Source organism: Vigna unguiculata, chromosome 8 (genome assembly GCF_004118075.2).
Source record: "Vigna unguiculata cultivar IT97K-499-35 chromosome 8, ASM411807v1, whole genome shotgun sequence".
NCBI lineage: Eukaryota > Viridiplantae > Streptophyta > Magnoliopsida > Fabales > Fabaceae > Vigna > Vigna unguiculata.
Genome location: NC_040286.1, coordinates 5,961,934 through 6,022,881, shown reverse-complemented (window position 1 = coordinate 6,022,881; position 60,948 = coordinate 5,961,934). Strand labels below are relative to the sequence as shown.

General features: G+C 31.9%; 1 protein-coding gene, 1 long non-coding RNA gene and 1 pseudogene across 3 annotated transcripts; 2 read left to right on the top strand and 1 right to left on the bottom strand.

Moving 5' to 3' along the window:
* Nucleotides 1–4,216: 4,216 nt before the first annotated feature.
* Nucleotides 4,217–25,495, top strand: LOC114195558 (annotated as a pseudogene).
* Nucleotides 25,496–41,694: 16,199 nt separating this feature from the next.
* On the bottom strand, nt 41,695–44,743 carry LOC114193745. 2 transcript variants are annotated; one of them, XR_003606296.1, is made up of 4 exons: nt 44,398–44,743; nt 44,071–44,258; nt 42,326–42,434; nt 41,695–42,029 (listed from the first exon to the last, which is right to left on the bottom strand). It is a non-coding gene; the product is annotated as an uncharacterized LOC114193745 (long non-coding RNA). The 2 variants fall into 2 exon arrangements; XR_003606295.1 differs by having other exon boundaries at nt 44,071–44,742.
* Nucleotides 44,744–46,866: 2,123 nt separating this feature from the next.
* LOC114193036 (LEAF RUST 10 DISEASE-RESISTANCE LOCUS RECEPTOR-LIKE PROTEIN KINASE-like 1.2) lies at nt 46,867–47,484 on the top strand. The gene has a single exon (XM_028082727.1). It carries the CDS (start codon nt 46,920–46,922, stop codon nt 47,328–47,330), a length of 411 nt encoding a protein of 136 aa, XP_027938528.1. The 5' UTR covers nt 46,867–46,919; the 3' UTR covers nt 47,331–47,484.
* The last annotated feature ends 13,464 nt before the right edge of the window (nt 47,485–60,948 follow it).

Sequence of the window (60,948 nt, the reverse complement as noted above, 5' to 3'; positions counted from 1 at the left end):
AAAAAGCCAACATATGGCCTCGGGTCAAACCAAAACCGAGGCCAAAAGATCGAATTTTTTAAAAAATTAAAAATAAATTGCACATATGACTTCAGTTAGGCTTGAGCCGAAGTAGAAAGTTGGGGCTTTATGGCCTCGGGTGCCTTCGAACCGAGGCAGAAGGGTGATCTATGGCTTTGGTTCATAACCGAGGCCAAAAGCGATCCTATTTTGGCATCACCCCAATATGCTTCGGTCCAGGAACCGGTGTAGAATATTAAAAACAATCGCTGCTAAATTTGGTGATGCATGAAGAAGTCCAAGGGAAACTTAGAGGTTGTAAGATTTTGGTATTAAACATATTATCTTTGGTGATTGTGAGTTATTTTGGTTGTAGGGTATTCTGGATGGAAATATGGTTTTCTACTTTTGCATAGGTTTTTTGTTTCTTCTGATGGTAAGGAAGAAAATGGAAGAAAAAGGACAGTAGGGTGAGATGGAACGTTAGTGAAAGTTTGGGTGATTTCTAATCGTAATTAGCATGGGCTAGGCCGATGCAAATATATTAATTTTATATAAACAAGATTTTGACGTGGCATTTTGTTTGTCACATCAATTAAAAAACTAACGTTGTCCAAAAATGAGGACTAATTCCATGAGTTTTGAAAGGTGAAGGATCTGGATAGAGTAAAGTTTGACAAAGGGAAGAAAACCAAAAACACATAATAGTTAAGGGACCTATAACATAGTGAACCCTAAAACTAATAAAATAAGACATTTCATAGTAATATTCAAAGGCAGATTAACAAAATAAAAAATATATTAATACAGTCCTTTAAAGAGTTCAGACTATATAAAAATATACTATTTATATAACAACACAAAAAAATTTAAAGGTATTTCTATAAAGAATGTACTAACCACTTATACCTCCACCATAATCTCACAACTCTAACTTTGCACTCCTCATCCTTCAGAGGTGCCTCTAAAATTGCATCTTCATCTATTTCTACCAGAATGGTGATGATCATAAAAGAAGAATACAATACAAAACCACAAAGTGCAAGGATAAGCTAGTATACAAAAGAGTTGTCCTAAGACCATTTAAATCATATCAATTATTAGTCATGCATGGGCAACTACAAATAATTCGCATAACTGCACATAAACTTTTGATATTAAACTCAATTATCCGGATACATGCATTTGGAATCGAAATCACTCAAGACTTGTACTTGTGGTGGTCTCTACTACTCTACAAAGTCATTGCCAATAGGTTTCACCCTACCACATACAAGGTTAATCCATGATCAGCTAAGGCCATTATCCTGCCTTAAATTAGGACCTCCTACTACTCTCAAAACTTGAACCATTATACTCTATTTGAGTGAATGATCATTAGAGTTTTAGGATGTCACTTTACTTGAATCCATAGTCCAATGCATACACTAACTAAAATAATACCACCATAAAATCTCCCCATGAAATTATGTCAAACACATACTATATATATATATATATATATATATATATATATATATATATATATATATATATATATATATATATATATATATATATATATATATATATATATTAACAAATCCATTATTATCATAATTTCACAACAATACTTTCACAATCATATACATCTTTAATCATATTTTCAAATTCACATATCAATATAGTTTTATCTCAAATTCCAAATATCAAACAATTATATATTTCAACAAAATCTACCTTTTCTTACCTCGAATGTATCTTGACGAGAAGAAGAGCCTAAGAAATTATTTATATTCTTTATAGTAACATTTTAAAGAAAATGTAACTATAATATATATATATATATATATATATATATATATATATATATATATAATTTAAGAAAAATATAAAAAAATTGGGGGCTATCGATACACCTATAAATAGGTGTCATATTCTCTACCAAAAGCCTACTCTCACTCTCATTCTTCTCAAATCTCTTAATTCTTTTATTCTCCTTTTTCCTCATTTCTTTCTTTTATAACCTTGGATTATTTATTTATTCTTTAAGAGAATTTCTTTCTAGTTTCTAAGATCTTCGAAAAAAATTCGGAAAGTTCCTATTATATATCTTGCAAGCCATGCACAATATACTATGAATACGACCTTAAGGAAGTTTACTACAAGTTGTTTTATAGAAGTGAAATATATGCTTGAATATAAAAAAAAAATTAAACAACAGAAAATTAAAAGATGTAAAAGATATATGTATCACTAATTTCTTAGTTGAAAGCCTCACTTTGAATAACGTCATTGCAGATGGAAAACGAACGTTTATTTAAGAAGAATGGTAATTTTATCATCCAAAATATTTTTATACCCATTTAATATTATCCTTCACTATTTTTTATTTTTTATTTTATAAATACAAAAATTCACTCTTTTATAACTATTTTACTCCTGTATAACTTGTCAGATAGTTTTCAATTGATATCAAATTAACAATCTTTTTTATTTATTCAAAGAATCTAGGATGGCTTTAGAAACTGGAAGAAGTCCATGAACAAAATTACATGATTTAATATCTAAGAATTCACTGAATTGACGAGTATTTGAAAAGTTTGTATTCATTAAATGATCTGCGGAAAGCAGATGGAAACGCGGTTTCTGAGTCAAAGTCTACCTTCGAAGTATGATAAAGTCTTGAAGCCATTCTCTGAAAGGGAAAAATGTGGTCTTTCTGTAGTTATTTATGTATTGAGTCGGTGTTGTTAAATATCAATATCTAACTTTTACAGTTCAGATTCCAATTGAATGAGAAAGAGTTTGGACATGATGTGGCCAGAGGTAGCACTTACTTCTGGTCCAGACAAGTCATGCTCGTTGTCTTTGTTGGTATGTTCCTCATTTAGTGGAAGCTGCATTCTTAATGACGAATATTTCTTTTCTGTCATTTTTTACCGCTGTTTTTTTAATAGGATATACTTTATTTGGAGTTCTTGTCAGAAAGACTTTCGATATTGGGATCATACTGCACTAACCGGTTTTAACCATCGGCTCTGATACCACTTGTTAGATTTATAAGGAGAGATATTACTAGGAGATCAAACACCAATCATTGGCTCGGGATAGTCCATTACGGCCTTTGGCCTAGGCTAGCCTGTGTTGGTCTTGGCCTTTTGTCCGATCGTTCAGTCTCAATCTTCAGTTAGGATCGGCCTAAAACAACTTGTCTCCATCTTTGACTCAAACACAAATATTAATTTTAAGAATTAATTAAATTATTTTAATGGACTAAACTTATTTTGGCCTTGGCCCTAACCCACTTAAAATGGAACTATGGAAAGTGAGACTTTTCTTTGGACATCTCGTTTAGAGGTGTCCTAACCCACTCACATTGTATTTAAGATAATTTAATATTTATTTTTGTTATTTTACTTGAACTTATATTAATTTAAGTTGATTTAGACTTTGAAACTTATAATAATGATTTACTGTATTTAAACTTTTATATCATTTTTATAAACTTTTATTTAAAATTTTGTATAAATTTTTAGGGCTATGATAGGTTAACGAAGTATTTTTGACAAAGTTTTGACAAACTTTCCTATTTAAATAAAAAAATATTATTTTATTATTTTATTTTAATTAAAAAATAAAAAATTAATCCACTTTAATTCTATTTTTAGAAATTTGTTAACTTTGTCAAAAAATTTGTTTGTCAAAAGATAATTTTCCAAATTTTTAGGATTAAAATATTTTATAATATATTTTTAATTTTCTTTAAATATTTGTGCCGTAATACCTATGAGTAATGTGAGTATCATGGAACAGGTAGCAACGAATAGGAAAATGATAGTTTTAACAAAAAAAACTTAACAAATTTGGATAAACTACTAATTTGAGTAAAAAAAATACAACTTTATTATTTATTTTAATTAAAAAATAAAATATTTATTCATTTTAATTTTATTTATCAAAACTTTACCAAATTTATAAAAAAAAAAATTGTTAAAAGATAATTTTCCCAAGTGATATTTATCCGTAAAAGTATAGCTGAAAGCCGCTGCCCATAGTCACTCCGTGATCCCTGCACTTGACGACCATTTAAATATTTTGTATTCATTAAATGATGTGGAAAGCATATGGCAACGCGGTTTCTCATTCAAAGTCTACGGTTATCACAAGTCATCAGATAATTGTCTAAATGGAAAAATGTGGTCCTTTATATATTTTCAGTCGGTCAGGGTTGTTTTAAATATTAATATCTAACTTGAATTGAATGAGAAAGAGTTTGGACACGATGTGGAGAGAGAGGGCATTTGTCCTGCTAGTGCTACTTCAAGTCCACCATATCTGTGCTACCAAGGACGACCAAGAACAACACCTCTGTCCCCCTTCTTCGTGTGGCAAAATCACCAACATCACTTATCCATTTCGATTACAAGGCCACCCAGAGAAGTGCGGTAATAAAAGTTATGAGTTTGGTTGTGAGAATAATGTTACGGTGTTGTATCTGCACTCTGCAAAATACCATGTTCAGGCAATAGACTACAACAACTACACCGTGAGAGTGGTCGATCCTGCGCTTCAACTTCATAACTGCTCCTCTCTTCCTCTCCGCTCCCTCTCTCGCTCCAATTTCTCTGATACTTACACTTACACTTACTCTTCGGATCCATACCAAGCCATTACAAGTTCATATGAAAATTGGGGATCTCTGAGTTTCGAGCATATAGTGTTTGTGAATTGTAAGCATACAGTGAGAGAGAATGGGAAGTATGTGAAAACAGAAGAATGCGTGAAGTGGGACTCAAAGGGCTATGCATATGCTGTTGTTGGTGACCTAAAAGCAGAGGACTTGGAAGTTGGGTGTGACATAAAGCTTGTTGCTCCAACATCTTTGAGGACTTTCAATAACCATTCCTACACTTCCATGCACAGTAGCTTGGCCTATGGATTTGAGATTTCTTGGATAAACCTCGCCTGCCAGAATCATCCTTGTCCAGATGGATTCTGCTATTTCGACTCTGCGAGCCAGAAACTTGATTGCGGAAAATTTGAAACAAGTAAGTTAGATCTCAACTAAATTTATTTTAAATGAGAAAGTAATATACATTGAGTAGTTTTATCAATACCTACCAGTTTTTGATTTATACAAATTGATAATAAATAATGTATATGTGCTTAAAAATTTAGCTTTAATCATTTCTATTTAAATTAAATTGTCCCAGAAGTTCTCCCACTCAGAGTGATGTGATGGACTGTAGTCATATAAATCTCCCACAAAAATTTAAATTAACTGAACTTCTTGTATTATGAAATATAAATTACATTTCTCTTTCTAATCTGTCTTCAATTTAATTATTATTTTTATTTCAATTAAAATAAAGCATTTAGTAGAACAGCAAAATTATTTTAATAAAACCTTTCTGAAGTATTCTGTTTATTATTATTATTATTTAAATATTTATGAACAAATTCTATATTCAATGTAGGATATAGAGGGAATAAATGTAAAGAATTAGCTAGTAACTTGTACCGCGGCATATGAATTTCTTGTGATCATAACTTTGAACAATTTTAAATGGTGTGTTTCCTCTTAACTTCCAAATTTATTATATCTCCTAGCTTAAACCATTCATCTCACCTTATAATAACCATCGTTTAATTTTGTCTAATTTTCATGTTAAATTATTTTTTTTAATTAGTTAAAGCGTAATTTATTTTCATTTTTAATTTCTGTAATTGATTAGTACATTCATATTTCATGTATTGACCAATTTTTAAGATTTTTTCAAAACAGAGTTTCAAACATATTATAGTTTTCATTTACATATGTTACTGTTGACAAAACATCATTCTAATAATTCAACCAATGCCTATATATAAAAAGAATGAAAAGAATTTAACTTTAATGTCTAATTTATTTTCTAATTTTATCTTTTAAACAACGATTTTTAAATTAAAATAATTATTTTATCAAATTTTACTATTTAAGTGATTTTTTTTTAATTTTAATCATTTTTTAATTTTACCGTTTTTTAAACTTAATTATTTTTTTAATTAAAAAAATATATAAAATAAATAAAATTTATTTACAAAATATATAAAAATTAGTCGTATTTAATTTTATAATTATTATAGTAACAATAATCATAACATCCCATTTAATAGTTTTCACACTACCAAATAAAGCATTATATTATGATCAAGCAAAGCAGATAGTAGGAAATAACTGTCATATATAAATATATATAGCTGGTACAGTCATCCAAAATAACCATATAAATCTCTCCTATAGCAAGTATAGGTATACAAGAAAAAGGGCTAAACTATACATCTCAAGATCCTATAGCATCTAACCCAAAAATTACCACGGGACATCCAAGCAAAAGATCAACTCCTGCTCAGAAGAGAGGTGTCTTCATCTGGATTCGGCTCTGCTCACACTAACAGTAGGTGATCATTGCAAAAGAGAGCACACAAGGAAAACACACATAAACAAGAAGGGTAAGCTAACTTGAATAAGAAAATTCATGCAGTTTAATATTGAGTATCAATTAGAACTTATCACATTCGCCATAAACAGTTAAGCTTCCATAACACAATATAATATACATGACTCTAGACTCAATATCCAGATTATGTAAAAGACATTGGAGCTCTTGATGGCTTGCACCTGTAACGATTCCCAAACTCTGCAGAGTTTGGACACAAGGGGTTATCACCCGACCGTTCCCAGGGTAAGTCTCCTTCGCGTCTAGGACTTGATCAAGTTCAAAGACTAGGACCTCTTGCTACTCCTCACGACATAATCCATTCTGCTCTATCTGAGCGTGAATGATTATTGGAGTTTCAGGATATCGACCAATACAGATTTCTCACGTCCTTACACACACTAACAAGCTCATCTGAATTTCCCCTGAAATTATATTCCAACCACAACTCCTCATAATTCATATTCATCCAATTTCACCACTCAATACATTAATAATGACATTCCAAGCATATAAAAGACTAATTGTACAAGATCACATTAGAACATATAATTTCACCATTTAAAACAGAACCTTAAACACTCCACTATAGTGGCTCTCGCTCAAGGTAGACAATCTAGCCCAGGCGAGAGGCCATCTCTAAGCGAGTCAGTCTCGCCTAAGCGAAGCTTTAACAGTGGCAAAAATTAAAAACTGGGCGAACTCTCACTCCGGCTAAGCTGGTTCGCTTAGACAAGAGTGTCTCTCGCTTAAGCGACCTCAACTCGCCTAGGCGAGACTTCGCACAGGAACAGGGGTGGGTTTTTTGGTGTTTTCGCTTGGGCGAGAACCACTCGCCTTGGCGAAAATACCAGATTACTCTACTGTTCCCACATGCAAGAGCACTGAATCCATGGCAAAAATCAATCAAGCAATCACACATGCGTTTCAAACATCAATTTAGCACACAATGCTTCAATCAAACTCATCAAACATGGTTCACGGATTTGAATAAGAAGAAATACAGTTAGCTTCCCTTACCTTTTAGAACTACCACAAGTAAGAACTCTATCAACAAAGGGGCACCTCAATTTCAAAACCTAAGGGTCTGAAATTCATAAACTCAGAGTGAGGATAGGACCCTAATTCGATTTTGGTAAGTATTGAGCTCCAGAAATTCCAAAAATTGAAGAAAATTGAGGAAACCGAATTTGACTTACTTGGAGGAGAAGATGACTCAACTGGGGGAGGGATTCCTGTTCTGGTTCCAGGTTCAATTACTGTAATAGAAATGGAGGATTGATCAGAATGGAAGTTTCAAGCTTTTATTAGAGAGAAGGGCAGTGAAAACAATGAGAGGGAATTGTAATGAGGGTGGAGTGTGTTGTTCTGTGACATGGGTAGCAGACAGAAGAGAGTATAAGGGGAAGGGATAATGGGATTTTCATAATAATAAAAATTTTATTATATTTTATTATCTTTAAAAAAGTAAAAACACATCCACATAATGCATGTGTTTTCAATAGAGGAAAAATAATTACTTGTTATCTTTCGTATTTTATAGGTATTTATGAGAATTTATGCATTAAATTAAACACTTACTCCGTTTAAAAAAAAGAAAAAATCTATAACATTTATGAAAATATGCAAATAGTTTTTTTCTATAGCTATTGAGATTATGCGAATTCTGAAATTGGTGTATATTTTCCTTCATTTCATATTCAGTTTCACTTTACGGTACAATACGTCAAGTGCTGGAATTCTTGGTAGCAGGTGAGATTTTATATCATCTTAGTTTCCCTATGCTTTAATTTTGTGCATGATAGTAATAAGAATTGGCCGAGGCCAAATGACCATTATTTACTACCATCAATAGCAGAAACATTCACTACTATATAAAACATAATATTAAAATAGGTTAAGCCAACACTATACAAAAAAACTTTTTTTAATTTAAAAAATATGAAATTTTAGTTGATTTTTTAAATAAATATTTATATTAGTATAAAAAACGTTATCAGAATCTAACAGAGTAAATTTAGTGGACACTAATAGAATTTACTTAATATTATATATATATATATATATATATATATATATATATATAATAGATTAAACCAATTTTAATACAATTCAAAAAAATAATAATTTTTAAAGAGAAAATTAAAAAAAAACATAAAATTATTTTTGTTTAAGCGTAGCTATGGTTTGCTTAAGCACAATTATCATATTTAAACAAAATGACACATCTTTATATAAATATATAAAAATGTTTTGAACATCATATATATATATATATATATATATATATATAAAATATTAAAATTTTAAAAAGTAATTTAAATTATATATAATTTTATACAATATATTAAAACTTTAAAAGATTAATTTAAATTATATACAAATATATATATATATATATATATATATATATATATATATATATATATATATATATATATATATATAAAGAAAATTGGACGGGTTAACACTAAGATCCGTCCATGTTTAAACATATTTTGATTATGTGTATCAAATGTTTCACCTTGAATGAAGTCACTTTAAACGAGAGATATCGTTCCCTTTTGATTTTCTTTTTATTTTGTTTTAAACAAAGTTATAAATTTGTATGAGTATTTAATTTTTCACTTAGAAGTTTTTTCGTGCCCATTTCTTTTCATATTTTTTTTATTCAAAATTACAACAACTTTTGATGTATATGCAACATAATCAAATCAATAACAACATAACATCACTTTCCATGGCGGTTCTTGTAGAAGTCCTAAAATGTAGAGGCTCCAAACTTAAAAAATTGATAATGAGAATATATAAGAATTAAATTAATATTTTTTTAACTTTTTTATAAAACATATTATTTAATGTTAATAAATAATCAAATATAAATTAAATATAAAGAAAAACCTGATATTTTTTACTTTTTTTTTATTTCTTGATTTACTTATGGTTTATTTATTTATTTATTTATGGCTTTTTTGTTTTATTGTGAGAAAGAAAAAAACCTCATTCTTGTATCACTTAAAAATATTAGTTTCATATCTTTTTATTTTATTACTTTTTCGTATAGTAATTTTTATGAGAACAAAAGAAAAAATTAATTAATATGTATTTTTTATAATATTATTTTATTTGTAACGATATATTTTCTTTTTAATTATTATATTTTTTAATATTAAATTACATTTTAATAATTTATCTTTGATTTTTAATTTTTTTAAATAAACATAGTTATAAAAAATAAAAAATAAAAATATATTCATTATTTTTTATTGTCCCACTGACTTAAAATTCTGAATCTATCAAAAATAATATATATATATATATATATATATATATATATATATATATATATATATATATATATATATTTAACACATTAACGCAGTTTTATGACAACTTTTGTATTTTAGTTTTTATCACAAAATTTATCACACATATTTATAAGAAAAGTTCATTACGAAAATTTATTTTTCATTACAAAAAAATGTTTCTCATCACATAATGTTGTGGGTTTGTATCTTTTATGCTCTCTCTCTCTCTCTCTCTCTCTATATATATATATATATATATATATATATATTTATTTATTTATTTATTTATTTTAAAAAAAATTCATTAACTATGTAATAAAACATCACCACACACGTCTGATTACTAATATTAATTTATTAAAAAGAATATGCTTCTATGAAAATGTATTCAATTAATATAGATGAATATTTTTTTAGTTCTATAATTTTAACAAATAATTTCGTAACAGGTGTAGAAATTAAATTATCTTTATTCAAATTGACTATGTAACTGGATGTTTTACTTTAACCCCGTAATAGCTTTTAGATATTATCATAATTTCCTCATGAATATAGGGATAAAGAGTGTGATTTATACTAGTCCAACACAACCTTTATGAAATCTTCAAATGCAAATAGTATCTCTTTTTTGTCTGGTTATTGAGATCAACAGGATTCTGAAATTGATATTTTCCTTCTTTTCTTGGTGACCTATTAGAACTGCTGGAAAACCCAGAATTCTTTGCAAGAAGAGGTAATAACTTTATCATCTTATTTTACCATTGCTTTAATTATATACTTTAACAATAATAATAATAATTAATTTAATATTTTACAACATCATATGCCTATGATTTATTAACTCAATAAATATACGTATTATTAACCATATAATAAATGTTAAATATGTTTTTGTCTTTTCATTTTTACTAAAAAATTGAAATTAATTCAAAATTTTGGATCAATTTAATTTTTTAACTTTAAAAATGTGTGAATTTAAAAATTTTGTTAAATTTATTTATTATTTAAAGAGTGTTTCATGGTAGTCTTTTAGTTGTTTGCACCATTTGACACATATTTATTTCAATATTAGCTAATAATTTATCATGAAACACATTTAAAATGTCAAATAAACTTAACAAAATTTGGTTAAAAAAACTAAATTTATGTATTTTTAAAGTTGAAAAATTAAATTAGACTAAAATTTCAAGAAGAGACTAATTCCAAATTTTGTTTTTACTGAAATTAAGATATCAACAACGTATTTAATGTAACGCCCCAATTAATTAATGAGTGTAATTAAAGGAAACGTCACCTAATTATAATATAACAGCGCAATTCTGGAGTTTAAACGTAAGACCTTACAAAATAAGCCACACCACGATGCCACAAGAGATAAAAGAGTAACACTAAAGTCTACTGGAACACTAGCATATAAAGATTGACGAATACATAGGCCATGGCCCTCAAGATATCCCAAGAACACTAAGCTGTAGAGTCGCCTCCTCCCTGATGACCATGACGATCCCTCACGTCTGCTCCCATCAATAGATTGATGATCATCGCGAAGATAGAAACACGACATACAAGGCAACCAACAAGAAAGGGTAAGCTAGAGCAAATCAACATCTTTGTCATACAATTAAACATACTTTCGCCATCCAATATCAATATCACATCCAATCATGTTAAGACTCTTCAATCAATACACTACGACTCGACTCGACTCATCCGGATACGTATAACTTAGTCGGACTCAGCGGACGCTTGCACTTGTGGTGGATATCTCTGTTCGACCCTGAGCCGCTCATCTCCGAGCTATGTGTTACAAGTGTTACGATGAATCAAATCTCCCTCACCACAAGGTTAGCCCTTAATGAATTACAGGCCTCCTGCTACTCTCACCACAGGAGTCAGTCCGCTCTAAGTGAGACTAACTGGCTCCTTAGAGTGTCAGGATGCAGTCCTTACCTTGAATCCTTACCTAGTTATACAGATGGGGCACCACCATGGACACCCACTAACAGGGGTCATGGAATTACGTCCCGACCACTGAAGCGCGACCCTGAAAGCCTCACCTAGAGACCCCAAGGAATTATGCACTGACGCATACAAAACAAAATCCCGCAGCCAAAATAATATTCACCATGCACGTATACGTTAATTGTACCAACCTTTAAAGCCAACGCCTTTCATGTTCCAGGCCCAACCTATTTCATCTCATCATAAGCTATCCATGTACCAAGGATTTCCCCATCATATCATTATCATGCCTCTTTCATACTAATCATTTCATTACAATCTCATGCGAAACTCATGTCAACCCATTATTCACAATTCATGACTTGTATCTCTCAATCATACTCATTCATATCAAACCTTTATCACAATACTCAAAATCAAGCATGCATTATCCATACAAAGCCAAGAAATCCATCTCACATTGCACTGTCTCGCCCAGCATCTCGCTCAGGCTGGAGGGTCTCGCTCAGGCGAGACAGTCTCGCTCAGGCGAGCCCCCTTCGCCTAGGCGAGGGCTCGAAACATGGAGCAGAAGCACCCGCGAGATCTCGCTTAGGCGAGACCCCTCTCGCCTGGGCGAGATGCTCGCTCGCTCAAAACATAGTGGGTCGCCTGGGCGACCCTTCGTGCCAAAATACATAGGCGAGCCCCTTAATCTCGCCTAGGCGAGGCAGGCTCGCTTGGGCGAGTTTAACAGACCTCGCCACTGTTCCTCACAACAATCAACACAGTTCATACCCCAAACAATAACACAGATCACGCCATACACTCAGTCACATATTTTCACAAAAATCACAGAATACCATCAAAACTACCATCAATACACCGGACAAAGAGGGTTCTAGCTTCCCTTACCTGGGAATAAGCTAGCAAAAGACCCGACACGAGCTTGACCCTAAACAACGGAACACAGTCCTCAAGAGGTGACTCCCAGAGCTGGAAACCATGACCAACAGCGAAAACATTAGTTACTAGAGTAACAGTGGGGAAAACAGACACTAACAGAAGGAGTACTTACGTAAGAAGGGGAAACGGGTTCGAACTGGCGTGCTCACGGTGGTCCCCAAACCCTAGCAGAGCTCTAGCGCGAAAGGGAAAGGTGACGGCTGCTGCGTTTCTGCGAGAGTGAGAGTGAGAGTGGAATTAGGGCAGACCTAAGGATTTTATACGTTGGGCCGGCCTTAGGCCCACTTACAAGGGCAACCCACTAACTTTAGGGCAGAAAAGTTAAAAGATTTTAAATAGGCCTTACATTTAACCTTGTCATAAAATACCACTATATACATGCGAATGAGAATATATACATATGCACGTAGAAATATATATATATATATATATATATATATATATATATATATATATATATATATATATATATATATATATATATATATATATATATATATATATATATATATAAAAGGTTAAAACAACTTTGTATTATGATGATTGGATACTCATTGATTTCCTCATTCAAAAAGTTAACATAAACAAAGACGGTGCTCAAAACCGTCACTTATTTAAAAATATAACGATGGATTTCAAACGCCATCATTATAAATTAAATTAAGAAAAAACATATTTAATATATTTGAAAAAATGACGACAAGTTATGCCAAAACAACCTTATTATAATTGGAAAAATGACAACGATTTGTATTAAAATTGTTGTTTAAAAAAGAGTTTTTTGTTTTAAATAAATTGTATAATTTTCCTTTATCATAACCCTGTCAAAAATAACCAGAAATAAAATTATTTTTTTCTTCATAATTAAACTTGGAAGTAAATTATAAACCACTGACAAAACAGGTTATATACTATGATGGACACCTAAATTTTTTAGGATTCATTTCATACGTAGTTAATTCCAAGTCTCAAACAAATCAGACAATTTTTAAGATTCTAAAAGGTGAACTCACAAGAAGAACTACATTCAATATTCAAAATTGATTTTACAAGTAGGAGAGACATCCTTATACATGTATGGAACTCGACTCAGGAAGAAGAAAATACAAATTTGAAAGACAAGTGACACTAACGTACAATTAACTCTTCAAATTTTACTATCTCATTAACTCCTAAACTATATTAACACATGATAGTTCCTCGAAATTAAGGAAAATATTTGAGTACTTCCTTAAATAAAGGAGGTAGTCCAATAACTTAAAAGAAAACTCATGATAACATACACATTTCATGTGTTTAAGTTACAAACAATCGTTACACTTATGAAAGTGAAATGTGTTGGTTGGAACATGCAACTCTTCTAAAACTAAAATCATTTACTTGTCTACTTTTATAACTCTTGGATTATAGAATATGCTAAGAAAATCAATAAATGTTCTGTGGTCAATTGGTATAAGTTTATAAATATTCTATCTCTCCCCTTCCATTGATGCCTCTCAAACTAGGCTATATAGGTTCTAAAAATACCATTTTAGATTTCATCTTAAAACCAAAACCAATTGACATTGTATAAAGTTGACCAAGAGACATTTAGTTTCACCCAAAGACATGGAGGAGATGGTGTGAGACTTCCCAACAATATTCTCTGCATGTAACAAATATTGATAGGGTTAACGATTTGGATTTGTTAGGTTTTTAAGGATGCAAGAACTCGAAACGGGTGGTTGTGGAACTTAATGGTATCTACATAGGGGACAAGAATGAAAGTAAGCATTATAAGGTATGGGAGAAAGGTAGTAAGACTAAAAAAATGACCTCAATTCAGTAAGCAAGCTCTTATAAAAGGGAAGTTCAAGGTGACCTTGGGAAAGTGACGATACACGAAACTAAAGAGATACCCTATATTTAAGTTTTAGGGGGAACGAAAATTGACAAAAACACAAGATGGAAATAAAGAAACAAGAGAGAAGAGGAAACGAGAGACTCCACATGGCTAGATATTATAACAAAAACTTTGGTGGTGTATTTGGATAGAGTATTTTAATGAAGTAATTCATTTGTTTGGAGAATTTTGATTTCTTTGTATGAAATGTTTTGTTTGGATAAAGAAATTAAAAAACATTTAAAATGAAAAATATTTTTTTGAATTATTTTAATTAGCTAAATTAGTAAATATTCAAATACCCCCTAAATATGTAAATTTTGAAATTCTTCTCACTCAACCTCACACTCAAGACTCTTTGGTAGAGTTGTTAATTTGGCCCAGTCTACAAGGCTTAGCAATGACCCATGAGGGCTAGGACCAAAAAAGCCCACAAGGCCAAAAATCCGCACATTAAAGAAGACCACATGGCTAAAACCCAAACGGGCCAAGTGGGCTCATCGAGTTAGACGAGCGGGCTCGACAACCCAGATGGACCAAGTTGGCCTGACAACACAAACGGGTCCAGCAGGTCCGACAACCAAAATAGGTCGGGCAGGCTCGACGACCCACATGAGTCGAGCGGGTTTGACGACCTAGATGTATTGGGCATGTCCGACGACCTAGACGAACTAGGTTGGCTCGAGGACATAAATGGGTGAGGCAAGTCCAACAACCCAAACAAGCCCAACGACCCAAATGTATCGGACGGGCTCGACGACCAAGACGGGTCAGATGGGCTCGACGATTAAGACGAATCAGGCGGGCTCGATGACCCAAATAGATCGGGTAGGCCTAACGACCCTTACGGGCCAGGTGGGCCGGACAACCTAGAGCTGTCGAACAAGCCCGGCGACCCAGACGTGTCAAGCAAGCCCAATGATTTGTACGAGCCAGATCGACTCAACGACCAATATGGGTCGTCCGACCAGTCTGTGTCATTGGGTTGGCTCACCTGGCTAGGTCATCAAACTGGATACATAAACAAGCTCGATGACCCAGATAGGTTGAGCGGACCCAATGACCTAGTGGGGCCAAGCCGGGCCAACGACCCAGACAAGTCAGTCAGGTGTACGAGATTAACATGCACGACCGACCCGTATGAGCCATCATGTTGGTCAGGCCTGTCTGGATTGTCGGGTTGGCTTAGCCTGTCTTGGTTTCTCGGTCGGTCCGACCCGTTTGGGTTGTCAGATCGAACCAACCCGGCTTGGTCATCGGGTCGGCCTGACCTATTTGAGTCGTCGAGCCCGTTTCCAAATTTATCGTGAACTCAAAATATAATTAAACCTAAAATAAATATTGTTAAAATGAAAGTTTATCTCACAAGAAATTCAATTGTTTTATCCAAACAAGAAAATTAAATGTAAGGTATTTTAAGTTCTTTTATCCAAACAAGTTATAAAATAAATGAATGGAATTTAATTACAAGCAATTCAATTAAATGCATTTCAATTTCTCAGCATTGTTGAGATGCTTCATCCAAATACAAGGTGGAGGTATTATGATTGAATTTGTTAACGATGAGTTTTTCTATACAAATAATTGTCATTCACTTGTTGCATTAAATCTAACATTATAGCCTGAACTTTATAGACTTTTATAGACTTAATTTGGATTTCCATCTTCAAGCATTCAAGTCTACTAATTATTACAAAACATGACACACTAATGACCATTAACAACACAATAAAGTCATGACCTTTGCACTCCACAACTAAAAAAATAGACAAAAACTCCTAAAACATTAACTACCAATTAAAGCTACTTTCAACAAAACTCCCTCGTAAACTTAAGTGTTCCTTTTATCCTTCATCCTAACTTATAACGAGCATTGAATCCTCTTTACCTTCCTTTACTTGTTATTAAATGAAGTGAAAACACACATCAATGTGCTTGCTCCTTTCATGATTAACCGGGTTCTTTGCTATCTCGGTGGTTATTAGCTTGTTATTAATCGGATTCATGTCCATAGGTCGAACTCCTTTTGAGAGATTGGACAATTTCTACGCCCACTTCACACCAATCTCCTCATTCATTATAAGTTTCACTTCTCATATTGCACTTTCAGTGCAATCATAAGACCCTTCTCAATTTGCAACTCTTTTTGTAATCTTGAAACATCTTGTTCGAGTTCCAAATGTTGCTTATACAAATCCTGTTTTCTTTTCTCTAGACTTGCTTGTAAAATTTCATTGCCTTTAACCTTCTTTTCATTTCTTTGTTGCAAATTACCTTTTATAATCTATAACCTTTGGATGACAAACTCGTCTTCGAACATGTGATTTCCTGCACCGTTTCAGGATACCACATCAAATTATCCAATTGTCAAGAAGCCCCATTGAGTTATCTAGGTTGTTTAGATGTCAAGATGCCCCCATTGATTTGTCTGAGTTATCCAAACACCTCATTGAGTTATTCAAGTCTATTAGACATCCCACTAAGTTATCCAAGCTACTCGGATGTCTTACCGAGTTGCTCAGTTGCTTTTCTCGGCACCCGAGCTACATGTCATCATCAATAACACCTCTTCCTCTTCAACATCTTCTATGAGAAAGTTGTTTGTTTGTTCCCTTCTATAACATTTTTTGTGTAGCATTCTTTTACATAATGTTCATATTTGCCACACTTAAAGTTCTCAACATTTGAGTTGCTTGACCAACCTTCTCTTCATGAACCTTGTCCTCTTTGTTAGTCAAATTGCTCCTTTTCTTCATCTTGACCAAGACTTACCTCCACGACCATTTCTTCTACTTCTTCGATTCTTTTACATAATGTTCATATTTGCCACACTTAAAGTTCTCAACATTTGAGTTGCTTGACCGACCTTCTCTTCACGAACCTTGTCCTCTTTGTTAGTCAAATTGCTCCTTTTCTTCATCTTCCAAGACTTGCCTCCACGACCATTTCTTCCACTTCTTCGATCTCGTCTTGCCTTGAGTATTATAATTTTTCTCATCTTTAATTCTCATCTTTAATTAACACCTTCATTTGGAGTATTTGATCGATTGACTCCACATTCTTCTTCTTCTTCTTCTTCTTCTTCCACTGCTTGTGCGCCTCAAGAGAACAAATAAGGTCTTCAGCCAGTAGCCTTGACATGTCCTTTGACTCCTCAATTGCATATATCTATTCTCAAAATTGTCGGTCAACGACCTCAAAATCTTCTTCACAAGTCAGCTCGCGAGCAACATCTCTCCATTTTTGTTGAGTTGGTTCACCATGGTTTCAATCCGAGTTATGTACTCGAAAACTCCTTTTGTCTCCTTCATTTTAATACTCTCTAACTCACCCTTGAGTATTTGAAGTCTCATGCTTTTTTTTTGAAGACTTTGCACTTGCTATCTCTTCTCAAAGTTTGACTCGTCAACAACTTGGTACAATACGTACAAGACTGCCTTGTCCTTCGTATGCACTACTTTTAACGCATTATTTTGGGCATTCGTAAAGCCAATGATGCTTTTTGGTTCTGCAAAACCATCCTCAACCACCTCCCAATTGTCTTGGGAACCGAGAAAAGCCTTCAACTAGAGACTCCAATTATCATAGTTTACTACTTTTGTCAATTTGGACAAAGACACTATTTGTAAGGTTGACCTTCTCACTCAAACTTGTCAAACACTGAGACACTCAAGCTCTCAAACTTTGATACTAATTTGTTGACAACAAGTCTTTCTATTCAAATATTTATCATACACTTGTTTTACTAAATTAAACACTATACCTAAACTTTATAGACTCAATTTTGACTTTTCATCTTCCTCCATTCAAATATGCTAGTTATTGCGAAACACGACACTTACGACCATTAACAACATAATAAACTCTTGAGACACTAACTACCCATTAAAACTACCCATTTAAGTTTATTCCAACAAAATCAAAGTTGGCTGGGAAGATTGTTTAATTCATTCAATACACAACACACACATGAGATCATCCTACTAAAAGACGCCAAAATCATAAGGTTGAGGTCCATGGGAAATCTAGCATGGTACTAATGAAATGAGTGGAAGAAGATAGCCTACATGTCATTATCATAGAGGAACAATAATGATCAAGTTACTTTCTCGACTCTGTAACATCCCGGTCGGATATTACTAATTTAAGTAATAAAATTAAGAAATATGATGAAAACCTCATTTATTATACTTCGCTTCCCAAAAACACAGGAAATTTTAAAACATTTATTAATCGGAAGTTATTCAAAAATCCATAATTTATGAAACTCCAATACAGTATCCAAATTCAAAAATCAGTAAAACACTGTTTACAAAGTTCATAAAAATAATAATGATAAAACTCCAGTAAAAGCTTTTCCCAGCTAACCCTCTCTCCGATGTTATGCTTCACCAGCACCACTGCAACATCATCTGCTCCCGTGTATCGCATCACACGATCATCACTAAACACAAGCAGATAGGGTGAGCTCATAAACAGTTAACATATAGGTTAATAAAAATCAAGATACACCCATCTAATTTATTCTAGTTAATTCTTGGCCAAGACCTTAATCCCCAAGGCTTTTCAACCTTCACAACACACAAATAGTTATCTTCGGATTTAGGGTTTATGATAATCACACAAATCTCCCCGCTCGTGGTCCTGCCTCTACAAACCTTCCCGCTCGTAGTCCTACTCTACAAACCTCCTCGCTCGTAGTCCTGTTCTACGGACCTACCCGCCCGTAGTCCAACACACGTGATCCATCAGCTACGTACCTCCCCGCACGCAGCATCTCTCAAGTGTGAGCATGGAACATACGAACCTATCTTGCTCATATCCCCACATGAGAGTAATAGGATATGAACCTCCCCGCTCATATCATCACGTGTTCACCACCATCCATGAACCTACCCGTTCATGGCACAACATCCCTTGATCCAAGTCTCACATCACAACATGATAACGAAAACAATAAAAGCACACTACGCTACACAAGGTACATACTCAAGCTAGTCTTAGGGATTCCAATGCTTCCACGAACCTGCCCGCTCGTGATCCAACTCTACGAACCTCCCCGCTCGTAGTCTAACTCTACGGACTTCCCCGACCATAGTCCAACACACGAGATCCATCAGGTACGAACCTCCCCACTCGCAACATTTCTCAAGTGTAAGCACGGAACATACAAACCTCCTTGCTCGTATCCCCACACGAGAGTGATAGGATATGAACCTCCCCGCTCATATCATCACGTGTTCACCACCATCCATGAACCTACCCGCTCATGGCACAACATCCCCTGATCCAAGTTTCACATCACAACATGATAACGAAAACAATAAAAGCACATTACACTACACAAGGTACATACTCAAGCTAGTCTTAGGGATTCCAATGCTTCTACGAATCTGCTCGCTCGTAGTCCAACTCTACGAACCTCCCCGCTTGTAGTCCAACTCTACGGACTTCCCCGACCGTAGTCCAACACACGTGATCCATCAGCTACGAACCTCTCCTCTCGCAACATCTCTTAAGTGTAAGCACAAAACATACGAACCTCCCCGCTCGTATCCCCACACGAGAGTATCAGGATATGAACCTCCCCGCTCATATCATCACGTGTTCATCACTAGTCATGAACCTACCCGCTCATGACAACATCAAGCATATCCCAAACCAGGACCAACACAACAAGCCATGCAAAACATATCACAACGCACCCTGCCACTACACCATCACCTAGCGCAACCTAAGCGCCGCTAGGCGAAATGGCAGTACAGACCGCCTGGCAGTTCCACATCACCGTCGGGCGCCACAACTCACAAGAGATCCCTGTTTCCTACTACCGCCTGGCGATCCACTCTACACCACTAGGCACTACACCAGTAATGTGACACTACTGGTTTTAGGTACTCTAATTCATTTCCTAGCATTCAACCATTCAATTCTCAAACATCCAAAAATCAACATAACATTCATATATTCCAAATTACAACATCACAACACATATGCATCTTTCAAGTATAAGCACACATTCCTCTCTTTTATAATTCATATATACCTTTTAAATCAATTCCAACACACTTTATTTTCCCCTTCTCATTTTCCCAACCCTTTGCATGCTTAAAATTCACATACCCCACATAAGACACAATCAAAGCTATATACTTATTCTGCATGCCCTTGCAATTCCATTACATTTAAAGTATGATTATTATGTTCCCATACTTTCCCAAAACTCGTCATGATGATGCAACACTCGATCATAGTGATATCATCAATAGTGGTCTTTTTCACACACTTATAACATCATACATTCGAGCTAACATATATAGGTTCATATATTCAACATGTCTCAACAAGCACTACCAAAAGCATACTCATCAATCACACATCTATATATTTATATATATACATTCACTAATCAAGGCTATACCAGCACTTGAGCACACTTAATCATCCATTAGTAATCATACTATTAGGGAATTCAAACAACCAATCATGAGTGACATATATCTCCCTCTACAGGCATCCAATTCAAATCTCCACCGATCAAAGTGAATAACAACATGTTGTGAATCATTTTCCAAAATTTCACCTAAATCGGTCGGTTAACGAACCGGGAAATGCAGTTTACGAAAATTGCGTAGACCAGAAAAATTGGTAGCGCTTGGCGGCATGAAACTAGCGCCTGGCGATACCTGCTCCGCGAAAACACAAAAAACAACATTTTTCGTGAACAAAACACCACACTCATCGCCTGGTGGCAACTCATTACCCCTAGGAGGTGCAAAAAGTTCTGGGAAAATCCTAGATTTTTCCCGCACCCGTGAAGAACCCTAAATTCTCAAATCTCATTCCATTCAATTACATGCATAAATTTACAGCCATTTGGTTTCTTCCCATGCATATTCATCTAGTACAATCATATAATTGTAATTTCATCATGGTTAAAAACACCCAAATTCATATTAATAGTTTCAGCCCCAAATTCTAACATGAACCCTTCATGATTTGCAACCTATTCAGTCTTTCAAGTATCATAAAACACAATAATGATCAACGATTATACAAGATCACTCATTCAACATGTATAGGATACTTTCGCAAAACCCAAAATATCATAATGTCCATAAAAAAATATCACAGAAATCACACTACTATCCGTGCCGCCTAGCGGAAGCACTCGTGTCGCCCGACGGTTAATCTGAAACAACCTAGAAATGGGTGTTACGCTCATGCATCGCTTGGCGACTTTGAAGGCTTGCCAGGCGGTTTCTGGAAATTTCCAGAAACTAAAAATCAGTGGAATTTTAATGCAGAAAAGTCACCCAATCATACAACATACCACGTAAAATCATACAATTTAATCTGACAAATAGAGCAGCTCCCCTAACCTTGTATTCCTTGCTCCAATTGGAAATCCTAGAGTCCTTCTTGCACCACCATTGATCTAGCTCCAAGTCTTTCTCTAACATTTGCAGAAAAGTCTCTCTACACTCTTCTTTCTCACATTCTAGTGTCCTCTAGAACTCTCTCCAACAATCCACACGAAATTCCACTCTTCCCCCTTCCTAACACTCCTTCCTCTCCCAATTATTGGACTAATAATTGTCCTTTACTCACCAAAAACGAAAATATTAATTTACACCATTAACAAGTGAATTCATTGCACTCTAACTGATTATTCCATACCTCTTTGGTTTCTCTCACGGCTACTAGTGTTTCTAGGTTTTCCCTAACATGGTAGAACCCGAAAAAAAAAACAAAATAAAACACAAACAAGTCAAGGCTAAATTATGCTATCCAAGGTTCGAACCCATAACAACTTAATTATTAAGACAATGTCCAACCATTCAACCCATTCATCTTCCATGATAATTCCTATAAATCTAAGATTTTAATATCACTTATCATGATCAAGCAGTTTATTATTAAAATAATAAACAATTAAAAATAACACACAAATGACATACACTAGACTCAAACCCAAATCCTTTCAACATGCCTAAGTACTCTCAACCACTTGAACTAATAGTATTACACATTATAAAAGCTAACATTAATTATCATAAGGGCTTTCACTACCTACATTTATTAATTAATTAATTATTTAATTAATTAAATTTCTTGGTCTTACAAACTCCATACAATTATAGAATCCAATGGATATCCTTGGTCATTGAATCACATGGATCAAGTGTCCGAGAATAGTTGTAGATGTGTGGAATGAGGAGTGTTTTAAGCAAAGTAGTGGTGTCGATGGGAAAGTTGATCCAGATTGATGAAGCAACAACAAAGTTTGATTGGCTGGAGTTTGGAAGGTTGTGGATAAGAACCTCAATTACGGAACCAATACTAAGATTTATTAGAATTACAACAAGTGGCTACAAAAAGGAGTTAGAAAAGTGTTATACCACATGATGAAGTTGGCTTTAGTATGAAGGGTGGAGTATAGATGATTCAGATCAATTGAACTGATACCACAATTATAGAAAACCCTTGCATTTTCAAGAAGACAAGTATGGAATACCTTTCATTCTCTTAGAAATTCTATTTTTGATCAAGGTATAAGACATGTGAAATTGCTTGCTTAAGATAAGAAATAATGATTTTGAGGAAAAATAAATTGTATGATTTAGAGAAGGGATTGGGGGTGGGTTTTAAAGGAGCAGAGGAGAGGATATTGGAAAAATTCTTAGATACGGAACAATGAGATAATAAAAGAAGAACATATGTTATAAGACATGAAAAAGGAAAATAAGATATAAGTGACTATCACATGAAAATCCTGAGTTACAACATTAAAAGTTTAAGAGGAAGAGTAAAGAGAAAAGGAGGTAAGGCATGCAGATAGCACTTTTAGAAAATTTTAATTTTGTTTTCATACGAGAAACAAAAATTGGAGGAAATGAACAGGAAAAATGTGTTATAAATTGGAAAGTGACGATGACATATGGTGAGCTTAGTGCCCATAAGTAAATAAAGCAGGGAATATATATCATTCAAGAGAACAAAAAATGTTCACAGTTAAAACATCCTTAGTAAATGACGAACACTTTGGGGTAGTAGGACATGAAAAATATGTCAAATACGAATGATTATTTTATATTTTATTGGTTAAGCGAAATATAAGGAAAAAGAACATTATTGGAGGATTTGATACAATCGAGAGGAAAGGGCGTATTTATGCAAGTAATACGTGGTGCTTAACATAGGACTTTAATTTAATAAGAAGAAAATGAGAAAGAATGGGTTAAGTGGTTGAAAAAAACTGAGAAACGTAAAATTTTAACCAATTTATAGATCATATGGAACGAATTTACTAATCTAAATTAAGGTGGAAAGTTTAAACATTTAAACAATGGCAATTATATTGAACTATGCAACTATGGAAACTCATTCATATACTTAGGATACCAATCGAAAGAAATCCTAGAATGGAGAATAATCGGACACCAACTGTAGAAAAATTTGCTTTGCGAAAACACAAACAACTTTCTTTCCACCATTGAATTAGCTTATAGTATATATTAACATCATATATAAATCTATTTACTAATAGCAACCTCAAAAACTAAATTTGTTTGATATTTGTTTATACTAAACATTAAATTTACTCTTTTTGTGTGATGTTAGTAAGGGAATGGATGAGTAAACTGTAAATTGAATATGAAAATTTACTTTAACAAATATCTTACAATTTATAGTATAAGATTTTTTATTTTTTTTTGCAGATATTCTCTTTCTTGTCTCAATTGCATGGGTTTACAAAATTTTGCTTGGACTGCCATTTTTATTTGTGATTTTTGTATGTAAATGGAGGAAAAGACATGCATCAACATATGAAAATATTGAAAATTACCTTGAACAAAATAACTTGGCACCTATAAGATACTCTTATAAGGAAATCAAGAAGATGGCAGGAGGTTTCAAAGAAAAGTTAGGCCAGGGAGGATTTGGCTCCGTCTTTAAGGCAAAGTTGTGCAGCGGACCTTATGTGGCAATCAAAATATTAAGCAAATCAAAAGGAAATGGCCAAGATTTTATCAATGAAGTTGCAACTATTGGAAGAATATGTCATCAAAATGTGGTACGATTAATTGGATTTTGTGTTCATGGTTCAAAACGTGCTCTTGTATATGAGTTCATGCCCAATGGATCTCTTGATAAATTTATTTTTCCAAAAGATGGAAGTGCACATTTAAGCCATGAAAAAATATATAGTATATCAATTGGAGTGGCTCGTGGGATTGCTTATCTCCACCATGGGTGTGAGATGCAAATTTTACATTTTGACATCAAACCCCATAACATTTTACTAGATGAAAACTTCGTCCCAAAGGTTTCGGACTTTGGATTGGCAAAGTTATATCCGATAGATAATAGCATCGTCACAATGACTGCAGCAAGAGGAACCATTGGTTGGTTATATGGCTCCAGAACTATTTTATAATAATATTGGAGGAATATCTCATAAGGCTGATGTTTATAGCTTTGGAATGCTTTTGATGGAGATGGCTAGCAAGAGGAAGAATCTAAATCCCTATGCAAACCACTCAAGTCAACTTTACTTTCCCCTTTGGATCTACGATCACATTAGAGAAGAGGAAGATGTAGATATTGAAGATGTGACAAAAGAGGAAAAGAAAATAGCAAAGAAGATGATCATAGTGGCTCTATGGTGTATACAATTGAAACCACAGGATCGTCCCTCAATGAATAAAGTAGTAAAAATGCTTGAAGGAGACATTGAAGACTTAAAAATACCTCCAAAGCCTGCTTTATATCCAGATGAAATGATTATAGAGGATACAACAATCAACTCTAGCCAAACAATTTCAAGTTCATTCATTTAGTAATGATTTCAATTAAGGTGGTTACAAGATGTGATAAGGTTATGGGATTGCAGCAAAAACAATGGAATGTGCATCATATTGCATTAAAAAAAAGAAAGAAAAAGAGAAGGTGTTTTAAGGTGAAATTGTATATTTATTGTTCATGTAAAATATGTTTTGGTATTTACAATTATATATACCACTTTTTAATTGCACATGTTATTTGAGTTATTTGAGTAATATAAGTAAATATTTTTCAAATAATGTTTTTTTTTTCTAATAGTGGAAGTTGTTCTTATTAATCCTTGTAAAGTGCTACGAAACCTTAGATAAAATAATAAAATATACTATTTGAGTATGGACAATAAAGACTAATTGAACTGGCATAACTTGTCCAAGATTTAACATTGTTTAACCTTATACTCTAGACATTGTAAGATATGATGTTAAGTTAGTGAAGGGTAAAGATGTATTCTTTTTCACTTCGTCGAAATTATCATTATGGAAAAATTTTAAATTATCATATTTATGTTTTAGTCATTACCATCGATATTTTTTTTTTTTTGCAACACTTATATTATGCATGTGAATATTCTACTCATGTTAAACATGGAGTCACTATTATAGGTTTGTCAAAGATGGTTGTCGAGCATTAAATGAACACAATATTCTAACTCTCCATCATTCACTTGCACATGTTTTTAATATTTGCACCAAAAAGTTTGAACAAATGACCTTATTTTAGTTCCAAAGCTTGTTTGGCTAATATTCACACCACTATTAATGTCATGTACACATTTTTCTCTTGCACAACCAACATAAAGAGATTATCAATACTCAAAGACTAGGCCATAATTTGGTAAGCTTTAAAAAAATTTCATAATTAGTGAAAGAAAAAATTGTTTACCATTCCTTATTTTAATATTATATCTAACTTTTGTAATTAATAAAGATTCACTCTTGTTCAAGTAATTTGAAATTCACCTATCACTAACACAAAAATAACTTTTAACGTTTGATATTTTAGACCTGTGACGTCTGTTAAAGATCCTACGTCACAGCGGGTGACGTTAAATTGACATCTATTGTCTCTGAACAACCTCAATTAACGTCTGTTGTATTTGTAACAGACTTTAATTGACGTCTGTTGCAGGAACAACATACGTCAATTTGTGGGTTTGTTTTTTCAAATTTTTTGCTCAATGTTTTCTCCACTAAACCCACGAAAAATCAATATACAATACAAGATACACCACAAAAAGTTTCAAAAATGTCTAAGTACTCTAGGTATCTCAAATAAAGTTGTAAAGTATGAAAAAATTGGTCAAAATTACTACGAAATAAAAAAGTACCTTAAACGATGGATTTTTGGCCAACACATACGTCACCCCCTTTCCAACAACTTTTATCTTTTTAGCATCTCCATTCAAGGGTTCTGAACAATATCTGAGATATGAACACTCTAGAAAACCCCAAAATGACTAAAATGAAAGACAGAATGAGAAAACACAAAGCTTAAGGAGCCTTGAGAACAGAGCTGCACAAAAAACAATCAGTGAGAACAAGAAAAAAATGTTATAGAAGGCATCAAAATAACATAAATATGAGTGAAAAATGAAACAAAAACCACCTTAGAAGCTCCTCGTCATCGCCGTAGTTGCTGAGTGACCTTGGAAGCTCGCGCGAAGATAAGAGTGAAGAGAAAATGAGGTCCGCACTGGTTATTGTCACACGGGAGTAAATGATTTTCCAGATGATGCTGGAGATGCTTAGAGACAGAGAGAGTTCAATCCTGGGGAAATATTATAAGACATTTGTATTTGTGTTATTTATTCTTTCGTTAGCTTTGGATTTTTGAATTGTAATAATTACATTCGAAATTATGAATTTGAATTTAAGCGCAATGGACGAATTTTAAATTTCTTGCGTTTTGGGATTAATAATATAAGATGATTTGAACTTTATTTATATTTATTTATTTTATTAAGTAATATTCAGCTAGGACGTTACAAATTCCAAATTTCTTGAGTACTTCCTCCTAGTACTTAGATTGAGATATGAAAGTTCCTCCTTCCATTTGCTTAATTTGCAGTCCAAGGAAGAATGTCAATTCACTCATCATTAACATTTCAAATTCTCCCTACATAATACTTGCAAAACCTTCACACAAAGAATTATCAGTTGATCCAAAAATTATTTCATCCACATATACTTGAATAAGCAAGATATGATCACTTACTCTTTTAATAAATAGAGTTGAATCAATTTTTCCTCTCTCAAAATCATTTTCTAACAAAAACATGCTTAATCTTTCATACTAAGATCTAGGTGCTTGTTTCAATCCATAAAGTGTTTTCTTTAACTTATAGATGTGATTAGGAAACTTATAATCCTCAAAACTAGAAGGTTGTTCAACATACACATCTTCTTTAATAAAATCATTTAGAAAAATACTCTTAACACCCATTTGATACAATTTAAATTTCATAATAGAGGTATATGCAAGAAGTAGGGAGTATAACCACTAACCTTGCAACCGGAGCATATATTTCATCATAATTTATACCTTATTCTTGTTTGTATCCTTTTGCAACAAGCCTAGCTTGGTTCTTGATAATGTTTGCAACAAGAAGTAGGGAGTATAACCATTAAACACCCACTTTGTTCCAATGACTTGATGTGAGTCCTCTTTGTTTCCTCTTTGTTCCCAAACTTCATTCCTTTCAAATTGATTTAGCTCCTCTTGCATTGCTATGCACCATCGGTCATCTTGAAGAGCTTTTTCCACATTCTTTGGCTCAATATGTGAAACAAAAGGCTACATTCATACAAAAATTTGTCATGTTCCTAGTAGTTACTTCTTTTTATATGTCTCCCATGATGTTGTCCAAAGATAATCCTTGGTGATCTCTAACTTTTTGCAAGATCTTCAGGTTGAGGGAGTGAATTCTCATTTAAGTATATTTCGCCAAGTGCCTCCTTAAGATATTCTTTATCACTTGCATTTGACTCAAGAGGGTTCTCCTCAAGGTCTACAATTTCATCAAAAACAACATGCATAGATTCTTCTACATTTAAAGTTCTCCTATTAAAGACTTTATATGCTTTACTAGTAAGAGAATATCCCAAGAAAATGGCTTCATATGCTTTAGAGTCAAATTTTCCTAAATTTTCTTTTCCATTATTTAATACAAAACATGTACATCCATAAATCTTTAAATGATCAACATTAATCTTTCTACCTTTAAGCAATTCATAACTAGTCAGTTCAAGATAGACCTAGTAAGCACTATATTCAAAACATAATAAGCAATACTCACAACATCATCTTAAAAATATTTAGGAACATTTGATTCATTTAACATTGTTCTAGCAAGTTCCTCTAATGATCTATTTTTTCTTTCTACAACTCCATTTTGTTGAGGAGTTCTATGTGCAGAAAAGTTATATAAAATTCCATTTTCTTCACAAAAATTTTCAAATAATTCATTTTGAAATTTGCCCCCATGATCACTCCTCAGTACTTTGATTTTCAAATCTTTTTCATTTTGAATCAATTTTTCAAATTTCTTAAAAGCTTTGAAAGCCCCACTTTCGTTCTCTTATCTAATTGTACTGTGATTTATTTTAGTGATTTAGTTAATCTCATTGTTCAAGATATTAACAATTCGATGTAGGGTCTTTTGATCCGAACCAGTATAAATATTTTGTGTTCATCTTTTCTTTCTTACTCTCTTTATTAATTTTCAGTTGCTTTAAAGAAAAGAATCTATAATTTAAATGATAAATTTTGGGAAAAACCTTAAAGTATTAATTTGTATTGGTCAAACCAATTCAACCCCCTCTTGTTTTTGTCCACACACGAAACATTTCGTTGCACAATTCTAAAACAAACTTATCCAATCTCATATCCTGGTAGGATGTTTATACCCTATCCCAAACTGATATGATCTCATACCTTTATATTACTCAACATTAACTTGTTCTCCTCGGGTAAGGTGTGGAACAAGATATTTTTCTCTCTAAAGGCTAAGGATAAAATAATGAAACAATTAGGCTTAAAAAAGGTTAACAACAAATGATTAACACATATCAGGGTTGGTTATTTAACTAAGTAGCTTTAAACACATAAATAAAAACAATTGTCTTTATCCTTTCTAACCATTTATGTAATTATATTAAAAAGAATCAGACAAAAATCAATTTCATTACAATAACTGCTTCCCTTATAACTATTTACACACAAGCTCAGAACACTCAAATATTAAAAAATATGGTCATATTCTCAGATTAAACAAGAAATGTTTATATGCAAACGTACCAAACTATCTCACAATCAATGTATGGCACAAGTTATCTCAACTATATACACAATTATGAGACTAGAAAATCAATACTCGAGAGAATCTAAAACAGTTGACCATCCAATTTATGTCATTTGAGAATATAATTAGAACAAGTTCATATATATATATATATAATATATATATATATATATATTATAGGAATATTATCCTATCTTAAGGAAAAAAAAAACTAAGAAATGAAGAGGGATGGAGAATTGAATCCTTAACAAAAAAACATAAATAGATTAGTTATTCACCTGAAGAATTTGATTTTGTTTTTTAGGAACTTGATGGACTTATCTTTTCCCTTCAGTTTACTATCATACATAAATAATTTTTTAGGTTAATAAAAAAATGTCTACATCTTATTTATAAATTTCTATATTGTTTGATATTTACCTATGCTAAAATTTAAGACATTATATTTCTTTATTTAAATTGTTCTTTTAGAAAGGAAGTTGAATAAATGAAAACTAAAAATGTGATTTCTCTTAAAAAAATAAAGAAAAGACTCGAAGTAATTATTAAACCATAATAGGAAAATTAAAATTAAAAGAAAATAGTATAAAAGAATTTAGATGTGACCACAAGAAGAGCTAATTTAATTTTAAGAAATACTATTATCAATACATATAATATTAATAAGTTTGACTTGAATTATTTATTTCAAAACAAAACCACCAATTTAAATGGAGCCAATCAATCACATTTATTTAAAAATGTTAATAAGTTGTTTAAATTGAATAATCTTATTAATAATAAAATTTAAAAAAAAGAGAAATAACTATATACTAAAATAAAAATAATATAAAGAACGAAATTATAGAATTAAACTACATAAAATAGTATATATTTATTTTATAAAAGTACACATGTAAAATTAGAATTGCATGAATTCAAATGGTTCCGTTTTATAAAAGTTTTACATAGATTTATTTGAAGCTAAAGTTTCAAACTATCATATTAGTACTCTACTAATTTTATATTGCCGAACTTATAAAAATTGAGAAATCCATCACAAGAGAAATTATTACTAAGACACGTGTCACCTTTCCATTGGCAAAACCAGACTGCCCCCATTGAGAGTGAGAGAGTTGCCACTCAACGTGCCCCGTGAAACCTGCTCACACAACTTGACCACACAGCCCATTCACTTTCCTAAACTGACCAAACCAGCTGTAATCATAATCAACGGCCTCCGTTCTCTCTTCCCTCAAACACAAGACAGATCAACGCTCCAAAATCCCCGAACATAACCTTTCGCGTCAGTTTCTGTCAGCCTCGGATTGCTCCACCACCATCACCTGCACCCCGCTTTTATCCACACCCTCCTCAGGTGCTGTTCCCACTGCGCTCAACACAACTCCACCGCTTCCTTTCGCTTTAGGGTTCTCACTTCTCACTCTGCGCATTTTCTCCATTTCCTTGTTCTCTTCTTATATTACGCTGTTTCCGCAGTGGTTATCATCGCGACTCTCCAGTGGTTTCGTGGAATGTTTGGGATTTTGAGAGATGGAGGGCGCGTGGCAGAGGAACTGTGATTCGCCGTTTCAGCCGTCCATGTCTGCGATGGTTTCCTCCGTACCGGCGCCGGAGCCGGTAACCTGACTCTGCTCTGCTCTGCTCTGTTTGTTTGTCTGAGCTGTTTCTTTCGGTTACTGTGATTACCTGTGCGTTTCGGTTGTTACAGTTTAGTTCTGTTTGACTCCTTGTTAATTACGCATTTTCATGCCAATTTCCACATAAAGAACGTGAAATCTACTATGCATTGCTTTGAAAAAAAAAAAAAACACGCGTCGAGTTGTGTTGGACGATAAACCAAATATGCAGTAATGCGATGACGAACGTACGTTTCGTGAATGTTCTTATCTGTAACCTGATAAATTGCTTTGTTGTTTCGATGCAATGCAATGTAATGTAAGTTATCATTGTTCAACCGTGATGACCATGTAAACTCTCCGTAATTTTGTTGGTGCTGTCATTATTGTCATTATTAATATATATATATATATATATATATATATATATTCCTACGAACCAATGCTATTTAAAGAAAGTAGGTATCGTGTCACGTGATTCGCATAGTGAAAGATTTTTGTTTCGTGTTTATTTAGGTTTCGAGTTCTCTACGAAATGGAGTCTACTTGGAAATCGTCTATGTTTGTATTATGCTCACTCCTTGAACTAATAATTGCTAATGTGGTTGTGTTATAGCGATACGTTATTTGCTGTCTCTTTTAATGAAGTTTTAGTTGAGATATTACAGTACTAATACTAATAGTCACTACGTTTCAATTTATTTTTTATAGGAACAAATTCTATTTAAAGGAATCATGTATTGTGTCAAGATTTGCATAGTGGAATTATTTTTGTCTCATATTTATTGATGTTTTGAGTTTGTAAAAGAATTCCAATAGTGGGACTCAAATCTAATTGAAAAGCGTCTATGTTTGCACGTATATATACACTTGAATTAGTTAGTACCTGGTGACGTGGCGTGTATTAGTGATACTTTATTTGCTGTCTCTTATAACGAACTTTTAGTTGACATATCACAGTAGTTTGATTGGATACACTAATTGTAGTAAATTTGATCGACCAAGAACATTCATTGGAAACAACTAATTGTTAGATATTAAAGTTATTATTTTCCCCTAGTTAAGTATGTTTAAAAATATTTTATTTCACAAAACTCTTGGAAAAAATATTGTTAGATCAGAAATGAGGCCTAAAAAAAAGGAAAAAAAATTCATGGACACCTCTAAATCTCTACCTCTTTTCAGCACTTAATAATTTTTTTTTTTACTTTTCTAGTTGTTACATTCTAAATGTTTTTATATTTTAAACTAAAAATATTATTTTGTTTCTGTTGGATAAGTGTTGAATGGGAAATGAGGTGTTTGTACATCATCACCCAAGAAAAATTACCCTAGATGCAAGGTAGAGGCAGCCACAATGAATGAAAAGGCAAAGGCAAGATATAAATCTGAATTACAGCTAATTGATTTCGTAACTGTACATCTTGTAGCTTCTGTATGGTGGCCAAATGAGTTGCCGCTGAGCCATCCATTCAAAATGTTTGTTCTGAAACATGTACTTTATCACATTTCTTCCATATACCATTATAGAATGGATAATGATATTTTCTTCCATACGTTTTCAAATACAAATTTTGTAATGTGGACCTGAAGTGTATTTTCGATTATATTATCTAAAATGTATTCCTAAATTTTAAACTCTAAATATACATATTTTTGTTGTTTTACTAATTTAATAAAAATATATCAGATGTTAGTTTTTGTTAGTAAAAATATTAACTCACAGTTTCTTTCACTTTTGTTTTCTAAATTTACCAAAGACACCTAAGTAAAATTAGATTTGCTCACTCCTAAAAAATTCAATCCATTAATGGAGATCCTTTTCAGATTCTTCGAATCGCACTTTTAGTTATTGAGTTTTTGAAGGGCATATTAGAAAAGAAGTTTCACATCGATGGAAACTTACTTTGGGTTTACTTTTCATATTATTAAAGGAATCCAGTGTTTCCTTAGGAAATCATCCAAAAGTCTCTTCTTTCTTATTCCTTCTACTTTATTGTTTGGGAGAAGAATTAAGAGAGAATATTAGTTTCTCCTCTAAGAGAAAGAATGTTAATTTTTTCCTTTAAGGTTCTCATTGTATTAGTTTTTTTTTTCTTATTTTCAAGAGAGAAGTTGTCATTGTTTTCTCCTTGGGACTAGAGAGAATGCTATGTAATTTTTCCTTTCTTTGAATAAATTATATTCATTGCCTATTATCTGTTTTTATTCCTTTATTTTCGCCTTTTATTTTAGTTGTGAGTACTTATGCTAGTACTCTGATACCCAGCCGTGGTATCAGAGCTGGCATTGGCAAATGCAGTTTTATCCAGCATTGCGAAGAAGACTATAGCAAAGGAGATTTAGGATACTCTCACAAGCTTGTACAAGGTTAAGTCACTTCACACAAGAATATTCTTGATGAGAAAACTCTACACTCTTCGAATGAGTGAGTCCACATCGACGACAGACCACATCAATAATCTAAATACATTGTTTGCCCAACTTTCAGCGACATATTTCAACATAATTGAAAATGAACGTGCAGAGCTTTTACTACAGAGTTTACCTTATTCATATGATCAACTCGTCATCAACATTACAAATTATAACGTTGTTGACCTCCTAAACTTTGAGGATGTTGCTGGAGTTGTTCTTGAAGAAGAATCCAAGCGAAAGAACAAAGAGGATTTGGTGGAAAGTGCAAAGCAAACACATGCTTTGGTGATGACGAGAGGTAAATCAATAGAACGTGAATCTAGTAGGAGTCAGTCTTATGATAGATCTTAAAGTAAGAAGCATTTAAAATGCTACCATTGTGGCAAAAGAGGGCATGTGAAGAAAGATTGTTGGCATTGGAAGAATGGAGGAAAGAACTTTGAGGCATCATCCTCACAAGGTTGTATGGCAAGTACCTCGGAGGATGGAGATATTCTAAGAAAAATAGGGGAGATCTAGTAAGTCATGAAAGATTAGAAGATCATGGTAGATGTGTATGTGCTTAAAGGAGATACGTTGTAGGGAGCTAATGCAATGATTGCATCAACAAGTCAAGAAGAAGCAGTGTTGACGTGACATCATAAACTTAGGTATAAGTCAAAGCGAAGTTTGCAAATCAGGCCGAACGTAATCTCTTACTCGGGCTCAAGAAGTTTGTTTTACCTCTGCGCGAGCATTGTGTGATAAGCCAACACACATAGACATAGATCGCAGATTGCTAGTTTGAAACTAAGAAAAAGAAACCCAAGAAGATTTGGTTCATTCTGATGTAAGGGAATCACTGGATTATCATTAGGAGAATCAAAGTTTACTCTAGGATATTGTGGGTGTACTAGGTGAAAAGGAAGTCAAACATGTGTTAAGACTTTGGCAAGTGTACCAAGTCGCGCAAGTAGTAACCAGTAAGACAGGGATATCGTTTCCCAAGAGACTCGTGTATACTAATTAATTGTGTAATTAGTGACTAATTTAAACTAATGAATAAATCCATAATTTGGGTTTTTGTATGCAAGAAAGTAAATATTTCATAAACAAGTAAAATTGAACTTTGAAAGTTAAAGGCACTTAGTGAATGGAAAAGATTAGGAATGATATGAATTGATATTGTCGGGGTTAGAATTCACCAACTATGCTCTCATGCAACTACAACTTGACATCCTCTTCATTAATATGCTGATGCCAACCCAGAAATTTACTCAAACCCTAATTCCTTAATGGATTGAGCCTAAATTTCCTTACTAAAAGTCAATTCCTTGAACTCTTAATAAGCAAATTTGCTTTATGCACTAGGGTTTAAAACAACCAATGGGTCAAGCCCCATTCCTAGGTACAAGCTCCATTGAGTTTTCTTATTTTAAATCAAGGTTTCAAAAGATATTTCCACACCCAATGAACCAAAAATCATGCAATGGATGGCTAAATCAATGCAAACATTAAGTGAAGAAACAAGAAGACTAGCAATTAATGAAAGAGTCATATATATAATCAAAACATTTACATTTACACAAGAGTTTCGTGGCTACATCTAACCCCAACAAAAATGGGTTGAGCTCTCCATTTTTCAAATGGAAGAAATGGAAGAGAAAGAGATACAAAGAGGAAGATGAAGTTGTTCCCACAAGCCCTAGCACTCCTCCATGCTCTCCAAAATGTGTTCTTCGTGCCTCCAAATTGCCAAAGATCAGTTTTCTCCCGCGAAAATAGAAGAAAAAGGGCCAACTTGACACGTCAACGAAAACGGGTGTCTGGCGGAAGCCTCTCACCGCTAGGCGGAAGCCATCAAACAGTGCTGAAACTTTGCGTGTACCGCCTGGCAGCATCTGGACACTGATTTGCGCCTGGCTGGCGCCTGGCGCCTAGCACTGGAAAAAGGTGTCACCTGGCGGTGTCTTTATGGCGCCAGGCGATTACTGTGTCTTCCAAATTTAATGTCTTTTTGGCTTCTTCTTGCTACTCATAATCACTCACTTGTTTGGGTTTTTGGAACAAAGCTTCCCATCTACAAAAAGGACACAAAAATGGGGATTAGTGGTATATTTAGATCAATGTAACCCAAAATGTATTTATTTACAAAAGTAAGGTAAAATTGAGGATTAAGTAGGTTAAAAGCTTTGGAAGAGATTATTTTGCTAATAAAATATAGCTTGGATAATGGTAAAATATAACATTATCAACATGTTGTTACCAGTTCAAGGAATCACTAGCACGAGTAGAGCTTGAAATATGGGAAAATTAAGTGCTTGGGCTATGCTAACAATGTGAAGGGGTACCACCTATGGGTCCCACTACGCACAAGGTTATTGTTAACCAGAAATGACATGATACTCCAACCAGAAGGCGTTAAAGAACAAGAAAAAACTTGGTTTGTAGGGTTGAAAAAATCTCAATACAATTTAAAGAGGGCGCTCAAATGTTCGCACAAGAGATTTGATTCCTTCGTAAGCCTCGGTTACAAAAGACTGGTGTTTAGACCATTGATGTTGTATGTGGATGACACGTTGGTGGTCGACCCCCAACAAAGTTCAAATCCAAGAATTGAAGGCATAATTGGTTAGGGAGTATGAGAAGAAGGACTTGGAACCAACAAACAAGGATTTCAGGGATGCAAATTTATCGAGACAGAAAAGATAGGAAGATTTGGCTTTCTCGGAAGAAAAACTTACTTATAATCTTGTTGCGCTTCAACATGCAAGATTGCAAGCCAATTTCTACCCCACTTTCTATCAGTTGTTCCTCATGTATGAGTCCTAGCAGTGAAGCGGAGAGGATGGAGAAGTCTCAAGTACCGAGTGCATCGATGGTGGACAACCTTATGAATGTTATGATGTGTACAAGACCATACATTGTACAAGGAGTGGGAGTGGTTAGTAAGTTCATGGCAAGTTTAGTGAAGAGCAGTGAAGTATTGATAAGAGGTCCTTAGAAGGAACCCCGGGTGTTGCATTGTGCTTCAGAGGATCAGAATTATGTGTCAATGAAGTTTACGTGGATTCGATCCTATTGAAGTCTATCAGAAGAACAAGCAACATGAAAGAAGAAAATAAAGCATGGTGTGAAGATTTGATTAAATCATCAAAATCTTCAAGTGGGACAATGTTAGAAAAGAAGTCCCACATTGATGGGAACTTAATTTAGGACTTACTTTTCATGTTATTAAAGGAGTCCAATGTTTCCTTAGGAAATCATTCAAAAGTCATTTCATTTTTATTCCTGATACTTTATTACTTGAGAGAATAATTAAAAGAGAATATTAGTTTCTCCTCTAAAGGAGAGAATGTTAGTTTTTTCCTTTAAGGTTCTGCTTGTATTAGTTTTTTTCTATTTTCAAAAGAGAGGTTGTCATTGTTTTCTTATTGGGACTAGAGAGAATGGTATGTAATTTTTTCTTTCTTTGAATAAATTCTATTAATTGCCTGTTATCTGTTTTTGTTCCTTTGTCTTCTTTTTTTTATTTTAGTTGTGAGTACTTATACTAGTACTCTGATACCCAACAGTAGGGATGGCAACGGGGCGAGGCAGAGACGGGTTTCGCTATCCCATACTCATCTCCGTAGAAAAAATTCATCCACATCCCCATACCCAAACCCAACGGGTATCAAACTTTTGTCTCATCCCTATCCCCATCAGGTGACAAGTATAATCTCGTATCCATACTCGTTTTCGTACTATTTCAATATTAATTTTAATTAATTTTTATGAAATAATAAAAAAATTACGGTAAAGGAAACATAATCTTATCAAATATTCAATATTAGGAGGATGATTGTTTCTTCGATATCAAATACTTTGAAATAAATTATAATTGTTTTAATTTTAGATTAGAATACCAAATAAAATTTCATGAGAACTAAAACATTTATTAAATTTGCAAACATTAATGAAACCTAGTTGAAAAAATTTAAAAATATTTTAAAAAATATAAAAGGAAAAAAAATATTCAAAATTAAAATATATTTTAAATGTTTGTTTATTTCAATTTTTTTAAATTCTAATGAATCACTTTTTTGTACAGTAATAAAAGTTATAAGACATCACTTGATCAAAATGATGCAAAGAACAAATAATAAACATAGTAATAAAATTTTGACATAGATCTTGTATCTTTTGAACTCCAATATAGGTTAGATGGTGATAAAAAAATATTCATGGCAATTACATTAAATTTTTATATTGTAGTAAATAAAAGTTATTTATACGATTATGGTGAAAAAATTACAGTATAGCTGATAATGAGTTAGAAAATAAAAAATTATTAGATAAAATTTATCGAAATAGTATTCTATATGATGAAAATAAACAACAAATAAAAATATTCAAAAATTAACAAATGTGTATCTTAGAAACAATTTGAGAGACTATTGAAAGAAATCGCACAGAGACAAACAAATGTATAATTAAGGGTATGATAAGATGAAAAGTAGCTTACAGATCTAAGAAAAATTTTCAAATATAAACATATATACTTAATGGTTGAGAAATAACAAAAATATTTTTAGCGAAACAAAAGAGTTATTTAAATGAAACAAAAATGAATAATAATAAGTAAAGAATTTTTTTTTATATTACCTAGTAAATGAAATGTTTATGCTATTAAACACTTAAATTGAGAGTATTAAACATTTTTATGTGAAAGGAAAATACACAATAAATAAAAATATTAAAAAATAATAAATATTCAAATGTGAGACATAAATTTTTTTTAATTGACATACATCATTTTAACATAATTACATAAATGTTATGATAAGATGAAAAATATATTGGAGATGTGAATGAGTTTAATGACAAACCAAATAATTAGAAAAAACAAAAAATACAAAGTATATATATATATATATATATATATATATATATATAGTTGCTTAATTAATTGTGAATATTTTAATAATTTAAACATAGACGGATATATGACGGGGACGGGTATTATGGTAGGATATGTACATCGTCATACCCATCCACATACCCAATTCAAAAGGTCAAAAATTCTCAATATCCATACCTAGGGATGTCAAAAATATTCGTACCCGCGGGTATGCGCGGATAAAACTCGCAATGGGTAGGAAACAGATATTAAAAATGGATACCCGCTACCCGCAGGTACGGGTCTTTTTGATACCCGCATGTTAACGGGGCGGGTACGGATATCATAGTATCTGTACCCGTGGATACCCGTATCCGCCAAACTTTAATTCAAAAAAAAAAAACCCATATATATATATATATATATATATATATATATATATGTAGTAAATACCCTTATGATCTAATATTTTCTAAGCTGGACATCTCATCTTCTTCTGTCTTCATTCTTCTAGTTTCAAGTATTGGTACATTGTCTTCTTCCAAGTACATCCCTTGACATTCTTCTCTTTTCCTTCTTTGAAATTGGGCATATACACCAAACCCTATATAGACAGTGACGTTTATGGTATGCTTGTTGTCAAATAATGAAATCAAAATAAGAATACTTGACATATGACAGTTGGGGTTTATTATTTGATTATTTTTCATAAATCAATCGGAGAAAGTAGGTTTGTTGATCAAAACATTAATTAAAGAATTTTCATTATATTGAACGTCAATTTATATTTATTTTTATAATTATTTGGACTTGTATAGACTTGAGTTTGTTTGAATTTTATTTAAAATTTATGACAGTGATATATTTTATTTGAATTTATGATTAAATATTTATTTTGTAAATAATTTTGTAAATACCCGCGGATACCCGTGGATACCTGCAGATACCCGCGGATATGAAAAAAATAGACAGGTACCCGCATAACGGATACCCGACGGATATGGGTACGGGTACGGGGCAAATATTTATCCAGCGGGTAGGGTACGAGGGAGCTACTACCCGCACCCTACCCGCCCCGTTGACATCCCTATCCATACCTATACCCAATCAATATAGAAATTTTCTGTCAAAATGGAAACAGATTCAGATAATACCCACAAAAACAAATTTATTTGTCATTTCTACCCAACAGGACACCAACGGGGCATAAGTTGAAAAACGAGCAAGATTTTTGGGTTACGTGTGTTGAATTGCTTACACATGTGTTTTACAGAAAACGACTAATAAATTATAACATGAAAATAAAAAAATCAAATTATCTATAAAGTTCTAGTAATTATCGGTGTATGATGCTTGCAATCCAATGATATTAAGTTTGTTCTGACAAATGATTCCAATAATATGAACTAGGCTACAATTATTAAAACAATAATTATACCAATCACATTGAAACAATATGTCCCAAACACATTGAAGTTTCTTATCCAAACAAACATTATTTGAGACTCACATCCAAACATGATACGAAACACAAACAATTAAAAAAAATCTAGATTGGAAGCATGCAGGGATATTAAAGGTAATCAAAACAAAACACAGAGGAACAGTCTAAGTGTGATTTACCGTACTACTATTTAAGGGCGATAACCAAATAAAATATACTTATTTAATAATTTAAAATAATAAATATTTAATTATATTTATTTTTATTTAGATATATATCAATATATTATTAAAATAAATTCAACTTGGACTTTTTTTTTAAGTATTAAATATTATTTTCTTACTTGAAAACCTGACTCTGGATTACATGATTTTATGGAAAACAAACTTTTGTATAAACTCCATTATCCTTCTCATTCTTAATCAATTAGCGTTATTTTCAATTGTCAAATTACTAGCCTTGAACAATTAATTTGTAATTTAAGTCGAAAAAAATTAAGTGCGTTATATAAACATTGCTTTTCAATTCCTTTATTTATTATAATATATTTAAGTACACGTCCTTACTTAAATAATTCATGATACTATTTGTTTAATGTGTCCAAAACTAATTCTTCTCACTCTCACTCAAAAAAAAAAAAAAATTGGGGGCTAAAGTTACACCTATAAAGAGGTGTCATATGCTACACCAAAAGACACCTCTCACTCTCGTTCTTCTCATTTCTCTTAATTCTTTTATTTTCCTTTTTCCTCGTTTTTTTCTTTTATAATGTCCTGATTATTTATTTGAATTTCTTGGTAATTTTTAAGATCCTAAAAAAGTTTGACAAATTCCTTTTATATATATCATGTGAGTGTTACCCAATATATGTGGATAAGACTTTAAGGACAATAAATTTACACGTCTCAATAATCAAGTTTTAATGTGTTACTGTCAATTTTTACACCAAATTATTTTACAAGAGTGAAATAAATGCTTGAATATAAAAAGAAAATATAAACAACAGAAAATCATAACAAAAAATTAAAAGAACATATCAAAGATGTCTCTATCACTAATTTCTTAATTGAAAGCCTGACTTTGGATAACATCATTGCAGATGGAAAGCAAACTTTTGTTTAATAAGAAGAATGATATTTTTGTCACCAAAAATATTTTTATATCCATTTAATATTATCCTTCACTATTTTTTATTTTTTTATTTTATAACTACAAAAAATATGATTATTATCTACACCAATAATTCGTAAGTAATGGACAATTTTCATATGTAATTTGATGTTATCTAAGAATTACCTACGAAATAGATTTCGTAAATATTCAACTGGTAGGTAATTTTATCTACAAAATATACATTCATAGATAACTTACATACGAACTTTATCTACGAAATTTTTCATAACTAATTAATCTACAAAATCATTCCTAAATAATTTACTTACGAAAACCTGCATATATAAATTACTTACGAAAATTTTCGTAGATAACTTGAATATAAAAAAAAAATAAAAGATTTACTAGTCTAACAATCCACCATATATATATATATATATATATATATATATATATAATTATCAAATTTGACATTGATGATATGTTAAACTTTTAATATGCTACGTCTTATGTTAAAGTGCTTACACATAACAAATTTAAAGAAACCTTTATTGAACATACTTTAATGTTGAATGACAAAAGACACTAATCAATTACAAGAAAAACAACCAAGATTATTTTACACAATTACAGAAAAACAACCCAGATTAATTTATGTACAAATAGACCTAAATAAGTATACATTACCTAGAAACAAAAGGAAACAAGACAAAAACATAAACTTGGAGTTTTCTGATATCACCCAATTGCATCAAACTTTATAGAACATTTATTCTTAGTTTTCCCTAATTCCTTTTTCAATCACGAACCTTCAACTTAGTGTTAAGAAAGTAGAAAGTCCGTCGTCTCCCAAACCTGTATTGTCTTGCTAGTTAGAGAAAGAAAAACGATTTCAGTCAATTGTCACCACGAAATATAAGCAGCAAGACAAATTAGGAAAAAACTAAAATTTAAAGATGAAAGTGTTTTGGTTATTCACTAAAGATAACTATGAAGCAGGAAAGGTGAGAAAGAAGTACTAGAAGCTTATGAAATTAATGAGTACATCACAAAAATGTAAATTCCCAAAACAGTGAAGAAGGCATTACAAGACATCTGTTAAATAGCAGAACTCCAAACATCCTTAGAAGGTCAAATAGAGTGAGAAAGAGTGAGGAAACTTACCAAAATGCTTGTTAAGAATTCTCTTGTCACATTCATCAATAAAATTCTTTTGAGCTCACATCAATGGTTGACATTTCAGGGATTTTTTCTCCACTCACTTTTAGTAAACCTGTAGAATGAAATAGAATAACAATTCATTATTGAATTTCAGAAACATTTGGCCTAAATTCTAACGGTAGGTCAAATAATTAAAAACTAGATCATTTCACCTTAATCATTATTTCAGCAAGTTGCATATTTAGAAAACAAGTAGTTAGAAAACAAGTAGTCTAAAAAATGAAGAACAACCGACATTAAATAATGACACTTAGTGAACCAACCGACAATAACAATATTTTAAGATTAAAAAAATCACATGGCTTGTATTTAGAAAACAAATAGTCTCAAAAATAAAGATTAAATTTTTGAAAGAAAAATTGAGAAATACGAGAGCAATATTGGCTGGTAGAAATTGGAGTATGAACACAAATTAGTTGCAACACTTGCAGTGATACATAAGAGCTTAAAATTCCCAGTCAAAAAACACTAAGAGAATTCACCAAAACATATGTATTAGTAATCAGAAAAGAAAAGAAATAGTTAATGCATTCTCAGGTCACTTAGTAATGAAATGTGTATTTATACATGAATGCATAAAATGCACTAATAACATGGACACCATGCTTGTGATATATTCCGTTAAATACCCATACTTAAAAGAAGCGTATACATGATGCCACGATATATATATATATATATATATATATATATATATATATAAAAGAAAGTAATAATACATAAACCTATGGCAACATGCACACTATTCTTGTCCTGCATTAACTTAATCGGTCATTGAACTTTAAAGATTGATTAATAGGCATGAGATTAATAAATCTATTGGATTTGATTACAATTGGTACCTTAATTGAAACTATATCATCCCGCTTTCTACATGTCTCTACTGCTATTATTGGCTCCATAAAAGGCTTATGAAATTTGATGAAAAATTCCAAGACATTGCTTTATGGGGTCACATTTAATTGAATCCTCAATCACTTGGCAATAGAATTTCAGCCGAAAAAAAAGAAGAAAAAACAGACGCAGACTTGTTAGAAATGCTAACCAAGGAAGACCACTTAATTACACCATCCTTAATTGAATAAGCAACTTTAAATTCATTAGTAACCAACTTTGCATCCAGTACAGAGTTCCTATCAATCCTTGGATAAATTATAAATTATAAGTACAATATATCTTGTTAGCAAGAATCCTATCTCTTATCCTAAATATTACTAAACTCTTATATGTTCTATTATCAAAGTGGTTATCCCATTTCTCGAAGATAGTGGGAATCCAAAAGAAGTAAGATTGTGTGGAAAAGTTATACAGTGAATGAGGAAAAAACTAATTTACCATTCTTATTATTAAGTAGAAGAAGAAGCCAAACAAAACTTTTATTGCTGCAAAGGTAAGTTTGAGGTGTCCCCATTGGGCTTGATGAGATTCCTCTTCTTCTTTATGGAAATAGCATGATGAAGTGAACAACATCAATGAACAACATCAATAAAATTGGTAAAATAGAAAACTGATATCCAGAATATTGAGCCTTTCAACATTTAATCACATCTAATGCCTATCCATCCATTTGCCTACTCGTACTTATATCAGCGTTTAATTCATTTACATTCCACATTAACAATTATAAATTACCCCATCTACAATTTGTTAAAGAAACTAAACTAAAATAAAATGTGTTTGTGACTCACCAAGATCCATAGCAGAGCGTATAGCAATGGCATCAACACGCACATCACAATAGTCAATTGCAGCGTCTGGAGATACGTTGGCATCAGGCATCATCGTAGTCACCATCTCAGGGTTCTTTGCTCCGAACTGAGACCTTTTCTCTCTCTCCACTATGTAGTTCACCTCCATCATCTCCACGAATAAAGCCCTTTATTCATTACATTTACACTTCTTTAGTTCCCATTTTGAAATTAGGGTTTTTCTTTTTTCTCTTCAATAAAATTTCAAGAACCCGAAAGGATCTGCAATGCAAAGGGTCCTAAAGAGAATAAGTGGAGGAGAAACACCTTAACCTTGACGGCTATGACACTCCCTAGGGTTGCGAGTAGCGATTATTGTGAGACTTAGGACCATTAGGGTTGGGACCGCGAGGCGTATAAGGTTGTTGAATTTGGGAAAAATCTTCAAGTTGTGAGTTATAGCTTTTTGATTTTGAGGAAGAACCTTTGAGTTCCAAGTTCGATTTGCTTGCTAATTTCTTGTTTGAAAATGAGAATCGTGAAGGTGGCCATTAGAGAAGGAGGCGGAGGTCATCAGAGAAAGTGGCAAAAGTGGCACAGAAGGTCGAAATGGAGATAAGAGAAGATGGTATGCGTAAGTAGGGGCCAGATAAAACCTAAGGAATAGGTAAAAAAGTAGGTTATCTATGAGATTTGAACGTAGATAACATATTCTTCTAATTAAAAAATATATATAATTATTAGGACTCGACAAAATAAATCAAACTGCACTGCACTAACAAAAATTGCACTGAACTAAAAAATTGTTTGTATGAACTGCACTAAACTGAAAAAATAGTTCAGATGAACTGAATTGTTATTCTTAAAAATAAACTGAACTGAACAACACTGCACTATAATATAAACTGAATTGTTTTATGAACTGCATTATTTTTGAACTGAACTACACTAATTTTTAACTTAACTACATTATTTTTGAACCGTTTTTGAACCGAATTGCACTGATTTTGAATAAACTTCACTATTTTTGAACTAAATTGTACTATTTTTGAACCGAATTGCATTGATTTTGAACTGAATTGCACTATTTTTGAACTTAATTACACTATTTTGAATCGAATTACACTAATTACATATGATTGTACTACGCAATAATAATCTAAAGTTTATAATTTGAAAGTGCTTAGGAAATAATACTTGAAATATGCATCATATTTCAATACACCTATTAACATTTTTATAATTTTTTATTTATATTAAAGTTTTCCGAAACTTAAAATGTAATTAAAATATTAAAATTAATATAATAAATATAAATATCGGTATTAACTTATTTTTTATATTTTAAAATCTTATGTAATATTACTTTTTAGTTTTACAATGTTTATTATGTTGCATCAAATTTTTTTAAAGGATTTATTTTAGAAAATTCTCAAAATTAATATTTTTGTTAACATTTGTATTCGTTAATATTTGTGTGAAAAATGTTCTAAAAAAATTTTATGAAGTTTTAAAATATATTTCGTGAAGCAACGAATCAATAACTTTTTATATTTTTTAAGAATTTTTTAAAATAAATTCTCTTTAAAAAAGTTGAAGCCACGTAATAAATATTTTAAAACTAAAAAATAATATTACATAAGATTTTAAAATAAAAAATACGTTAATACCAATATTTATATTTATTATACTAATTTCAATATTTAAGAATATAAATACAAAATTATAAAAATGTTAGCTCTCACAAAATTTAATTTTTAAAAATAACTTCTGTAAAATCATAACATAAAAATAACATTACATAGTAAAATTCATTCAAAATAAATAAGATCTTGAATTAATTTATAATTTTTTTAATAAATTAATTATAGATATTTTATATTTTTCTCAAAGAAAGAGTAAAGAAAAAAATTAAGACAAAATAAAATAAATATTTCAATATAAAAGAGAAAGAATAGAACGTAAGACACAAAATACATAAGTCCAATTCTTATCTTAATACCAATATTTTATTTGAGATATTTTGCTCTTTCAATTTACTATAGTCCAATAGTTAACTTAGTTAACTTAACATAAGTTTAGTTTCTTAAAACTGAACCATTTTATAATACAGTTCAATTATTATTATGAATAGTTTAGTATATTTTAGTTTAATATAGTACAATTAACTATAGTTTAGTATAGTTTAGTAAATTATGCCCAGCCCTAATAATTATTATATATGAAATTTCTTTTCGTAGGTAATATTTTTTAAAATAATTTTTACTTAATTTTTTGTAATATTTATTTTTTACGCACTTTTTGGCAAGTACTTTTTCGCACGAAAAATTCACGTTAAAGTTCATTATATTTATCTATAAAATTTTTGTAATTATTTTCTTGTGTTATTTACAAAAATTAATGTTATCTACAAAATATTTTTATAAATAAAATGAAATTATTTATGAAAAAGATTCGTAAAAAAATTTTTTAGATAATCAACAATTTTTTTTTTAAAAATTCACTCTTTTATAACTATTTTACTCTTTGTCAAATAGTTTTCGATTGATATCAAACAGTTTTTTTATTTATTCAAAGAATATAGGATGGCTTTAGAAACTGGAAGAAGTGGATGAACAAAATTACATGATTTAATATCTAAGAATTCACTGAATTGACGAGTATTTGAAAAGTTTGTATTCATTAAATGAACTGCGGAAAGCAGATGGAAACGCGGTTTCTGAGTCAAAGTCTACCTTCGAAGTATGATAAAGTCTTGAAGCCATTTTCTGAAAGGGAAAATGAGGTCCTTTTGTAGTTATTTATGTTAAATATGAATATCTAAGTTTTACAGTTCAGATTCAAATTGAATGAGAAAGAGTTTGAACATGATGTGGCCAGAGGTAGCAGTGTTGCTCTTACTTCTAGTCCAGACAAGTCACGCTGGTTGTCTTCCTTCTTCGTGTGGCAAAATCAGCAACATCACTTATCCATTTCGATTAAAAGGCGACCCAGAGAAGTGTGGGGACGAAAGGTATGAGGTTGGTTGTGAGAATAATGTTACGGTGTTGTATCTGCACTCTGCAAAATACCATGTGGAGGCAATAAACTACAACAACTACACAGTGAGAGTGGTTGACCCTGCTCTTCAACTCCATAACTGCTCCTCTCTTCCTCTCCGCTCCCTCTCTCGCTCCAATTTTTCTGATACTTACACTTACTCTTCGGATCCATACCAAGCCGGTCTAAGAGCATATCGTAATTGGGAATCTCTGGAATGATAACAAGAACTAGTTTCTAAATGGATGTGTATAGCATAAAGTTTTTAAGAACCAAAGTAATCTTTTACCGTAAGATATACCCTATATGTGCATTAACGGTGAAAATCAAATCATGATTTACCATGATATATTTATTCACTCAAGCAAAATTTCCTCGCAGTACTCAGCTTTATGGCATCGATTTTGATTCACAAAGCTCTCATGTTGGTGGCGGTGATTTTTGTGCTTTTTATATGGAAATGGAAGAAAAGACATGCATCAATGTATCAAAATATTGAAAATTATCTTGGACAAAATAATTTGGCACCTATTAGATACTCATAAGGAAATCAAGAAAATGGCAAGAGATTTCAAAGAAAAGTTAGGCAAAGGAGGATTTGGCTATGTCTTTAGGGAAAGTTATGCAATGGATCTTATGTGGCAATCAAAATATTAGATAAATCTAAAGGGAATGGACAAGATTTTATCAATGAAGTTACAATCATTGGAAAAATACATCAAAATGTAGTGCAGTTAATTGGATTTTGTGTTCGTGGTTCAAAGTATTATCTCGTGTATGAATTCATGTCAAATGGATCGCTCGATAAATTTATTTTTTCAAAGGATAGAAGTGAAAATTTAGCTTATGAAAAAATATATAATATATCAATCGGAGTGGCTCGTGGGATTGCTTATCTCCACTATGGGTGTGAGATGAAGATTTTGCATTTTGATATAAAACCTCACAACATCATACTAGATGAAAACTTCCTCCCAAAGGTCTTAGACTTTGGATTGGCAAAGTTATATTCAATAAATAATAGTATTGTCACAATGACTGCAGCAAGAGGAACCATTGGATATATGGCTCCAAAATTGTTTTATAATAATATTTGAGGAATATCCAATAAGGCTGATGTTTATAGCTTTGGAATGCTCTTGATGGAGATGGCAAGCAAAAGGAAGAATCTAAATCCCCATGTAGAGTACTCAAGTCAACTTTATTTTCCTCTTTGGATTTATAATCACATTAGAGAAGAGGAAAATATTGAAATGGAAAATATGACTGAATATGAAAAGAAAATAGTAAAGAAGATGATTATAATGGCTTTATGGTGTATACAATTGAAACTAGATGATCGACCTTCAATGAATAAAGTAGTGAAAATGCTTGAAGGAGACATTGAAAACTTGGAAATACCTCCAAAACCTATTTTATATCCAGATGAAACAATGACAGAGGATCAACTAATCAAATTATATTCCTAAGTAGTTAGTGCAACTTGGCCTTTTTATAAGAATCGGATATAGTCTCGTATGTAAATGAAACAATAATAAAATGTCTTGCGTTTGTGTGAGGGGGTCTATGTGTGGGTGGGTAAGTGTGTGTATGTATGCGTCCTTGCGTGAGTGCATTCGTGAGTCCATGCATGTATGCATGCGTGTGCCAGTGTGTGTCCATGTGTGTGTGCTAGGTTGAAGCTACATCAATGATATGGAAAAAAAGAATTAATAAAAAGGAATATAACATGTGGATAGAAAAATACACAATAATAATTAGTTTAATGTTAATAAAATATCGATTAGCGTTGACTTAATCGACACAAAGAAAATATGAATTTTTAAAGGCTTAGGCGGGTGTTAAACACTTAGTCATGTTCGCTCAATTAAAACCTATGTTTTTTTCTGATGTAGGAGGATGTCAATCAAGGTGTCAAAATTCGAGGAAATGACTTATTGAAAGATGGTGTAAAAGTGTGACATTCGAATTTAGAGTGTTACTGTGGGGAAAACTTAAATTAATACTCAAAATGAACCTATGCAAATGGTGTATGAATATGCTGTTAAAATTACCCTAAATTTACTAATGCATTTGTGAACTTGAACTAAGAAAACTAACTTTTTTATTCGAATTTCTATTTTAATGCATGAAAAATTATGTATGAATGCATAGATGATATTAACAAAGCTTATCTAAGCTAATATGAATTTTAGACATGAATAAAAAGATGCTAAAATGGTCAAATGTAAATTGTTTGATAAAATGTCTACAAGAAAACATGAAAACGTGATGTGTATGAATTTTGATGAATTGTCACAATGAATTTTGAATGCAGATTATACAATGCAATATTGATATGAAAATGTTTCTAATACCAATAATACTAAAAACACATATTTAGATCAAATATCTAGCATCAAAACAACGAAATCGCATATACAAATCAGAATTGCAAAGTTGATGAAGGAAACAAAACCAAAGCCAAGTTTGTGTGTGAAACTAAGAACGGATAGTATTGTGGTGCAGGTGATGTTTTGAACTAATAACCTAGTCTAACGCAGTGCTAATTAAACTCTAAAACACTAAATTTAACTAGAAATCAACACTATACTGAAAACCTAATTCTACTTAATAAGATTAATGGAAATAACTGAATTAGCTACCAAAAACTATAAATTGAAAAACATGCTGGAATTTTTAATTGAACATATAAAGAAGGATCACTGAAGTTAAACTAAACTAGAATCAGCGTTTAGATTCAATAGAAACTAGAAATTGCATAATCTTAAAGGGAACAACACAAAAACAAAGAATAGATGTTCTACATCATTAAATGATGTTCAACTATGGTTAAATGAGGTTCAACTTTCTAGTTCCTTAGTGTTAAATGTGGTTGCATTGAACTCATTAACCTTAGCATAGATTCATGAATGAGATTAGCACGTAATGAAGTTAAATTCATCCAAGCTTACTTGATAATCATAAAATGAAGTATGAGAATTTTTTTTTATCATGAATAGCACAGAATAATAAATCGTGAGTAAGAAATAAGAACGCAAACCCGTGTCGTGGCCGATGAAAACGATTTCTACAGCAGGAAAATAAAAAATAAGCACAAAAAATAAAGAAAAAATGAAACTTTGACGCCCGGGAGGACAAAAATCCAAACTCATAATAAAAAAAATAAAGAACACCACTAAGAAGAACAAAAAAATACAAACTTTTATGAAGAAGGAGAACTAACCTTCAACTGAAAGGGTTTTTTTCTACTCTTCAAAATGCCCTTAGGTGGAAGAATGAAGAATGCAAATAGCTTGGCTTCCAAGAGAAGAAGAATGCTAATCTTCGGACGTCAATCACGTATTAAATGCATAATCACATTCAAATTTTGTCAACATCGGAGTGAAAACCTCAAAGAAGAGTAGAAAGACCAAGAGCCCTCTATTTAAGTTAAAAGGGAGAAGAGTTAAAAGTATTAGAAGACACGAATGACAAACAAATAAAAAAAAATTGGATCGGTATAGAAAAATTAGATATGAATATAGGAAAATAGTATATTAACAATGGTTTTTTGACAACTTCTCTCACTACCTGACGTGGCAGTGTTTTTTTAATTTTTAATTTTTTTTGCACAATTCCACGTAGGCCATGGTTTTGAAAGAAGCACGAGAGAAGGGAGGTTTTGCTGTTCGTGTGAGGAGTGGAGAGTAGTTACTTTGTGTTGCAAAAGTAATCAAGTGGGATAGCAGTCTTCCTCTTGCTCTAACTTTCATCTTCACTGAAGCTCGTTCCTTTCACCTCGGCTAAAACCCCATTTTCTCGTTTCATTCCTTTCATTCCATTGTTTGCCACAGTGTAGCTGATGGAGGAGGTGTAGGTTGACGGAGTTGTGGAAGTTGTTCGTGGGTAAATTTTGTTCTCAATCTTGTTCTCCTTCTCAATCTTGTTCAAAAGGAGGCATTTTTGCAGTGCTGTTGTAACTCGTGTGAATATTCGAGGAGGTGCATTTCGTTTTTGTTTTGGAGAAGTTGTTGCGCGGTAAGTAAATCATTTGACATTTGTATCTTTGGTTGCCATGGTGGGTTGTGTTGTAGTTCGATTTTTGTTTGTGAAAGGGGGTTTTTTTTTCGTTTAGGGTTGATTTATATCCATGTTCAAGTTTTTTGGTTTTTATTTTGGAAGAAAGAAATGAGGTTACTTGTTGGGCTTTAATTTTCGTTGGTTATTGCATTTCTGTTTTGGATGTAAGCTATATGTTACTGATTTGGTTTTTATTGAAAGCGAAATGGTTGGGAAACGAAAAAGAAATTCCTCATCAGAGAAATTGAAGAAGGATGTTAATAAAGGAAAGGCAGTTGGGAGCACAAAGAAAGCATCTGTGAGTGATGTGAAAGCTTGTGATAAGAAAGATGTAAGTTAAATAATTAATGAATATATGCATTAAATTTTGTATATTTGTGACATTGCTGACCTTTGTGGTAATTGTAAGTTGAAATGTTTGTGTTTTTTTGAGGTCCGCATTGAGCACCGATGCCAAACGAAATACATTGTTCAAGCAAATGTACTATTGAGCAGTAGTCACTATGCCAGACTTGAATTGACCCCTTTTTCTTCTTGCCTACGGCTAAAGAAGGAGCTCAACATTAATTATGCCTTGCTAAGAGAGGTTCTGAGTCGGTGGGTTCCGAACGGGGAATTCATCCAAGTTAGGCAGCAATTGGTTAAGTTAAGTTCTTTAAATGTGAGTATATGTTTGGGGTTAAGTGCAGCGGGCAATGATGTTGGTTTCTATAGTGACTTGTGTGGGGAAGTGGGGTTGCTTTTTCCTTCAAAGGAAATAAAGGTTAGTGACATAATTTAAAAGATGCGTGAGTTGGTTAGTGAGGTAGATGATGTGGAGAATGTTAGCCGACTTTATGGGCTTCTATGTCTTGCTGTTTTGTTTTTCCCGAGGACGTCTAGGACTTTAACAAACCTACCTTTTAAGCTATTAAATAACCTAGATACACTGAGGTAGTATCGGTGGGCTAGTTATGTTCACAATTTTCTGATTGCTTCTTTGAATAGATCATCCACAGTGTATAGAGAGAAGTCAAATGAGCACACTATATTTGTGTCTAGCTTAGTGGTTGTGGTTCAAGTACATGTTTTCTTGAATTGTAATAATTACTTTATGTCTTTGTTTTTCGAGCTGTATTAATAATGACAAATTTGTTAAAGGTGTGGGCATGTCAAAGGCTTTCTTTGGGAGATATAATTGGTACACTTGTCTTCCCTAGATATTTGTCTTGGCTGTTGGTAAGAATGTGGGGAGAAAGAATCATGAAGTCTTTTGAACGCAACCAAGTGCGTTATATTGTATATAATTGTGCATATAATTGTAATAAGTGTAGAACTGCCAACCTATATGTATTGATTTGCGGAGTACCTGTGTATTTGAACTTTTTATGCTAAGTATGCAGTGTATAACAACGAAGCCATTGGAATTGATTTTTACATAAAGTTATCCAGAAAATTGTGATGTTAGTTGTTCAAAAAAAAGGAATTTTGGCTTTGTTTTTATGATTTCATAATTTAGCACTTACCATAATGTGACATTGTGTAACATCCAAAAATAAAGTAAAATAATATATATATATATATATATATATATATATATATATATATTATGAATAACAATATATCTATAATAATAATAATTGGTAAGTATATTAAAAAGATAATTATAATTATAAAGGATTAATTAAATAATATATATATATATATATATATATTTATATATATATATATATATATATATATATATATATATATATATATATATATATATATATATACTACACGTTTAATAATAATAATAAGCATCAATGGTTTTAATTATAAAAATAATTTAAAGGCTAACGTATCTTCAAAGTTTCCATTGTTATATCTGTGGCGAAAACTATAACATTATTTATATATATATATATATATATATATATATATATATATTATAAATTTAATTATTAGTTTGTACAATTATTAAAAAAATATAAGGTTGCACATGATAAGTGCAATCCTTATCTATTCTAATCAGCATTAATGTAAAAGAAGAAATATCAGTAACCAAATGTTAAAAGCCAATCTAAAGGGAATAGTGTTTACAAATATAGTTAAAATTAAACTATCCGTAATGATTGCATTAAGACATATAAATAGGGGTGAGAGGTAAATGGGTGAAAGTGTGAAAGTGGTGAAACGTGAGAAAGGAAGAAAAAAAAACAGAGAGTTGGTGAGGTGAATCAAGGTCATTCAGAAATAGGTGGTAGGAGTGCAACAGAGAGAAAAAAATATATCATCAAAGCTTTAGTACAACCTTGGTATAATTTCTATAATAACTAAGGTAAGAGAATGAGACATCTATCATTTTATCTTTTTACTATAATTATTTTTATCTCTTTATCTGTTTATAATTACTTTTATCTTTATATTTACCTTAAGTGAGGTGTCCCTAACCTCATTCTAATTTATATTTAGTTCTCGTTCCTATTTATTTTTATTTTTATTTATCTCCAGTTGTGCACTGGTCCTATTTATTCAATTTATATTTTGCTCTCATTTACTTATTTATATTTATCTCCAGTTACGTACTGACCCGTTTTATTTACTTATGTTTATTTTAATTATTCATTGATCCTATCTATTTTTTTATTTATATAATTATATGGTTTAATATTGAAATAAAATTTATGATAAATAAAGATTTGATTATTGTAGTTGGAGGTATGACCTTGGAGATTTAAACGAGTTAGTATTACTCAAGATGAGATGTTCTTGACTTACTTTGTTGGCCATGAGCTCATTTATCCTAACTAGTCACTACAAATTTAATCAATATCTTTATAAAAGTATAATAAAAATCCAGTTTTATGGATTTGGGAAAATTTTCATTTCATTTTATTTTATTATGATATGCTGTATTGTTTTTTGTGATATTTGTCTCACTTCCCTATTTTATGATTGTGTGTGAAAAACAAAATTTTATAACATTATCATAGATGGTTGCTCCCAACATGCCTGATCCCTTCTTTGCCGACATTGTGGCTGTTTTTCCGAAAAATGCATGGCAAACCAATGTAGTGAATAATTTTGTAACATTTCAGGGAACGGGAAACTCTACCATTACTTTTCTCTCTGCTCCAAATGCGTCGATTATCATCGAAGGACAAATCGGAGTTATCTTTTATTTACCCCCAATAGTCTAAGTGAACCCTATCCATAACCTTTTCCCTCCACCTGTTTGAAAGCCAGTATATGAGGGAAAAACTGTAAATAAATAATACTTTTTCCCCTTCTAGTATAGGAAATATAAGATGTACTAAGCGGTGTAAATATAAGATGCATACAAATATTGTAAATATACATATATAAATGTGAATATTTTAAATATAGTTATATATCATTGTATAATTTTGCCTCTAAATTTTTAAAAGTATATTGTAGAAAATAATAATAATTAAGTAAATAAATAGAAAAAAAAATATAATTTTATCGTCACATTAGATGGTATCAGAGCGACGTTTCATTCGAGATCTGTGAAATGTGCTCATTATATATTTTTTTTCTCTAACTCATACAATTCTAGATGGCAAACATTAGGAGGAACAATGAATTAACTGAAGCAATGCAAGCTATCTAAGACATGGCTGCTGCTCTAATTTGGAATCAAAGACCTGAAGGAAACCCTGAATCACAAGGTTTAGCTGAATTTAGGAGAAATAAACCCCCACAATTTTCTGGAGGATATGATCCAAAAAAAGTTGAATTATGAATTAAGGAGATGGAGAAAATATTTCAAGTTATGAACTATGCTGACAACCAAAGGGTGAATTATGTTGTATTTATGTTAATAGGAGAAGCTAAATATTAGTGGGATGGTACCAGGAGATTACTTGAAGGAGGAAGAATAATTATTACCTGGGATGTATTTAGAACAAAGTTTTTAGAAAAATACTTCCCTAATGATGTGAGGAGAGCAAAAGAAATAGAGTTTATGCAGTTAAAGTAAGGAAGTATGACAGTAGGGGAATATGCTTCCAAGTTCGAAGAATTAGGAAAATACTCTACTTTCTTTTATCACCCAGAGGAAAGGATGAAGTGTATAAAATTTGAAAATGGACTTAGGGATGAATTGAGAAAAGCAGTAGGAATACTAGAAATTGTTGATTTTTCTACGCTTATTCACAACTGTAGATTTTTGGAAGATTTTGAAAACAACCAAAATATCAAACCAAAATATTTTGGACCCCAAATAAATAAAAATAAACGCAATGAGGGAAAACCTTACAATCGCCCACAATGGAGGACCCAATCCAACCAATCTTCAACAGGAAATTCTAGTAGACCTATATATGATCATATCATATGCTTTAAATGCGGACAAAGTCATCATGCTAAAGATTGTCATCTTAAGGGACCAGTCTGTTTCAAGTGTGGAAAACCTGGTCACCTATTCTCTGAGTGTGGACAACAGAAGCCACATTTCAATCCAGTTGCAACCAAGACAAGACCTACCACAACAGGAAGAGTGTACACCATGACTAGAGCTGAAGCTGCTGAAAACCATGATCTAATTCAAGGTATGTGTTTTATTAAAGGAAAAACTTTAAATGTACTATATGAATCAGGTGCAACTCACTCATTCATTTCCAATTATTGTGTTCAACATCTTAATATGTCGACCTCTTTTCTAAAAACTAGTTTGGTTGTTTCAACTCCCACAAATGACTCAGTAATTACCAATAGAGTTTGTTTAGATTGTCCACTATTCATTGAGAATAGAAAATTCCTTGAATTTAATATGTCTACCTTTATCTCAATTAGATGTAATCTTAGGTATGGACTGGTTATCTTCCAATCAAGAACTTTTGAATTGTGCTAAGAAATCAGTGATATTTCCAAACTCTGAGAATCTTCTAAAATCACCTACCAATTCAAAAAGTGAGCCTTTAAGGAATGAAAGTCAAAGGTACTTGTTATTATCTTCTATGGAAATAAAAGAGGAAGTTGAGTTGAAAAATATAGCAGTTGTTCAAAATTTTCCTGAAGTCTTTCCCAATGATATTCCTGGTTTACCACCTAACAGAGAAATTGAATTTTCCATAGATCTGATGCATGGAGTTGGACCAATCTCTATGGCACCATATAGGATGTCACCCTCTGAATTAGCAGAATTGAAGAAACAATTAGAAGAGTTACTTGAAAAACAGTTCATTCGTCCTAGTGTGTCACCTTGGGGAGCCCCGATTTTGTTAGTTAAAAAGAAAGACGGAAGTTTTAGGTTGTACGTAGATTACCGTCAATTAAATAAATTCACCATAAAGAATAAATACCCTCTTCCTAGAATAGATGACTTGATGGACCAATTGAGAGGAGCCTCTGTATTTTCTAAGATAGATTTAAGGTCAGGATATCATCAAATTAAAGTAAAAGCAGAAGACATACAAAAAACTGCTTTTAGAACTAGGTATGGCCATTATGAATATCAAGTGATGCCTTTTGGTATGACCAATGCTCCTGCAATATTTATGGATTATATGAATAGGATCTTCCATCCCTTTTTAGATCAATTTGTAGTTGTTTTTATAGATGACATTCTTATTTACTCTAAGACTCTTAAGGAACATGAGGAACACCTTCGGATTGTCTTGCAAATCTTGAAAGAAAAGAAATTGTATGTTAAATTGTCTAAGTGTGAATTCTGGTTAGAGGAAGTAAAATTCTTAGGACATGTGATTTCCAATAAGGGAGTGTCAGCGGATCCGACCAAAGTAGAAGCAGTTTTACAATGGGAACCACAAAAAATAGTGACTGAGATTCGCAGTTTTCTCGGTTTGGCAGGATATCATAGGAGATTCATTGAGGGATTTTCTAAAATAGCTATGCCTTTAACCCAACTCACCTAAAAGGGCCAAGCTTTTGTGTGGACAGAAAAATGTGAGAATAGTTTTCAAGAACTCAAAAAAAGATTAACCACTTCTCTTGTTTTAGCATTACCTGATCCTACTAGGCACTTTGTTATGTTTTGTGATGCTTCCAAAATAGGATTAGGTTGTGTTCTTATACAATATAGAAGGGTAGTGGCATATGCTTCTAGACAATTAAGAACACATGAGAAAAATTACCCAACCCATGATTTGGAACTAGCTGCCATTGTTTTTGCACTTAAGACATGGAGACATTATGTTTATAGTGGAAAGTTTGAAGTTTTTAGTGATCATAAGAGTCTCAAATACTTGTTTGATCAAAAGGAATTAAATATGAGACAAAGAAGATGGATGAAATTTTTGAAAGATTATGATTTTCAATTACAATACCATCCATGTAAGGCAAATGTAGTGGCAAATGCTTTAAGCAGAAAATCTTTACATATCTCCTCACTAATGATTCATGAGATGAATTTGTTAGAAAAATTTAGAGACATGAATTTGTCGGTCACCCTAAGCCATGATAAAATGCAATTAAATTCCATTCAGATCACTAACAATTTACAAAAAACAAATCCATGAGGCACAGGAAAGTGATGAATTAATTCAAAAGAAAAAGAAATTGATAAGACAAAAGGATGGAGAGAATTTTGGCATAGATAGGACAGGAACTTTGAGATTTAAGGATAGGATGTGTGTACCCAACAATGAAGAAGTTAGGAGAATGATTCTAGAGGAAGCACATAAAAGCAAATTAAGCATGCATCCGGGCATAACAAAAATGTATCAAGATCTCAAGAAAATGTTTTGGTGGCCCAAAATGAAAAAGGAAGTGGCACAATATGTAGCAAAATGTCTAGTTTGTCAAAAAGCTAAAATAGAACACCTAAAGCCAGCAGGAATGCTACAATCCTTAGATATACCTGAATGGAAATGGGATAGTATAGCAATGGATTTTGTAGTTGGCCTCCCACGAACCATTCAAATATTTGATTCCATATGGGTTATCGTGGATAGGTTAACAAAGTCTGCTCATTTCTTACCCATTAACATTAGGTATTCATTGGAAAAATTGATTGAATTATACATAAGAGAAATTGTCAGGTTACATGGAGTTCTAATAAGTATTATATCTGATAGGGACCCTAGTTTTACTTCAAAATTTTGGGGAAGTTTACATCAAGCCTTAGGTACCAAGCTTCACCTTAGCTCAACTTATCATCCCCAAACTGATGGACAATCTGAAAGAACCATTCAATCTTTGGAAGATTTGCTGAAAGCTTGTGTGTTAGAAAATTTTGACAGTTAGGATCGATGCCTGCCTTTGATTGAGTTCACCTATAACAATAGTTTCCATTTCAGCATAAGTGTGGCACCCTATGAGGCATTATATGGTAGGAAATGTAGAACACCTTTGTGTTGGTTTGAGACCGGTGAGAATTTAGTATTAGGTCCTGACATGATTCAACAGACAACAGAGAAAATCAAAATGATCAGGGACAAATTGAGAGCAACTCAAAGTAGACAGAAAAGTTATGCTGACAAGAAAAGACGATCTCTTGAATTTCAAGAAGGTGATCATGTATTCTTGAAAGTAACACCAACCACTGGAATTCGTAGAGTGATGAAATCAAAGAAACTCCCTCCCCGGTTCATTGGTCTTTACCAAATTCTTAAAAAAATAAGTCTTATTGCTTATCAAATTTGTTTACCCCCGTTCCTTTCCAACCTTCATAATGTTTTCCATGTATCTCAATTAAGAAAATATATTTCTGACCCAACTCATGTGATAAAACCCGATACAGTACAATTAAAGAATAACCTTAAATTGACGCAATGCTTGTACAGATTATTGACAAGAAGGTCAAACAACTGAGAGGCAGACAAATCCCTCTAGTAAAAGTCATTTGGAATCAAGCTAATGGAGATACTACATGGGAATTAGAAGAAAAAATAAGAGGAATTTATCCTCATTTATTTTAGTCAATAAAAACAAATTTCGAGGACAAAATTTTTATAAGTGAAGAAGAATTGTAACATCCAAAAATAAAGTAAAATAATATATATATATATATATATATATATATATATATATATATATATATATATATATTATAAATAACAATATATCTATAATAATAATAATTGGTAAGTATATAAATAAGGTAATTATAATTATAAAGGATTAATTAACTAACACTATATATATATATATATATATATATATATATATATATATATATATATATATATATATTACACGTTTAATAATAATAGGCATCAATGGTTTTAATTATAAAAATAATTTAAAGGCTAACATATCTTCAAAGTTTCCACTATTATATCTGTGGCGAAAACTATAACATTTTTTATATATATATATTATAAATTTAATTATTAGTTTGTACAATTATTAAAAAAATATAAGGTTGCACATGATAAGTGCAATCCTTATCTATTCTAATCAGCATTAATATAAAAGAAGAAATATCAGTAACCAAACATTAAAAGCCAATCTAAAGGGAATAGTGTTTACAAATATAGTTAAAATTAAACTATGCGTAATGATTGCATTAAGACATATAAATAGGGGTGAGAGGTAAATGAGTGAAAATGTGAAAGTGGTGAAACGAGAGAAAGGAAGAAAAAAAAAACAGAGAGAGTTGGTGAGGTGAATCAAGGTCATTCAGAAGTAGGTGGTAGGAGTGCAACAGAGAAAAAAAATATATCATCAAAGCTTTAGTACAACCTTGGTATAATTTCCACAATAACTAAGGTAAGGGAAGGAGACATCTATCATTTTATCATTTTACTATAATTATTTTTATTTGTTTATCTATTTATAATTACTTTTATCCTTATCTTTACCTTAAGTGAGGTGTCCCTAACCTCATTCTAATTTATATTTAGTTCTCATTCCTATTTATTTATTTATTTATATTTATCTCTAGTTGTGCACTGGTCCTATTTATTCAATTTATGTTTACTCTCATTTACTTATTTATATTTATCTCCAGTTACGTACTGACCCGTTTTATTTATTTATATTTATTTTAATTATTCATTGATCCTATCTATTTATTTATATAATTATATGGTTTAATATTGAAATAAAATTTATGATAAATAAAGATTTGATTATTGTAGTTGGAGGTATGACCTTGGGGATTTAAACGAGTTAGTATTACTCAAGATGAGATGTTCTTGAGTTATTTTGTTGGCCATGAGCTCATTTATCCTGACTAGTCACTACAAAATTAATCAATATTTTTATAAAAGTATAATAAAAATTCAGTTTTATGGATTTGGGAGAATTTTCATTTCATTTTATTTTATTATGATATGCTGTATTTTTTTTTGTGATATTTGTCTCATTTCCCTATTTTATGATTGGGTGTGAAAAATTTTTTTTATAACATTATCATAGATGGTTGCTACCAACATGCATGATCCTTTCTTCGCCAACATTGTGGTTATCTTTTCGGGAAATGCATGACAAACCAATGCAATGAATGATTCTGTAACATTTCAGGGAACGGGAAACTCTACCATTACTTTTCTCTCTGCTCTGAATGCGTCGATTGTCATCGAAGGACAAATTGTAGTTATGTTTTATTTACCCCCAACAGTCCAAGTGAACCCTATCCATAACCTTTTCCCTCCACCTGTTTGAAAGCCAGTATATGAGGGAAAAACTATAAATAAATAATACTTTGTCCCCTTCTAGTATAGGAAATATAAGATGTACTAAACGGTGTAAATATAAGATGCATACAGATATTGTAAATATACATATATAAATGTGAATATTTTAAATATAATTATATATCAGTATATAATTTTGCCTCTAAATTTTTATAAGTATATTGTAGAAAATAATAATAATAAAGTA

Excerpts from the sequence above, each read along its gene's own strand:
- LOC114193036 (XM_028082727.1), top strand. The coding sequence starts at position 46,920 with ATGAGAAAGAGTTTGAACATGATGTGGCCAGAGGTAGCAGTGTTGCTC.